The following is a 72,089-nucleotide window of genomic DNA, read 5'->3' as shown; positions in this document are numbered from 1 at the left end:
AGATATCAGATGGGAGGCATCATTGTTTTGTTTTGTTTTTTTCAAGTTTAAAGGCTTTGGTTTGACTTTCATCTTTGTCAGAACAGAGTCGGATCATGTTCTGATAAAATCGTGATGCAAAAACAAAGAAAGATTGCTAAAAAAAAACAGCTAAATGGATTGAAAATTATAATTCTGTTGGCAAATATTGACATATTAGTTGGCTAAATAGGCAGTTATGTAGGTACTTTCTGATCAGGTACTAGTTGTCATTATACATGAGTTGTGAAAGTAAAGAGACAACTAAAAATACAAGTAGGCAACAAACTTAAATATATATTATAGGGAAAAATAAAGGGAAAAATGCCATTCTATGATAATTTTGAATAATCTACTCAAACAGTAACTTGTATAGCACATTAAATGTAACAATAAAAAATTATCTGGAGGACATCAGTCTTGAGGTGTATGTTTGTGAGGACAAAAGCCCCTTTTCTTATTCAAAATGCAATATTATAATCTTTTTACCCAAAATTTCCAGTTTCTAAACCCTTTTTTTTTTTAATGAAACCCATTGCATTACAGAAAGCTTTGTAAAGCATCTTAACTAAATCGTACGCTCCCCCTGTTGATAAAGGTTTAAAACACTAATAAAATAAAGGGTATTTTTAATCATGACAATTTAGGTAAGGTCAGTATACCATCAGATTAAAGGAGTCTCCTCAAATAATTGAACTGGATTTTCCTTCCTCCCATCAGAGAGATAAATGTCTGTGAGCTTAAGAGAAAATGCTTTGAAATAGCCAGAATCCTTGTATCCTAATTTCAGCAAGCAGAGCTATTTTTCTTCTGCGACCCTCCCCTGTTCACTGGCATGAGCTCACAGTGACCAGGCCCTGTTGCTAAGCAGCCTCTTTAGGTTGAGCTATTTTAATGACCAGCTTTAGATCATGCTTCATTTAATTACATTTACATGGGGGAGGCAGGAACGGCTATCAGAAATGATGACCTCTTGCTCACCACGGCCTACAGGATAGAATGGCTTCAGCATGTTGGATATTCTCGTAACAAAAGGCTTGAATATTTAAAGACTTGCTTTTTTGGCTGAATCAACATTGTTGTTCGTAGAGTTATTCTTGGAATTGCTGTTTAGATGCCCGAACACGTCAGGGCAGCATTCTAGCATATTGAGAAACACACACACACACACAAACACATATATAGCATGTCTAGCCGATGCCTCCAGAACAGAAAGTACTTTTAAACAAAAACTTAATCTAAAATCATATTTAGATTGTCACTAATATGCTGAGAGAAAGTGTGCTCCGTGTTTAGCGAGTGCTAATTTCCTGGGTTTGAATCAGAATGCATCATCTGGTGAGTCTAAAAATGGATCCAATTTTCTGTTTCATTTCAAAACCAGGAAGTTAGTGTCTTCTATTTTGGAAATTATGCACTGCATCAAAAACCATTCTTTTTTCAGCGACACACAATTAAGGCAATTTAGTCAGTGTTTCCCATATATATTTTCAAATTAGCATTTTAGTCTGGTGGGAGAGCTACTTCAGAGGAAAGGTCTACTTCAAAAGATGCAGGAGAAAGGATGGTATATAGAATCAATAAGCTGTAACTTCTTTGAAATTGCAGAGCTGGCAGCACCAGCTGTGCTGATCGATCTGTAGGTCAGCTCGTGTGCATGCATGTCCTGAGCTTAAAATGGCTTAAAAGATATCTATAGGCCGTCTTTCAAGCTCACAGTATAAGGGACACTATATATCCAATCGTTTGTAGACACCTGCTCAAAGTTTCTTCTGAAATTAAGCTGAAATTAAGGGTATTAATAGGGAGTACCCCCCCCCTTCCTACAGTAACAGTCTCTATTGTTACTGGGAAAGGTTTACACCGGATGTTGGAACATTGCTGTGAGGACTTGATTCAGCCACAAGAGCATTAGTGAAGTCAGGTACTGATGGTGGATGATCTTTTCTGGGTCACTCCAACTCGTCCCAGAGGTAGTAGATGGAGCTCCACTGCTCCACAGCCCCACAGCCCAACGCCCTCTATACCCCTCTAGCTGATACTTGGCATTGAGTAAAAAAAATCCAAAAATTGATTTAAACATAAACCTATTTCTATTTCTTTTTCTAGTTTGTTGCTATACACCAGGGTGAAAAACACACAGGGTAACAGTACTTGAGTGCAATACTTACATGTTTAAAAAAACAACTCTAATTTTAAAATTTAAGTGGTCTAAATGAAAACATAAGGATAAAAAATCAGTTTTCTCTTGATAATCTTATTGAATATGATGTCAAGAATTCAGCTTTAAAAATCTTTTGAGTAAAGTCATATACAAAATAATACATAAATATAGTAGGGAAGTATTGTCAGTTAAAGCCCCAAATCCATGTTTTCTTTTTTAATTAGGTTAATCTTACAATAGTGAGTACACAATATACTCTCATGTAAAAAAAAAAAAAAAAAAAAAGTAAACCCCATGAAAGGTTTAGACTTTTTCAACATATTTAGAAATACACATATCAAGTCTTCATTTGAACAGTATGTATTGTAAGATTGTGAAAACTGGAAAAATGTCTGTTGTGGTGTAAAACAATCAGCCTGAGTCCAAAAGGAGTTTTGCCAGTTTATTGGATGAAACCGCTGAACAAAACTTTTTTTTTTTGATAATGAAGGAAATTTGAAAAATAGAAATCAAGACAAATAAAATCATGCTAAATATGAAAAGTTTAACAAAGATGAAGAAAAAATTGGCTTGAGAGTCTTTAGAGCACCCATCACCCCAGCTGAATGAGTCCCCACCTGCAGCCTTTCTCTCCCAAAAAAAATGCCCCCCCCCCCTCTCTCTCTCTCTCTCTCTCTCTCTAATTTCATAACAGGCATCAGACAAGCCCTCATTGTCATGCAGTTGAAATGTCAACAATTTGAGGTGATAGTTGCCCCTCTAATCTATATGTGTGTATGTGTGTGTGTGTGTGTGTGTGTGTACATATGTTTGTGTGTGTGTATGTGTGTGTGTATATGTGTGTATGTTATGCGTAGGTATGTGCGTATGTATGTACATGTGTGTGTGTGTGTGTGTGTGTGTACATATGTTTGTGTGTGTGTGTGTGTGTGTGTGTACATATGTTTGTGTGTGTGTGTGTGTATATGTGTGTATGTTGTGCGTAGGTATGTGCATATGTATGTGCATGTGTGTGTGTGTGTGTGTGTGTGTGTGTATGTGTGACCTATGGAGCCTGACTTCCTGACATCCTCCCGTTCCCTTGAAAGAAACAGCCTTGAACATTAGAAAGATGAGCTCTAGGCACAAAAGAACATCTACTCTGCTGTAACTGGCCCACTATGATTCCTGCATATATATGAACACTTCTTTAATGATTATATTTCAAATTTTTTAATACCATTGAAAAAAATTTTATAGCTGGATAGGCAAGATCCCCTGATTGCAGTACAGTATAGATAAAAGTAATATGATTTGTAAGTGTAAGCGACACTTAGAATGAACATTTTTGTCAGTCTTTATATAATTGAAAGAAACAGTAATGGAATATTCTTATGTGGAAAAGGCAAGTACACCTCTACATAAATCACAACTTCAAATGTGTCAAATTGAAATCAGGTGCACCCGATCAGGTGCTAATGAGACTTTCTTGGAGGAGCCTGTCTCATTTAAGCCTTAGATATCCTGTCTGGTTGGCTTTTTTTATTGGAGAGTGTGGAATCATCATGCATAGATCAAAAGAGCCTCAAGAGAGGCCTTCAGAAAGAAAGTTGTAAGTGCCTATGAGTCTGGGAAGGGGTTTAAGAAGATATCCAAAATATTACAAAATTAATCAGTTCACTGTCCAGAAGATCATCTACAAGTGGAGGAGATTTAAAACCACTTCAAATTTAACCAGCGAGCAGACCGTAAGACGTAAAAAAAGAATGAAAAAAGTTAATGACGAGATATACAAGAAGCTCTTGCCACTGTTCAAGTAAAAGTTCATGCATCTGTCATTAGAAAAAAGACTGGATGAGTCTGACCTACATGGGAGGAAATCTTTGCTGTCTAAAAAGAAGAAGACTATGGTTTGCTAATCAATATGCAAGGATCAGAACTTCTAGAAATGTGCTATGGACAGACAAGTCAAAGAGAGAGTAGTTTGGCTACAGTACCAGAATCCATGTTTGGCAAAAGCTAAAGATTGCATTTGATGCAGAAGGTCAACCGTAGTGGTGGAAATGTTATGGTTTGGGGCTGCTTTGCATCCTCAGGGCCTGGCCAACTGGCATCCATAGAATCGACATTGAATTCCCTTTCACACCAGAGAGTGCTTGAGGAGAATGTGTAATAAAGTTGCAGCTGAAGAAGTCGACCTTCCAACAGGATAATGGTCCCAAGCATACAAGTAAATCCAGCAAACAATGGCTCAGAAGGAAGAAATGAAGGGTTACAGAATTGCCTTGTCAAAGCCCACATCTGAATACCATTGGTATGATGGTAGTGGGGATGTTTGAAATGGGCTGTGCATGCAAGAAACCTCTGAAACGTTGCTTTTAAAAAAAAAATCTGCATTCAGGAATGGGACAAAGTCCTCCTAGTAGATTTTTAAAAAGAGTAGGTATGGGTGGTTCTGCCCAGATGGCTGAAACAAAACTCTGTTCCCTCATGTTTACTATGTGTTTTAGTTGGAGAAAGCTAATGACCATAGAAAAGCTAGCTTAGCACATATAATAGGGCAGGGGTTCCTAATCTATCCAAACAACCATCCACAAAAGCTTCCCAAAATTAACTGAAATAAAAAAAAGTATAAATATGAAATAATAATAAAAAATATCAAATTTCACTTTACTCTATAAACACAACATAATAAACAACAGAAATTATAAGAAAATATATTGTTGTTTACGCTGTTGTTTAGTTGTTCTTCAGTGAAGGAACACATAATAACTTAATAACTGGAGAGTGTTGGACTGAGGGCTGTCAATCAAGCATGCTAATTAGAATATTAGGATCATGTCCAGAGAGTTCTCAGATAGGTCTGATCAGCTGACTTTAAGCAGTTTTTTATGATATTAATGCCTTGTTTTTTATAATTATGATTTTCTGGAAGCATAATATAACACTGATTTTTAGTACCATACAAGAAATTTGAATATTTGACATTGCGTTGTATTAGACTTCTATTGGAAGGGGGATTCCTACACCACTGCTTTAGAGTTACGTCTACATAGCACAGTGGTAGGGAACAAAGGGCCAGAGTGCAGCGCAATTTGGTGATTTCTCTGCTCTAACACATTAACTAAACCTAGTAATTAATTGATGAGTTGAATTGGGCATGCTTGAAAAGGTAATTCACCAAACTGCAGGAATCCAGCCCTCCAGGACTGGAGTTCCCCACCCCTAGTATAGCACATTTATGGATACATTAAGCAGAGGCCTGTGATTAACTCCCACACCCACCTCACCACTCAATTTACTTTTCTCCTAGCATGCATTACATTTCTTACCCATGGAATCAAATTAAACCATTTGATTTGTAAGCTTCATTTATGGCCTTCAAGCACTGTCACTGAATAAAAAAGCACAAGAATTCAGTTCAGCTAAAGTGTGCGTGTGTGTGTATGTGTGTGTGTGCGTGTGTGTGTATGTGTGTGTGTGTGTGTGTGTGGGTGTGTGTGTGTGTGTGTGTGTGTGTGTGTGTGGGTGTGTGTGTGTGTGTGTGTGTGTGTGTGTGTGTGTGTGTGTGTGTGTGTGGGTGTGTGTGTGTGTGTGTGTGTGTGTGTGTGGGTGTGTGTGTGTGTGTGTGTGTGTGTGTGGGTGTGTGGGTGTGTGTGTGTGTGGGTGTGTGTGTGTGTGTGTGTGTGTGTGTGTGTGTGTGTGGGTGTGTGTGTGTGTGTGTGTGTGGGTGTGTGTGTGTGTGTGTGTGTGTGTGTGTGTGTGTGTGTGGGTGTGTGTGTGTGTGTGTGTGTGTGTGTTGGGAGGGGTTGTCAGTGGTGGTGGGAGTGCATTATCTGTGTGCCCTCTGTCACATTAGTACTGCTCATATGTGTGCTGCTGCATTACTGAGAATTAAGTGGCTGAGTAACTTAAGCTTGGTGCACTAATTAAAACAACTCCTCTCAGACTGATGGAAAAGCAATAAAATGCTATAATTAAATTTAAGAGACTGTTCTCTGCTTTTTGGACAAGCATTTTGCCAGATTAACATTTCCGGGGCCCTTTTATATAAACAATCCAGCTTCATTCTAATTCACAATATCCCAATGTTAATGTCCCTCATGTGCGTCTGAATATCTCTCTTCAGATATTAGTTTTGAGAAGATTGGGTTTTATCCCACTTAATTCCAAGAAGGCAATAATCACACCACCCTTAACGTTATGGGTCATTAGTGTCATTATGATTAAAACAAATGAATGATCTTTAAGTGAGAGTGGACTAAATTTTGCATATGAGCTTTGAATTAAGCTGTGCTGTCACCTGCGCTTAAAGGGCCCATAACATTAGGAGACCCAGTTTTCCTCACTTTCTTATACACTCACTGGCCACTTTATTAGGTTAGTAATGCGTTGGACCCCCTTTTGCCTTCAGAACTGCCTTCGTGGCGCACTTTCAACAAGGTTTTGGAAACATTCCTCAGAGATTTTAGTTGGTTATTGGAGTTGCTGTTGCCTTTCTATCATCTCAAACCAGTCTGCCCATTCTCCTCTGACCTCTCACATCAACAAGGCATTTTCCTCCACACAACTGCCGCTCACTGGATATTTTCTCTTTTTCGGACTGTTCTCTGTAAACCCTAGAGATGGTAGTGCATGAAAATCCCAGTAGATCAGCAGTTTCTGAAATACTCAGACCAGTCCGTCTGACACCAACAACCACACCATGTTCAGTCACTTAAATCCCCTTTCTTCCCCATTCTGATGCTCGTTCTGCACTTCAGTTAGTTGTCTTGACCACCTCTACATGCCTAAATGCATTGAGTTGTGGCCATGTGATTGGCTGATTAGCTATTTGTGTTAACAAGCAATTGTACCTAATAAAGTGGCCGGTGAGTGTATAAAAGAAAGTAGATTTTTCATGTGACTTATTCAACTAATAATTGATTAATCCACTTAAATGTGGCATGTAAATGTTAAGAGCTATGATAATAAAATGTTTGGCCGTGTTCTGACAATTATGAGTCCTGCTCACAATTTTGAACTACAGTAAGTAATAAATAAAACCCTAAAGGGAGCAGCCGAAAGAAGAAGAAGTAAGTAATAAATAATATATCACTGTTGTTGGAAGGAAACCTTGTATCTCCACTTTTGTCATTTTTCAGTTTCTGACATAATTTGAAAATACCTATTGAGCTTTACATTGTGTATAAATTTAAGGAAGAATGGACTAAAAGAAAGGGCCCAAAATTACTTGGAAAGACGTCTAGGTCTATTGACTTAGTAAAGTAGCGTATGGTTTTTCCTTCTGCTGTAAAATTACCATTTTGGAGATACGTGGTTTTCTTCTGACAACAGCGATATAAAAGTTAGCAAAATAATGTAAAATATGTAGCTTAATCTCATAGCTGAAGGATAATTCAACCAGTTTAATATTTTAATATGCTAGATCACTAAATGACCAAACTGTGTTTACACACTGAGATGAATTTTAGGCTAATTGGACATAGTTAGCTAGCTAATGTATGTAATGTTATAACGGGTCAGTTCAGATCTGTTCAGAGTCATTTTCATTAGTTTTGAAGTAGCTGCTAAATACTTCTAATTACCACAAACTGATACAGCTTAAAATATTGCACTGGCTAAGGTTGATGAGCTTTAGCGGCATTTGTAAGGGTAAGGGTCCACTCTATTATTTGTTTCCAGTTGATTTAGTGACCCCTTGTCTAGACCTGCAAGAGACCAGCCAAGCGCTGCACTGATTTAATCATGGATACCAAGTATGCAAGATGTTATTTCATAGTGTAGGTTGCACTAGAGTTTCATACAATCACCACATAGTCCATTTCCATCTGCCTTATAAGACTTATGCCCTGGCTGAAATTGCTATTCATTTCTTTCCCGTTGGTGGTCCTGTGAAATAGGCCATCCAGCAGGGACTATGCATGCTTGCCCAAGGGTTGAAAGAGCAACACTATAGCTGTGGTCACTGAGCGTGCTACAGTGATATTAGTGAATTGAGTTATATGTTCAGAAACACTGTGCACTCCCTCTAATAGAGGTTTAGGACAGGATGATGGAAGGCCCTCTGAATGGACTGCATTGCTGCATTTCTGCCCGTTAAAAGCACAAAATTTATTGTTGTGCTGCTGTGATGAATTAAGCGCTCAGGCAAATTTCGCATCCAAGGCTTTTCACTCTAATCAACAGCATTGTAGCACAGCCAAATCCTTCTCCATGCTGAGCACTCTGCATAGCATTCTCTTCTTTTATTGGAGCGATAATGAACATTTTCATGCTTCTCACAGGCCCTTGCATCAGCTGGCCTGCTTAAGACAGTTAAACTATACAGTATAATACTGCATAAGGCAGTCTGGCAGTTTTGCTTTCAGAGTCAAGTTGTTTATCTTCTAGAGTTGGAAAGTATTTCCTCCTGGGCCACATCAGTGACTTTTTTACTCCACTTACAGTTCAAGCTCCATTTTGATATTGCTTTATTACAGTACTGTTGCCCACATTTTCAACTACTCATGCTGGGATTAATCATTTATTTGTACTTTCATATATTTACTTAATGTTATAGCTGGATAGGAAAGTGCTGCATGGTACTAATTGTTTTATTTTTGGAAGGTGCTGTATTCATACATTCAGACTCCGAACTGAGAGGCGGTAATTCAGCTGCGCTCGTTTCCATCAACCCCCTTTCATCTGATTGGAGGAGAATGATTAGAGCTCCTCAGTAGACCACTGGCTGATTGACCCCTGCAAGATCTCTGCAAAGTCGTCTTCAACGCATTCACCAGCTAAATGGCATAAAATCCACTCTAATCAGGCAGAAGTTGTGGAGAGGCACTTTCTGGGATTTCTGGAGTGTGGGGAATGGAAACGACGAGAACGCGGGGATGAAGGTCTAGCGTGGCTTGACAGTGCATTTACAAATGAGATGGAACGATAGCGGCGCAGACGCAGAGTTGGGTTTAATCACTTTAATTAAAGAAAAGGGCCTCTCACACTTACCAGCTGTTCGCACCATGTGCCACTGTGAGTGCAATGGCATTTTGCCACTGCTGCCAGGCAACTTGACTGAGACACTCCTATTGTGGCTAATGAGCACCGTAAGTCATGACACCTCCAAATTCCACAGCTGTTTCAGAATCAGTTCAGATTGGATCCTGTATTTGGAATGCAAAAGCACCAGGTGTAAAGCAACGCCATTACATGTGTCTATTTCTGTATCTGTTTTGAGGAGACAAATATTTTCAAGTTTAATGCAAGTTCTGAGCTCCATTTTCAATGTGCTATGTGGTAAAATTATCTTTATTCCACAGAGTTAAATTCCCAGGCATTTAAATGTGGGAGTGTGTGTGTGATTTTGAGGGGTTAAGTTGCAAGTTGTTTCCTACAGATGAAAACTTTCAGAGAGACTGACAATTGTTCATTTGTTTAGAACACATTATCTGTCTGTATTGGGTTACATATCTAAAAGGCACACTCAGCCTAGGCTGCTCTGTTGAGACTGAGGCTGAGAAAAGCTCTGTAGCCCTTCAGGTCATCCCTTTGACTTAGTGCTTTCAGGAAGATGATTGCTTGGTGTTTGTTGTTGTTGTCGGGCTCAGCTGTGAAGCCATGGCAGATGATGTGGGCCTGTCTGGAGCAACAGATCGCCTGACCTTCATGGGAGCTTTATTGGCTGTCTCTAATGGCTCTGCAGGGTGCCATCTCCACCGGAGCCCACTCTGGCTCCACGCCTTTCTCTCCCCATCTCTCTCCTCTCACATCACAGCTCACTGAACTCCCTGGCACATTCACACTCTGAGCATTGCTGGGGATGCTACAATGCTTCTGTTTCCTAGAGCGTTTATCGAGAAAGGCAGTCATCCACTTTCACCTTCATTTGATCCACTCAGCCACCCTCTTAATAATCCTTTGGTCGGTATAACAACGCAGTGTGCTGCAATGCAGTGACCAGCACTGCCTTTATGGACCCCGTGCCAGGCAGCACAGCTCAAGTCAAAAAGCCAGTGTTCTGTTTGATTCAGAATCATTGCTCTCCTTGTTAGCCTGGAGCCTCATCTGGATTTCAGCTCATCTCCTAGACCTCCTTCCCAGAGAGGCTCTGCTCTTCAGAAATGATGCATAGCCCCAATGGAGAACCAGCTCCATGGTTAAGTGCCAGTTTGTGGTCTCCTCATGTAGGCTCTTAAACTTAAAGGTGGCTTCGAAGTCACAGGTGTAGATTTAAGGTGGGGTGAATGTCCACAGTTTTTTGGGGGATAGGGGGGGTGAATTAAATTTATTTTTAAAAGTCTTTTTAACAGTGTGTAGTGATCACGTTTGCTTGTTCAGTTTGACCAATATATAATATATTTAAGTCATAGTTTTTATAACAAGTATGGCATGAACAGAATGAAAAGAAATGTTTTAAATGCATATTTTCACATCTTTCCATTTCTGCACATAGATAGATTGATAGATAGATATTTATTGCTCACAAAGGGAAATTGCAGTGTTACAGTAGCAAGTATTTTGGTGTATCCTCATTCAAACAGATAGGAGTCTGGTCTTGTATGGCTCAGAATAACTGCCCAGCAGCCTTGCAAAGATGGTCACTGAGTGAACAGATTTTCTTATAAGGATTCTGTCATTATGCCATGTGTTTGAAACATGAAGGCAGACAAGACACTCCACAATCAGTAATAAAAGTCATGTGTCACTTTCTGATTTTCCTCAAACCTCGGTGGCAATTATTTGGATATGTAGTTTGCTAAATCTACTTAATAATATTTGATACTTCTGTACGTTTATTGCTGAAAATTTCAGTCAGTAGGCTCAGTTTAAAATGCCCACTATAATTTGTTAGTCAATAAGGCAGCATAATGACTGATACTCAGCTAGGTTGCCAGCTAATGGCACTCATTGTGAGCAAGTTCTGAAAAATTCTAAATTAATCAGTCAATGAGCATTGTTGACAGTCTGGATCACATAATGAAAGAGGTGGTTTAATGTCTCTGATGCAGTAGTTTTTGACAAGCGTTTGACAATAGCATGATATGTCACTAGTCAGCAGTAGTTTCAATGAAAACAATTGACTTTTACAAGGTGTTTTTCTATGGTTGTTAGTTTAGCTTTTAGAAAATGCCCATATCTCATAGTTTATGAAGGAATTCAGTCACATTTTAAAACATTTAAAGATTTTGCTTCTCTTAGTCAATGTTCTTGGTCTTAATAACATATTTAATATGAATATGTACTAGAAACAGGCATTTTATGACAAATAAATGCAAATAATAAACAAACACCAAGGGTTTCCCCAGTAAAACCTGTCCATTTCCACCCCTGGTTAGAAGTAGATAATACAATGGTAATGTGCAGTTTATAATATTGCTCAATTTTATATAAGAACTAATGAAGTAAATAAAGAAGCCAATTACAATGCTGTTCTGATGCTGCATTATTATTGTGAATCTGTTGACGGAGATGGTGATAGCATGCTGCTTCAAATATAATTAGAATAATTTGAAAACATTTGGTAGCGTTTCTGTTGTTACATGTCCTTAACACTGATAATTAGAGATCAAAACACTTACGTCAGGTGCTTGGAGCTGTGCGTCCCCACCAAGGTCGAAATGAAACCTACACTACTGTGTGGACTGACTCCACAGAAGAACCGTGATGGTTCTTTAAAGAACCATTATTGCAAATGAGACATGTGAAGAGCCTTTTTAAAGTTTATAAAACCTGCACATTATGTGAAGTTTCTATATCCAGGTAGATTTTTCCCTAGAATGAAACGTCTAAGCCAAGAACCATATAGGAACCCGTTTATTTTGAAAGTGTATGTAAGGCGCTGGGAGATTTGTGATTGCATCCTTGAAGAGAAATGCAAGCAAAGGCAATCGATAGGTTTTAATATGCCATCACCCCTCCTCTCCACCCGAAAGGGATGAAACTCAATTTTATTTTGCAGACTGGCACCTTTATTGGATGAGAGGGTATCGATGGAGAAATGGATAGTTCTCTTTGCCAATGCACACAGACAGAGTTTGGGTAATAGGTAGATTAAAAGCAAATATTGGATGTTGAGCGTGCATACATTTTGCCCAACGGTATCTGGCTATGAAAAGGGTATTTGGGAAATGGTTGCTTGATTTTCCAGCTGCACTACATGTTGCGATGGATGTAGCATGCTTTGGGAAGAACTGGGTTTGTCAGTGTCATCCACATACTAGCTTGTATGATTGCATCAGGTGTTTGACAAGCTCCAGACTGTCAAGCAGGGCTGTGGGGCTCATCACAGAGTGGCAGGCCAAGGGTTTGGACATGAGACGCACAGCGGTAAACAAGGAGAATGCCTCAGGGCCTTATAATTACAAACTCAATGGGGACTGGCTTTACACTAGTCCTGCTTTCCTAACCTGGACCCTTTTCATCTTTTCTCTCTCATTAACTCTTCTCTTATTGAAGATTATACAGTACATGGCAAAATTCAGAGACTATCCTTCATTTGTTTCATTTCTAGTCAAGTAGCCTTTTAGCACAATTTATACATTTTTCAGCATCAAAGAAAATCAAAAAAACATATATAATTAACCGAAAATTACACAGAAGCCTCAATAGCAAAACATAATATATTAAAAAAAAATCAGTATTTAGTGTGTCCAGCCTTTTTTCATCATGTCTTTCATTCTTTTGGGGAGATTTGCTTTTAGTCTTTCAAAGAAATCTGCAGCAATATTTTCACCTCCAAAGTTGCGGTTTGGTTGGTTGCATTTTGTGCTTCTCCAAGTAATCCCAAACACATTCAGTGATGTGGAGGCTTGGACTCTGGGGTGATCAGTCCATTGCTGGAAGAACACAATAGTTGTGCTAGTAGAGCTACACATCCTTTCAGACCCACAACATTGAAAGATGGACAGAAACACCTGTGGATTTTTCAGATCTGAAGTAAGAGTGTAGCTCGATGTTCTCCTCCCTCTCAAAGATGAAAGCGTTAAATATTATTTGTCTGATCGTGACAGTTTTGGTGGTCTACCAAGTCTTGCATGTTTGTTACGGGTTCCATTTTTCTGTATTTTTTAAGAATTTTTTGAAATCCAGTTGTGGATTGCTTAATATCTAACCTCTTCGGAAATGTCTCCTGAAAAATGAAAAATTGTACTTAAAGGCTGATTTGACTGGAAACAGAATAAGTGAAGGGTGGCCTCTGACTTTTGCCCGGTAGTCTAAATGGAAAGTGTGTTTACCTAATAAATTTTACAATCTATGAAAATGGCCAAAAATAGCAGTTTTGTTTAACCCTCAGACCGTATCACCTGTGATAACAAAAGCATACTTTAATTTGACATAAATTATGTCTCGTTGTAGAAACACATGTTTGTGTTTGTAAGTAGAAGATGAGACATTTTTGTCATGTTTTCATTGTTTCAATTCTTGACATCTTAACAAATAACTGGAAGTGCATACTCAAAATTCTGTACATGACTGTACAATTAATGCCATAATTTTCTTATTATATTTAACCAGTTGAATGCATTTTGGAATGTATTTTTTCTTTCTTTATGGGTTTCCTTCCTGAACTCCAGTGTATGTGTGTATGTGTGTGTGTATGTGTGTGTATGTCTGTGTGTGTGTGTGTGTGTTTGTGTGTGTGTGTGTATGTGTGTGTATGTGTGTGTGTGTGTGTGTGTGTGTGTGTGTGTATGTGTATGTGTATGTGTGTGTATGTGTATGTGTATGTGTATGTGTATGTGTGTATGTGTGTGTATGTGTGTGTGTGTGTGTGTGTGCATGTGTGTGTGTGTGTGTGTGTGTGTGTGTGTGTGTGTATGTGTGTTTGTGTGCGTGTATCTGAGCGTGAGAGTGCAGTTTTGCATTACTGTGTGATATGTGAGGTGTTTAAAGAGCTGCGGGAGCTGCAGAAGTAGGATTTAAGATGTTATTGTGCTGGAGATGGTGTGCATTAGAGCACTAAGCCCTCCCATGATGACCGTAGGCGAAGGAAATGACCTGTAACAAGTCACACATGAAGCCACGAGAGGCCTTCTAATGGCCCCCTCACTCTCATCATCCTCCCTGGTCTGGAGTTACAGCCAGCTCCCGTGTCACATTCTACAGGTTTTTATGTCCTATCAGAGCTATTGATTTGTCATGGTGTCTGTTTCCTCAGAAACTCTTTTACAAACTCTTGTATTCATTTGGCCTGTTGATAGAAAATGACTCTTCTCAATGGAGCACACTAATGGAGAACTGTTGACTAGCCTCATTTGTAGCTTGACCCTTCCAGAGGTTGGCAAGGAAGGACACATGCCCCTGAGTGTGTGAGTTACTGTTTTCCTGCAGAGGGGAATGAGTTACACACTCAAACTCTCCTCCTGTCCTCATTCATTTTCATCTTAAAATTACCTCGCCTCCTCTTGGCGTGCAATAACTCTAAATCACTGAATGAGAAGAAATGATTTTGCAATTTCCAAAGGCCAAGAGGCCTCACGCAATGGATTAAAGGGGTACAGGATCCAACTGGACCTAAAGACTAATTAGAAGACATCAATAATGGGAGAAAGTGAGGAGCTCTCTGAGACCTATAGAGCAAAGGTTAATCGACAAAGGAACAGTGATCCCTTACTGTGAATGGAAGCGACTCTTATCTGGCTGTGAAGATTGGACGAACTGTACTTAGATCTCAGCACTGACTAAAAATGATTGGTTCGAGGAGGAAACTTTAAGTGGTAGAGAACCTTTACATTATCTCGAGGTTCTTTAAACTTTGAAAACTCTCTGTACACTTGAATATCCCGTTCAAAAAAATGGTTCTTTAAAGAATCTTTAAAAAATGCTTCATCAAGGTAACAAAAGTGGTTCTTCTATGGGTTCTTTTCCAAATAACCCTTTTTGGGTCCATTTGGCACCTTTATTTTTAAGAGTTCAGGGCCTCATGCTCATGTATTATGGACATTTCTTACAATGCAGCTGTTTAAATTGCATTGGGAGTGTTCTCCTCACAGAGCTTTGTTGGATGTTCGATGGTGAACCAGAATAAAGTAGTTTATTCACAAACTGCCATTTGAAAGTAAAATATTGTATTTTCCAATTTATTATATATATATAATAAACGTACAAATTAATACAATTTATTATATATATAAAATCACTCAATCACACAGACGCAAATCAATGCATTTAGGCATGTAGAGGTGGTCAAGACAACTTGATGATCAGTTATTAATCTCAGTGTTACTGAGCTCTGCTAAAGCCTGAGTAGACTGATAAACCAGAGTCATGATCAGTTATTAATCTCAGTGTCACTGAGCTCTGCTAAAACCTGAGTAGACTGATAAATCAGTGAGATTATTAGTTATTAATCTCAGTGTTACTGAGCTCTGCTAAAGCCTGAGTAGACTGATAAACCAGAGTGATGATCAGTTATTAATCTCAGTGTCACTGAGCTCTGCTAAAGCCTGAGTAGACTGATAAACCAGTGAGATGATCAGTTATTAATCTCAGTGTTACTGAGCTCTGCTAAAACCTGAGTAGACTGATAAACCAGTGAGATTATTAGTTATTAATCTCAGTGTTACTGAGCTCTGCTAAAACCTGAGTTGACTGATAAACCAGTGAGATTATTAGTTATTAATCTCAGTGTTACTGAGCTCTGCTAAAGCCTGAGTAGACTGATAAACCAGTGAGATGATCAGTTATTAATCTCAGTGTTACTGAGCTCTGCTAAAACCTGAGTAGACTGATAAACCAGTGAGATTATTAGTTATTAATCTCAGTGTTACTGAGCTCTGCTAAAGCCTGAGTAGACTGATAAACCAGTGAGATGATCAGTTATTAATCTCAGTGTTACTGAGCTCTGCTAAAACCTGAGTTGACTGATAAACCAGTGAGATTATTAGTTATTAATCTCAGTGTTACTGAGCTCTGCTAAAACCTGAGTAGACTGATAAACCAGTGAGATGATCAGTTATTAATCTCAGTGTTACTGAGCTCTGCTAAAGCCTGAGTAGACTGATAAACCAGTGAGATTATTAGTTATTAATCTCAGTGTTACTGAGCTCTGCTAAAACCTGAGTAGACTGATAAACCAGTGAGATTATTAGTTATTAATCTCAGTGTTACTGAGCTCTGCTAAAGCCTGAGTAGACTGATAAACCAGTGAGATGATCAGTTATTAATCTCAGTGTTACTGAGCTCTGCTAAAACCTGAGTAGACTGATAAACCAGTGAGATTATTAGTTATTAATCTCAGTGTTACGGAGCTCTGCTAAAACCTGAGTAGACTGATAAATCAGTGAGATTATTAGTTATTAATCTCAGTGTTACTGAGCTCTGCTAAAACCTGAGTAGACTGATAATGATCATGATCAGACATGATCAGTTATTAATCTCAGTGTCACTGAGCTCTGCTAAAGCCTGAGTAGACTGATAAACCAGTGTGATGATCAGTTATTAATCTCAGTGTCACTGAGCTCTGCTAAAGCCTGAGTAGACTGATAAATCAGTGTGATGATCAGTTATTAATCTCAGTGTCACTGAGCTCTGCTAAAACCTGAGTAGACTGATAAACCAGTGTGATGATCAGTTATTAATCTCAGTGTTACTGAGCTCTGCTAAAGCCTGAGTAGACTGATAAACCAGTGTGATGATCAGTTATTAATCTCAGTGTCACTGAGCTCTGCTAAAGCCTGAGTAGACTGATAAACCAGTGTGATGATCAGTTATTAATCTGAGTGTTACTGAGCTCTGCTAAAGCCTGAGTAGACTGATAAACCAGTGTGATGATCAGTTATTAATCTCAGTGTTACTGAGCTCTGCTAAAGCCTGAGTAGACTGATAAACCAGTGAGATGATCAGTTATTAATCTCAGTGTTACTGAGCTCTGCTAAAGCCTGAGTAGACTGATAAACCAGAGTCATGATCAGTTATTAATCTCAGTGTCACTGAGCTCTGCTAAAACCTGAGTAGACTGATAAATCAGTGAGATTATTAGTTATTAATCTCAGTGTTACTGAGCTCTGCTAAAGCCTGAGTAGACTGATAAACCAGAGTGATGATCAGTTATTAATCTCAGTGTCACTGAGCTCTGCTAAAGCCTGAGTAGACTGATAAACCAGTGAGATGATCAGTTATTAATCTCAGTGTTACTGAGCTCTGCTAAAACCTGAGTAGACTGATAAACCAGTGAGATTATTAGTTATTAATCTCAGTGTTACTGAGCTCTGCTAAAACCTGAGTTGACTGATAAACCAGTGAGATTATTAGTTATTAATCTCAGTGTTACTGAGCTCTGCTAAAGCCTGAGTAGACTGATAAACCAGTGAGATGATCAGTTATTAATCTCAGTGTTACTGAGCTCTGCTAAAACCTGAGTAGACTGATAAACCAGTGAGATTATTAGTTATTAATCTCAGTGTTACTGAGCTCTGCTAAAGCCTGAGTAGACTGATAAACCAGTGAGATGATCAGTTATTAATCTCAGTGTTACTGAGCTCTGCTAAAACCTGAGTTGACTGATAAACCAGTGAGATTATTAGTTATTAATCTCAGTGTTACTGAGCTCTGCTAAAACCTGAGTAGACTGATAAACCAGTGAGATGATCAGTTATTAATCTCAGTGTTACTGAGCTCTGCTAAAGCCTGAGTAGACTGATAAACCAGTGAGATTATTAGTTATTAATCTCAGTGTTACTGAGCTCTGCTAAAACCTGAGTAGACTGATAAACCAGTGAGATTATTAGTTATTAATCTCAGTGTTACTGAGCTCTGCTAAAGCCTGAGTAGACTGATAAACCAGTGAGATGATCAGTTATTAATCTCAGTGTTACTGAGCTCTGCTAAAACCTGAGTAGACTGATAAACCAGTGAGATTATTAGTTATTAATCTCAGTGTTACGGAGCTCTGCTAAAACCTGAGTAGACTGATAAATCAGTGAGATTATTAGTTATTAATCTCAGTGTTACTGAGCTCTGCTAAAACCTGAGTAGACTGATAATGATCATGATCAGACATGATCAGTTATTAATCTCAGTGTCACTGAGCTCTGCTAAAGCCTGAGTAGACTGATAAACCAGTGTGATGATCAGTTATTAATCTCAGTGTCACTGAGCTCTGCTAAAGCCTGAGTAGACTGATAAACCAGTGTGATGATCAGTTATTAATCTCAGTGTCACTGAGCTCTGCTAAAACCTGAGTAGACTGATAAACCAGTGTGATGATCAGTTATTAATCTCAGTGTTACTGAGCTCTGCTAAAGCCTGAGTAGACTGATAAACCAGTGTGATGATCAGTTATTAATCTCAGTGTCACTGAGCTCTGCTAAAGCCTGAGTAGACTGATAAACCAGTGTGATGATCAGTTATTAATCTGAGTGTTACTGAGCTCTGCTAAAGCCTGAGTAGACTGATAAACCAGTGTGATGATCAGTTATTAATCTCAGTGTTACTGAGCTCTGCTAAAGCCTGAGTAGACTGATAAACCAGTGAGATGATCAGTTATTAATCTCAGTGTTACTGAGCTCTGCTAAAACCTGAGTAGACTGATAAACCAGTGAGATTATTAGTTATTAATCTCAGTGTTACTGAGCTCTGCTAAAACCTGAGTTGACTGATAAACCAGTGAGATTATTAGTTATTAATCTCAGTGTTACTGAGCTCTGCTAAAGCCTGAGTAGACTGATAAACCAGTGAGATGATCAGTTATTAATCTCAGTGTTACTGAGCTCTGCTAAAACCTGAGTAGACTGATAAACCAGTGAGATGATCAGTTATTAATCTCAGTGTTACTGAGCTCTGCTAAAACCTGAGTAGACTGATAAACCAGTGAGATTATTAGTTATTAATCTCAGTGTTACTGAGCTCTGCTAAAGCCTGAGTAGACTGATAAACCAGTGAGATGATCAGTTATTAATCTCAGTGTTACTGAGCTCTGCTAAAACCTGAGTTGACTGATAAACCAGTGAGATTATTAGTTATTAATCTCAGTGTTACTGAGCTCTGCTAAAACCTGAGTAGACTGATAAACCAGTGAGATGATCAGTTATTAATCTCAGTGTTACTGAGCTCTGCTAAAGCCTGAGTAGACTGATAAACCAGTGAGATTATTAGTTATTAATCTCAGTGTTACTGAGCTCTGCTAAAACCTGAGTAGACTGATAAACCAGTGAGATTATTAGTTATTAATCTCAGTGTTACTGAGCTCTGCTAAAACCTGAGTAGACTGATAAACCAGTGAGATGATCAGTTATTAATCTCAGTGTTACTGAGCTCTGCTAAAACCTGAGTTGACTGATAAACCAGTGAGATTATTAGTTATTAATCTCAGTGTTACTGAGCTCTGCTAAAACCTGAGTAGACTGATAAACCAGTGTGATGATCAGTTATTAATCTCAGTGTTACTGAGCTCTGCTAAAGCCTGAGTAGACTGATAAACCAGTGAGATGATCAGTTATTAATCTCAGTGTTACTGAGCTCTGCTAAAACCTGAGTAGACTGATAAACCAGTGAGATTATTAGTTATTAATCTCAGTGTTACGGAGCTCTGCTAAAACCTGAGTAGACTGATAAATCAGTGAGATTATTAGTTATTAATCTCAGTGTTACTGAGCTCTGCTAAAACCTGAGTAGACTGATAATGATCATGATCAGACATGATCAGTTATTAATCTCAGTGTCACTGAGCTCTGCTAAAGCCTGAGTAGACTGATAAACCAGTGTGATGATCAGTTATTAATCTCAGTGTCACTGAGCTCTGCTAAAGCCTGAGTAGACTGATAAACCAGTGTGATGATCAGTTATTAATCTCAGTGTCACTGAGCTCTGCTAAAACCTGAGTAGACTGATAAACCAGTGTGATGATCAGTTATTAATCTCAGTGTTACTGAGCTCTGCTAAAGCCTGAGTAGACTGATAAACCAGTGTGATGATCAGTTATTAATCTCAGTGTCACTGAGCTCTGCTAAAGCCTGAGTAGACTGATAAACCAGTGTGATGATCAGTTATTAATCTGAGTGTTACTGAGCTCTGCTAAAGCCTGAGTAGACTGATAAACCAGTGTGATGATCAGTTATTAATCTCAGTGTTACTGAGCTCTGCTAAAGCCTGAGTAGACTGATAAACCAGTGTGATGATCAGTTATTAATCTCAGTGTTACTGAGCTCTGCTAAAGCCTGAGTAGACTGATAAACCAGTGTGATGATCAGTTATTAATCTCAGTGTTACTGAGCTCTGCTAAAGCCTGAGTAGACTGATAAATCAGTGAGATTATTAGTTATTAATTTCAGTGTCACTGAGCTCTGCTAAAGCCTGAGTAGACTGATAAACCAGTGAGATTATTAGTTATTAATCTCAGTGTTACTGAGCTCTGCTAAAGCCTGAGTAGACTGATAAACCAGTGTGATGATCAGTTATTAATCTGAGTGTTACTGAGCTCTGCTAAAGCCTGAGTAGACTGATAAACCAGTGTGATGATCAGTTATTAATCTCAGTGTTACTGAGCTCTGCTAAAGCCTGAGTAGACTGATAAACCAGTGTGATGATCAGTTATTAATTTCAGTGTTACTGAGCTCTGCTAAAGCCTGAGTAGACTGATAAACCAGTGAGATGATCAGTTATTAATTTCAGTGTTACTGAGCTCTGCTACAGCCTGAGTAGACTGATAATCCATTGACCCAGTTATTAACAAAGCATTAGTAAACCCTTTTGAACTGAACACTCTCCTCAGTAGCGGACATGTGTTATAAATTGCAAACATGTCCTCAACTGAAAATCACAGCTACTTTATCACTTTATAGTCAAATTTCTGAGATTTTGTTTTAGGGAGATGGTGAATTGTTTGCTTAGGTCAAGAAAGGGCAGTGGGATTATGGGAGTAGCAGTGAACTGAATCAGGTGATGTTAACAATTTTGAAGTCATTTTTGCATTCAGTTGAATATTAGAATTTTTCATGAAACATATCAGAATAAATACATGAACTAAACTCCTAACCAGTAACAGTGTGGAACAGCATGAATTAAGAAAAAATTACAGCAGAGTTTTTTTCCCCATGTACTTTATCGATATGTATTGTAAATGCATTCAAAATGTATTCTGAATATGTTACTTTTTATATGTTTTAATGGAATATGTTACTGAATACATCTAGGATAGTGTATTTAGTATTCAGTCATCACTACATTTTCAAAGTATTTGCCCAACCCTGCTCCCATCAGGCTGGAGATACAGAACATTAGCATGTAAAAAAGCCCATTTTGCAAAAGCTTTTGTAGCTTAAGCCACTTAAGCCCTCAACAAGCCACCCTGGTGAATTTGTTCCTGCTTTTAAATGAAGTAACTGATACACGGGCCTTATGTTGATGTTTCATGTGTAGGGATGCCTGTGCTCATGTTTGTTTAGCGTCTAAACGAATGTGTGTAATTTCTAACGTCTGATTTCTGTGTGTCTCAGCACAACGTAGGAATCGCAAAGACTATGAAAGCAAATTTCCCCTTTGGAGGACAATAAAGAACTTAATCTAATCTGAAGCTGGAGAAAAATGAATTGTCTAAGGGTATTTCAAACTGAAGAAAACCAATTATAGTGAAGTGCTCCTATTAATTGACTGATTTGTTTTACTTGTTGTGTCCGTACAGTCCTCAAAATAAAAGTGCCAAAAGAGGTTCTTTGGAGTGATGCCACAGAGGGACCACATTTAATTTAGTAAAGAGCCTTTAATTCCTCCATGTAACATAAAGATTCTATACCAGTTAAAGGTTCTTCCTAGAACTATACATCCAGATGGGTCAAAGGTACAGCAATGATCTTAATGTCCAATTGTGTCCCTTAAATATGTTTTCTCCAAAAGAAAGGTTTGTACATATTTGTACCTTTTCATGACCTAATGCTTTAATATAAAGATATAAATTAAGAGCCTGGTGTCAAAACTGGGTGTTTACAACTTAAAAATATAATTGCAGTGGAATTCTGTACAATTATGTCCCCTCACAAAAGGCACTGAAGACCTACCCCTGAGGGTACAGCCCCGGTGATGGTTTAGTACCTCTTCTGAGAGTGTTTAGCTACAGATATGATTTTGTGTCAATAAACAAGGATGTTTGCCACTATTTAAGCTCTATTTTTATGTCAACCACACAAGTCTTCTTAATCAAAACCTGTGCATCAAAATGATATCACATAACAATAATAACCCACAGTACAGGTACTTTTACTTTTATTGATACTTAAACACATTTTCAGGCAAGTACTTTTGTACTTAAACTCAAGTAGTCAAATGAATAGACTCTATAGTCACTCAAGTATTTATCAGGGTTTGTGTTCTGTTCATCACTGTGTGACAAGCCATACTGGGTGTGTGTTATTGTGATACATCCACTGTGTGTATTATTCAGACTTTTATCCCATTTTTCATCCATTGCTATTGTTTTCTTTGACAGAACTATGCTATGACAGTATTTGGCAGCATTGAAGATGTTTCCCATGGACCTCATTTCCATAATGTGATTATCTTTGCTGATTTATGCCTGAGTCACCAGATATGGTCTGTGGGGTATGGTGTTCTGTTCAGCAGGGAATGCAAATCAATTAAATGAACAAAGTACTAAACTTATTTTCAACCCTGCATCCCCGTCTGTTTGCTGCTGATGAAAAGTCTAGGTAGAGGCTTTGGCAGGCAAATTTGGCCTATTCGTTATTTTTCTGCCTTTGGAAAAGCCATATATTTTTTTTTTTGTACTTCTTTGCTTTATGTGCTTTTAGGAACTTTCTTTCTTAAAAAGTCATGTGCTCTTGAAGGGAAGATTTGGAGCGAGAGAGGATTGTTATGTCTAGTCGAGAGAGCTCAAATTAGACTCCCTGACGCTATTCCCAGAAGCTATTAACCTGTAATGAGGTTCTTGTCACTCTTATTCGCAGTGAGAGGGTCATTTCATAACAGTGGTACAATCAGATCATGTCACAGGAATATACTGCTCGCACTTGCATGCATAGATTATATGTATTGCTCATATGTAGGTTAGTCTTAGTTTAAGATGCTCCACCCAAAGAGATTCATAAACTGTCTGATATTAGCAACAACTATTAATATTTTAATGGCTAGTCTACTATGGTGACCCCCCAGCCAAGTTGGTCCATGCATATCTTATGTAATGATGGGGGCAGTGGCTACTGTGATATCACTATATGAAACAATCACAGATTAGCTGTACAGCTAACTTTTACTCCAATTACAACTGTCCAGAAAGCCCCCTTGAAATGAATCTTGAATCCCCCTTGAAATTTAATTCTTGGCAGTCACAATCTATAAAACAATGTTCAGTAGCTAGCTAATTGCTATCTAAAGTGCTTTGGCCACAGTAATCCCCACATGAATTATGTCTGGTCAAAATATTCTAAAATTAATTTATCAAAATTGTTTTAAAACAGTCACAACCATAGGGAACACTATAGGTAAAGATGTAGGTGAATTCAATCATTTGATCTGCATATATGATGCCAAACAGACCAGTTTGGCACACTGGACCACCATGGTCACCTCATTGCACATCCAACAATTTTGCAAGTAGTTGCCTGCTGTGCTGAGCATAATATAGTCACTGGATTGTAAACCATCCTGCATTCACACATTTTGTTCAGTACTTTTCTTTGAAGCACCTAGTAGCTAGTAAATGAGATCCTTGCATGTTTGTTCTCACTTTGTTGCACATGGGTCTGTTTTGATATAGCCTTGTTGGGGGGGGTTCACATTAGTGCATGCTTCACACTACCACACTTTGTGATGGGTTCATTTGCATGTCAGTCGGTCAAAGTAGGCGATTTGTGGCCTGGCTGAGCAGTAAAACCTACCAGACTGCAAAACTATAGGTAGGTGTGCATGGCCATGTAAAAATTGCAAAAAATGCAAATGACAGGCAAAGAAAAAGACTGAGGTGATGAGGAAGAGGCCAGAAATTGCTTTGAGAAGAGTTGGTTGTTCTATGTGGGCTGGGAATGATTTTGCATGCATGGACTGGTGGCATTCGTCTCAAATGTGATTACCATTTTTATTTCCTTCCCTTCCACTTCTTAGAGTTATCTATTAGATTTTCATTTGTTGCTTGTCCATCAGCTTAGGGAGAGGAGCATATATTTTCCACCACACCCGCTTCTTCATGCAGGTGTACCTGGGAGCTTTCCTGCTTCTTGTGATAAACTGCGGAATCCGCAATTCCGATGGCATTTCCTCTGTTGGAATAATCAGTTTGAAAAGGTTGTGTGTGGGCAAGGACCAGGGATGGAGAGAGAGGAAAAGTCAAGACAGGGAAAGATAGGGACAGGGTGAGAGAGAGAGAGAGAGAGAGAGAGAGAGAGAGAGAGAGAGAGAGAGAAGCATGAGTAAAAGTTGCAGTGAGCCATGCAGGGGGCTGCTAAGGACACACTATATGCCTGCAGCCTTTCAAAATGAACCCTCATGTTTCATGAAAGAATTTCTGCTAGGAAAGAAATAAGAGCCTTAAAGACGCCATCAGCAACGTCCTCGCTGATGGAAAAGCCCAACCCCCCTATAAACAATGCTGAGCAATTTACTACAGCTGTAAAAGACTGGGGATGGAATGCATTTGAAAGCTGGATGCATAACAAAATGAATAAGGGATATATGATATCAGTGACTGCTAGTAATTGCCTGCTTGTTGAGCTAGGGGGTTTCAGGTGGAGTGGGGGAGGGGGGTGTTATGAGTTTGAAGTTATCTCTTAAGAAGGCCTGTTATAAATGCTGACCCATGTGGCGTTGTGAACAGCTCAAGGCAGACCGTGTGGAATGTTAAGATAATAAAGACAACGCACTGCCACCTGTTTCAACTGACACACAGTTATACACGTATAAGACCATGTATTTCATGCTGAAACAAACAGATGATATGCAGTTTTCATAATTTAGGGAGAATCTATGGGTTGGGAGCTGTGCTTCGGTATGTAATGTGCACTGTAAAAATAGTTTGGTAGTTCAGCCTTGTGGTATGTGGTAACAAGAAAATCAGCTGGTTTTATTCAATTAAAATAAGTACTCGAATGAACCAGTTTCATTCAAGGTATTTTGAATACTGTATACTGTATGGCCAAAAGTATGTGGATGTCTGTCATCACACCTATATGGGCTCATTGCATATTCAAATCTAAAACCGTGAACATTAATATGGAGTTGGCCCTTCTTTCTGGCTATAACTGCCTCCTTTCTTTTGTAAACACTTTCCACAAGATTTTGTAGTTTGCACCCATTCAGTCAAAAGTGTATTTGTTAGGTCAGGCACTGATATTGGACAAAAAGATCTGACTCACAGTGGGGTTGAGGTCAGAGCACTGTGCAAGCCACTGGATTTCCTCCCCTCCAAACTCTTAAAAAAACTACTTAAGTACAGTAACGAATTACATTTACTTAGTTACTGTCCACCACTGACCATTGCTTCAGAGTTCACACCAATCTAGCCAACGCGTGGGATTGTACATAATAATCTTAATCTTGTGTGCAGCTGCTTAGCCATGGAAGCTTATTTCACGAAGCTCCTGACACAGAGTTTTTGTGCTGCTGTTGCTTCCAGAGACAGTTGGAAACTGTGATGCAACAGAGAATAGCCAATCTTTATGCACTACCACTTCAGCACTTAGTGGGTTTACATAGTCTACTGCTTCGTAGCTGATGTGTTGTTGCTAGGCATATCCATTTCACAAAAATTGTATGTTTTAATGGGAATCATTGTACTTTACAAGAATATTTAAAATGCTTCTTTCATAAATAGCTAGACACATTTCATTTTATTTTTCTTACAATAGAAGACAATTGCTATTGCATTGCATCAGCAGAAAATTGCGGTGAAATTACTGTTGCCTGTATGCCACAGATGAAGCAGATAGAGATTTAAAAAACAGTGGCGTATTCCTTTAACTGCTAGCTGATAGTGCTAAATAAAAGCAATTTGCCATTGGGCTGACCACAGCAAAAAAGTTTGAATTCGCATCTTAATGTTTTTGTACGTGTGAGATAGAAATCTTTAACAGTGCAGGATTATAAGCATTAGTTTAGCAGAATAGGCTCATAAAAACACAGTGTTCAACGATTATGTCTGGCAAATACTCACGGCAGACCACTAATCTACAAACGTTGAAAAAACGAAGTTCGATAAATATAATGGATTGTGGGCCATTAAAGACCAAATCAATTAATGATAAAAAAAAAGCCTTTTGCCCACCGAGACTGAGGTTGTGCCCGTAAAAAAGAAGAAATATGGTGTGGGATCACTGGTGTAGAAAGAAAGATTCCTTCGCTCCTGCAGAGCTCCGGTGCTAATGGCTGCTGGGCCTTGGGGCCGTGGAGCTGAGCTCCAGCCTCCTCTGCTCTGGTTCGAGCAGCAGTCTCCCTCCAGCCTCGCATCTGCCTAAGTCTAGCTTTTGACTTATGTATTAAAATGCACCATGTGCATTCTAATGTAGCTTTCGGTCTAGTAATAAAGATGGGGCTTCGCACTGTCTCTAAACAATAGCGCTGTCAACCTCAAGCAAATCTGATTAATGTCAACACTGACATTGTCATAAAGTCAACAAATTTAAAGATTTTTTGGGGGGGTGGGTAGAGTTGACTAATACGCAAAGCTTTGGCTGCTCTCTAGGCTAATGTGACTAGATTGAAATCTTCAGTCATTTGAAGGCACCAATCAGCTCATTTTCTCTCTCGCAGAGCCCTGGCAACAACCCTCGGAGCGAGGGCTTTAATCAGTGCTGGGAACACACCCCACACACATCCACACGATCATACGCAGTCATGGGAGCACAGCACTCATATGAACTATGTACACACATATCTCTGGGAAGTCAGCTGGAAAAACCTCAATGATTATAGCATATTTCTTTAAATTTGATGGCATTTTCCAATGATTTGGATGATTCTGGAACAGGACTGTACACTACTGCTTACATTTTTAAAATCACTGTTTTTAAAATGATATTAAAACAATTCTCTTGCAGTAATGTGACCATTCAAATGTTTGGAAGCACTGTTTTCAATATACAACCGATTTGCGGCAGATATTAATATAAAATGATTCTAACGTGCTTGTCCTGTTGAACTTCACGAGTTTAAAATATCTAGTAGAAGACCAGGGAGCTGTAAATAAAAGTGAATGTTAAATGTGTCCTGAATGATATCAAGAGCTGTAGAAGACTCTACAATGATTGAGAATTAAGTTGATGATAAAAGTAACATTGATCACATTTCAAAAGTGGAGATCAAATCTCAAGATAGATAAACTGCAGTAGACTATTTATTGCTTTATTTACATCCTGTTCACAACATTCTTGACAAATTGAATAAAACATCACAAATACTATGTGGTGAATAGTTTGTAATATTTAGATCTACATTGTACAAGCTGTTGTTTAAAATAGCAAACACTGTCAATATGGCCAGTATTTACACACTATTTAAAACAAATTAATGTAAATTTAGTAACTTCAAAGTGTAAAATAATTATTTGAAAGCTGTACAAAATAATATTAGAGTGATAATGCATAAATCATAAACATGTATAAAGGGGGCAGGGGAGTAACAATACACTCAGCCCATAATTTGTGATACTGAGATCACAATTTGATATTCTCACAATATTTTGGGTAAAATTGAAATGAAGAAAAATGAAGACTGTAGTCATGTTGTTGCACAACTCACTAACAACACTAGTCCTGGGACACAGGTGGAGTGCTGGACTGAGATGCTGATAAGTGCTGATCATTTGCTGATCATGTTCAGTGGTCTAATAGAATGTCCATTCTCCACGATGCTTACATACATGTGTACATAGAAGATGTGTACATATTTCAGAGTAAAACACAATGGTGCCATCTGGATGACGTCTTTTTCAGCATATTTCAGCATGACAGCACAAAGCCACATTCTGCATGTGTTACAACAGCATGGCAGTCCAGGACTGTCTCATATTGAAACATAAACTGCTTGATGAAGCTTAAAACATGACAATGAAGGCCCTGTATGGCTGTGCAGCTGAAACCTTGAATAATGGAAGAATTTCTGCTTCAAATCTGGATCAGTCCCCAGTGAACTGTTGTTAACCACTTATAAGGCCTGAAGTGTACAATGAAACTTTGGGCCCAAAGTTTTACTACACACTTCTATAACCTAGGAATATCTCAGCCAGTTTGTATTGAAGTCCCTGCAGGTACTCGATAATAAGCCTGATTATGTAAACAGCTTGGAATCTTAAGGGCTAATAAGGTGACATGACAGAGTGCTAAACATGCTCCTGTCCCACCTTTTGGAACATGTTGATGATATGAAAAGTGAAATGAGTGTATATTTGCAAAAATATTAAAAAAAGACAAAACAAGAAAGCAAGAACAAGTGAGAAGAATTCATAAGGTATGACCTATACAGGTTTTTATTGGCACTGTCCCAACTTTTTTAGAATTTTTTGAAAAATTTATAATACTGTTTTTTTGGATTCACTCAATTTAGACATTAAAATCTGGGCACATTTTTTAAAATATCAGAAAGAGATTGTGTGTTTGTAGACTGTAATGAGTGTGCATGTCTGACAGGGGTGTGTGCAGGCTGGTGTTGTGTACCTGTTAGGCTCCCACAGTGTTGCTCTGCAGAGTGTGGAGAGCATGTATTTCTGAAGAGGAGCTGCAGCTCGGGTGCCAAGATGGCTGGTGGAGCTCAGGCGCAGGTGCCTTCCCCTGCCCCCGCGCGCCACCGCCTGCCAAACAGTTGTCAGGCCCAGTGGGTGCTTGAGTGTGTCACAAGCCTCCATCATGTGTGTGTGTGTGTGGGTGTGGATGTACGTGTGTGAGATACTGGCCTGAGCGGCAGAGTGTGGGTTGCTTTCTCTGTGCGTGTGTGTTTGTACGTGTGTTGGAAACCAGCTGCCAACTACAAAAGTGGGTTCGTGTGAGCCTTTACTGTGTTAATGTGTCACACACAGTAGGAGTCAAGGCGCATCTGTGCTTGGCATGAAAACTGGGCGCACACTGGCATCAGTTCTAGAAATGGGCTATATGGGCCTTGTGTTTTTCAGGAATATACAGGCCGCGGTTACAGGGTTATGAGGTGTATGTACGTTGTAGAGGGGGATAAAGGTGTATAAATCTTCATCATTTAAGATGCCCATAATAATAAAATGCGTTCTGACATTGGGTTCTGACAGTGTTGTAAAATATTTTTAAGAGACATGTTCCTATATTTGGATGCACTGAATTAATCGCCAAGTATGACATGAACCAGCTCTGTTAATGACCCTGTAGATGATTAATGATGTAACATGATAAATAAGTGCGCTGGTTGAGCATTTAAATGGTGAAAAACTGCCATCTGCTGGTTGTCTGTGACACTGCAATCTGTCATCAACCTGAAAGCAAATGCAGTCGCATTCTTTCTCACATACTAAAAGTAATGAAAGTAAGTACAGTTTTAGACTTCTGTTGCATTTATTTAGCCTGTTTGCTTTTGTTGGTATATTTATGGTAGGTGATATTATTTCTAATGATTTGAGATTTGAGGCTGAAAACTTATAAACATTGTATGGGTACATAGACATAATTAATTTTTACACGTCTACTGCAACCTCCTTTTCTCCCTTAGTATTACATAGACTGTTTTTGTTACTGTGCCTTTTGGACTAATACATGTAAATGACCTTTGTTCTGATTTGCTGCTCTGTATTACGTCTCTTCAAAAACAGCCCGGGCCCATAACTTACAGCTAAACTGCTGTAGATTGAGTATACAGTCCTATGCAAAAGTTTGGGCACACACACTAGGGGGCATTGAGCACACTTGCCTGGAGTGGTGGGCAGCCCAATCCATAGCGCCCGGGGAGCAGTTGGGGGTTAGGTGTCTTGCTCAAGGACACCTCAGTCATGTGCTGTCGGCTCTGGGGAGCGAGTGACCTTCCGGTCGCGAGGCTGGTTCCCTAACCTCCAGCCCATGACTGCCCCCGCATCCTCTACAGAGAGCACACATTTCAAAACACAATAAATTAAATTACTGTTTATTTGCTGAGTTTAATGTACTGGGAAAAACACAACATGAGGTATGTACAAAACCTGTGGCACATTTAATATTTGACTATGTTCAATCATTTTATCAAATACGTTAATGATATTTGATTACATTCTTCCAACATATTAAACTCAGCAAAAAAATGCAAATTGTGGACTATACTGTATGTAAGTTTCTTCTCTGTGAAGGATGTGTTATCTTATTTTCAATTAGAACAACAAAATGTCATTTGACCATGTCTTTTTTTGCATACAAATGTATTTATAAATGTGTGTAGATTTTGTACATACACTGAACAGAAATATAAACACAGGACTGAAAAGACTTCACCAAAACCTCACAAAACAAATAAACAGGGAGGGTTGTTAAACAGATAAATTACATGGCAATATGTCACAATATGCTTTTCTGGAAGACTGACCAGTTGCATGATTCATGACAAAGAGCGCATAATCAGTCCTGATTTGGTGCAGTGTAGTATGTGAAACAATAAATAGAAATAATTTGTGCTCGTAGTCCTTGATGGTGTTCTTACAATGTGGCATTTTTGGTTCTTTTCTTGCCTGTTCCAACTCATCAGATGTCAAAAAAAAATAAATATCATGACATCTCGTGTATGGTGAAAATCTTTGAAATATTGTGATATTATATTTTTGCCCTCACTACAAGTTATTCACTTTTTATCAGCAAAAAGCAGAAAACATAGTTTAACAGAGAATGACAAAGGGACCTCAACATCTAAATATATAAACATTTTCAGTGTTTATTGCATCCACACTTCATTACCTTCATTGCAGCTTGCATTCTTTTCAAGAGACTTGCTTTCAGTTTTTCACAGAAACCTGTAGGGATGTTTGTCCACACCACCAAAGTTCGGTCTTAGAGGTTGGTTGTATTTTCTGGTTCTCTCAATCCAAGTACACATTCAGTGATGTTGAGGTCTGGACTCAGTGGTCAAACCCATTGTTCTGAGAACACCAGCAGCTTCTTTGTTTGATTTGCAGGTTTTCTTCTTTTTTTTGTCTATTTCCTTTTCTCTGTGAGTGCTCCCAAATTGCTACTCATCCTTTCAGACTCATAGTGTTGAGTTCCTTTTCACTTTGGAAGGATGGACTAAAACATCTGTGTATTATTCAGATCTGAAGCAGCATGATTTTCTCCTCTCTCTCTCAAAGATAGAAGCTTTAAGTGCTGTTTATCTGTTGGGGAGGTCACACTCTATTTGGACGGTCCCCTACAGATGATCTACACATACTGAAATTATTGACAAACTTTCTGGTGATGGCGATTATCAGCAACATTACGGTGAAGTTTTGGTTTAGGAGTAGGTGTAGATTTTGGGTTGAAGTTAAGGTTAATGTTAGGGTTAGGATTAAGGCTAGATTTGATAGAACCCATCCCATTTGATTTTATATTAATTTAATAGATATTTAGTTGAATTTCAAAGACACACTGAGCATTTACAAAGAATTTATGATGGACTATCAAAGTGTTACCATTTTTCAACTCCACTTTTGGAAACTTTTCACTTATTTTCTTGAGATACTTTCAAGAAAATAAGCTGTTTTTGGAAGATCCAGAATAACATTGTAGGTTTTTGTTAAATTACTGAGAAAGCTGTAGTGCTATAATAAAATTAATATCAATCGTGCCTCCTATTTCCAACATGGTAAACCACTTTCAAAGCAGATATGCTGACAAAAGTGACTGTAAACAGTGTACAATTTCTGCTAATCTTGACCACAGAATGTTAGCATATCATCTATCATTTACAGACTGAGAGAAGCTTTATGCGAAATACCACAGCGACATACTGAATACTGAGACTTTCACACTGTACATACCACAGTACTCTCTTCTACTTGTATAAGGTGACATACATGCTTTGCTCTTTCTCAACTTAAATCCTTCTATTCCTACATCGTTATACTGCCACTGACAGCCTGCACCTCACCTTGAGCCTAACCTGAGTATATTAAGCTGACTTGAACGTATGTGCACCCATTGTGTCAAGTCAAGGCAGCTTTGCATTCAAAGTGCACACAAACAAGAGTGAGGTAATCTGCTCACTCACCGCAAAGCCGGAGAGGATCTCCTTCATGGATATGCACAGACACTCCTGACAAATAGACTCTGCTAGACTACAGCCAGCATGTTCTGTGCAGGCCTGGCTGCATTTATTAGGTGCCATCCTAAAAGGCACCAACAGCATAAGACTCTCACTTTGCCTGCAGTGCAGTGGAGTGATTAAGGACCTGCTGAATGATGGTTTTCCACTCTCTGATCTCCTCCAAGTATTTTCTGTGCAGCTGCTGGCTCCTGGAGAAGTCCTCTATCTTCTCATTGCTCTGGGCTGGAGTGAGAAAGTTAGCCCCATCAAGATGAGGCAACATTAGAACAGCGCTGTGGCCTTCTGATTCTACATTGACACAGAGTAGGACTTCTTAGGTAACTGAGTTACAAGGGGTAGTGATTGAAATCTTGCCCTACAAAATGAATCTTGCACAACCTCAACCTCGTCCTCAAAACACTTTTAAAGATTTATTGAGATTGTCTTTCGTACTAATCTATTAGTTTTGTCTAATACCACATTTAGAAAGCTTCTAGTGTCAGAACTGCCAAGCATTTTATGACATTCCATTCTTTTACTTAGTACAGTCAATCTGTCAAGGCTATTTTGCAGTCATATGCAAAAGTTTGAACAACCACTGGTCAAATTATATGTTTTGTTAATGTGCTAAGTCAGAGGTCACTCCAGGGCAGCATGCGACTCTTTTACTGCCTTGTTGCGGCTTCATAGCAGAATTAGATTTGTAGGTAAAAAGAAAATAACCATCCTTTGCAGTAAAAATAAAGCTCTGCTGATCATTCTAAATTTTAACAATAAACACTGGAGTTAATGTTTAACTGCTAATTTACCCTTCGCTTAGCTTGTAGCTAATGAAAAAGCAAATAGAAAGATTTAAGATGAACTTTGATCATTTGGAGATGAATGGACTTTTTTGCGTTTATAAGCACTCCAATTGGGTTCCGTATACTCAGCTACATTTTGAGGTAACGGAAAAATTCGAAGAAGAAGCTGGCGAATGAGGAACTGACTTCAGCCTTGTAAAAACTCAAACATAGCGAGACAAGAAACTGTTCTACTTTTGTTGAAAAGTTTTCTGCTCAAGTAAAGCAGCTACAGCTGAGCTAAAGCTTAAAGCACTGAGGCTGCATTTTCATTTATTTTGTATTTCTTAGGCCATACAAGGACATCAGCACATACAGAGACATAATATTTACAGCCAAGATGGTAAAATGTTACTTCAATAAATGTACATAAAATATTGTGGCTCCCAAGGTGAATTGATTTTTGTTGAAAGCACAAAATGGCTCTCTTAACATTTGGGTTGCTGACCTATATTCTAGGTGAAAATAAAGGACCACATCTTCTACAATTTTGTGCATGTTAATGCTTTGTTAATCTTTCTTTGCTAAATGTAACATATTGGGTAAAAAAATTAAACATAAAATGTGGTCTGTGAAAAAGATTTTTATGATAAATTCAGCAAATAAATAGAAATGCCAGATAAAATGACATTTTAAGTTGGTTTCCGACAGAAGATAATTTATGTTAACTTATGTTAACTTGTTTTCACTTAGAACAAATTAACAAAACATGTAATTTGATCAGGGGTTGTTCAAACTTTTGCAAGTGTAATTAAATACACTATAACTATAGCAACTGTTTTCAAGCTATGCCAGCAACTCTCTTTACTATATGTAGTGATGTTCAATGCGAATCCAGGTTCTGTGTTCCATACTTTGATTTTACTTAGTATATCAGTTGAATATTTGTTGATGTTTATAAAAAAACAGAATTGAATAAACATTAGCAAATGTATTTTTCACCAGATTTTACAGCCATTTGTACACATACCTGTGGGTCACCTGCCTAGAATTGCAGTAACAATTCCATTTTTTTAAAGAAGATAATAGCCTAAAGGATTGTTTTCTAATGCTGTCCCACTTAATCTAACTCATCAACTAATTATCAAGCCCTTTATGAGCGACACTAAAAGTATTCGCTCATCTGCCCTCACACGCATATGAACTTGAGTGACATGCCATTCTTAATCCATAGGGTTTAATATGATGTAGGTCCACCCTTTGCAGCTATAACAGCTTCAGCTCTACTGGGAAGGCTTTCCACAAGGTTTAGGAGTGTGTTTATGGGAATTTTTGAGCCTTCTTCCAGGAGCACATTTGTGAGGTCAGACACTGATGTTGGACAAGAAGTCTCCGTTCTAATTCATCCCAAAGGTGTTCTGTCAGGTTGAGATCAGGACTCTGTGTAGGCCAGTCATGTTCTTCCGCACCAAACTCGCTCATCCATGTCTTTATGGACCTTGCTTTGTGCACTGGTCCGCAGTCATGTTGAAACAGGAAGGGGCCATTCCCAAACTGTTCCCATTAAGTTGGGAGCAAGAAATTGTCCAAAATCTCTTGGTCTGCTGAAGGCTTAAGAGTTCCTTTCACTGGAGCTAAGGGGCTGAGCCCAACTCCTGAAAAACACCATCACACCATAATCCCCCCTCTAACTTTACACTTGGCACAATGCAATCAGACAAGTACCATTCTCCTGGTAACCGCCAAACCCAGTTGGAGAAGCGTGATTCATCACTCCAGAGAACGTCTCCACTGCTCTAGAGTGCAGTGATGGCGCTTTACACCACTGCATTCAATGTTTTGCATTGCACTTGGTGATGTAAGGCTTGGATGGAGCTGGAAACCCACTCCATGAAGCTCTCTATGCTGTTCATGAGCTAATCCGAAGGCCACATGCAGTTTGGAGGTCTGTAGTGATTTCTGCATACTATGCACTTCAGCATCCGCTGACCCCGCTGTCATTTTATGTGGCCTACCACTTCGTGGCTGAGTTGCTGTCATTCCCAATCGCTTCCACTTTGTTATAATACCACTGACAGTTGACTGTGGAATATTTAGTAGTGAGAAAATTTCATGACTGGACTTGTTGCACAGGTGGCATCCGATCACGGTACCACGCTGGAATTCACTGAGCTCCTGAGAGCGACGCATTCTTTCATAAATGTTTGTAGAGGCAGTCTGAATGCCTAGGTGCTTAGTTTTATACATGTGTGGCCATGGAAGTGATTGGAACACCTGAATTCAATGATTTGGATAGGTGAGTGAATACAGAGCAGAGTAGATCAATGTAGAGTAGATTAGGTAGGTTGTGTCATGGAATAATTGAAACTATGCAGAGCAGTTCAGTCCACAGAAGCAGAATTTTTTAAAAAAGTGAGGTCGCTCAGATAAGTTTAGACAGTGTCCTGATGCACAGATTGCGGAAGTGGTAAGTGTTGCATAAACAACAGCCATATGCTGTGCGATCAGCTCAGAGGAATGTGTGAGTGTGGTAATTTACCTATGAGATAGAGAACGTAGGCAGACAGTGCCAGGCTGGCCAGCAGGATCAGAGCCAGACTGAGCATGAAGATGATGATGAGAATGGAATGGGCTTTAGTATGTGATATATCACTGTGCCTGTCTTCATAATCCTCAGCTGAGCTAGCATCTGCTAACCGTGTAGCTGAAAGAGACCCTGGCAAAACAAAGTCCAAGTATGTTGACTTTAGTATGCATTTGTTTAGATGTGGTGATATTTAGCAATACTAAAGCCTGTTCATATGGAAAAGTTCTCATGAAAATGTCTTACTGGCCATGTTGCAATATTACATTCCACAGAAATATGAGCTTCTTTTAGTTCATTCATTATTTATAATCAAATCTAGACAGTCATTTACAAAATAACCCTAATGGATTAAAGGTAATAACCACAGCATAATTAGTTGTAAGGGAAATTATGATTATGAAACTCTAATGGTTATGTGTGACTAATCATATTTAATCAAAGGCTTGGCATAAGACAAAGAAGTGGCACTAGACGCTGTGTGTAGGCTTTTTCCTGTGGGCTTGCACACCTTGGACAGCCTATTTAGGAGGAAAAATAGATTGAAAGAAAGAAGCTACTAAGGTTTACAAAGGTTAAAGCTACCCAGAAGGGTTTCAAAAGTGGTTGGCACTTTAAAATTACATTTATTCTTTAGTCCATTATATTAAATTAAACAATACTGTAATGAAAATTTATAACTCATCTATATTTGTCATCCCTGTGACCCCGAGGGAGAAGTGGCTTAGAAAATGCGTGTGTGTGTGTGTGTAGTTGTCATTTTTACATAATACAGTCATTTGATGTTCTAGTGCCCGTTTTCACTAAATGGTTTCACTAAATTCAGTGACGATCAGTGATTGACAATGAAACCCAACACATAGAAGCAAACACATAACTTGTTGCCACATGGACTGGAAGTATGCACTGATGAGCCAAAACATTATGACCATCTGTCTAATATGTTTTTGGTCCTCTGTGTGCGCCCAAAAAGCTCCAAACCACCAAGGCATGGACTGTACAAGACCTCTGAAGATGCCCTGTGTGTGTTATCTTGCATCAAGACAGGAGTAATTGATGAGGTGGAGCCACTGTGGTTCATACTTATTGTTTCAAGACATTGCAGAGATGCTTGATTGGATTGAAATCTGGGAATTTGGAGGTCAGGGCAACACCTTCAACTCTTTGTTATGGTTCTCAAAACCATCACTTCCCCAGGTAAACAGTACACATGTACCCAGCCATCCACGTGATGTAAAAGAAAACGTGACTCATCAGACCATGTAACCTTCTTTCATCGCAAGTTCTGCTGTGGCTACACAGCTCCATATGCAGCGGAGTGCGATACACTGTATACAGTAATTGTCATTGAAAATTGTGTCCAACACTATGTCACCAGTTTGTGGTTTGTCTCTCGTTGGACTGCTGTCAGTTAGCACTGCCAGGAGCAGAACACAAGCCTTGCTGTTTCGGAGATGTCGTCTGGCCATAATGATTTGTCAAAGTCACTCAAGTCTTAATGCCTGCCCATTTCTCCTGCATCCAACACACTGTCTATGAGAACCAACTGTTCACTATCCCAGAACTTTACATGCATCATTGTTATGAGATAATTCTCAAGGGTTTTTTTATTTTTTATTTCATCATAAATATTATACATTTTGGCTCATTGGTGTAATGATGCAAGCTAAAAGTTGGAGAGTGTGAAGTGTTTTATTGTGTCATGCAGTGATGCTGCTCACCCGTGTTTGTGGTTTCCTGGTTAATGCTCCTCAGTCCTTCTGGTCTTTGCATGGTTGTGGCCTGTGGGCTGACTGGAGGGCCTGAAAGAAATGATAAGATCAGAGTCTGAACATGTACAGTCCTGTGCAAAAGTCTGACCTCCCTTCATTTATTTAACTTCAAGACAAAAAGCCAAATAAGTATTTTTTTTAAGTACATAGGGTTCACCCTTTGCTTTTGATACAGCATCCTAGGATGTTTTTTTCCATAATTTCAAAGTTCAGTCTTAGAATTTGTTTGCATTTGCTGCTCCTAACAATCTCAATAATCCCAAACACATTCAGTGATGTCTGTTTCTTTTTCTCATTGAGGGCTTCTTGACAGTTACACATCCTTTCAGTCTCAGTGCTGAGTTTCTTCTCACAGTGAAAGGATGGACAGAAACACCTGTAGAGGTTTTTCAGATCTGAAGCAAAAGTGGAGCTTTTTGATTTCTCCTCTCTCTCAAAGATGAAAGCTTTAACTGCTGTTTATCTGATGGTGACAGTTTAGGTGGTCTACCAGGGCCTGCATGTTGTTTTTAGAGTCCCTATTCTTTTTACTTTTTTATCATGTTTTGAACAGAGTTTTGGAAACTCTTACCCTCAGATCTATCTCCTAAAAAATTTTTACTGGACATAACATATATAGAGACAGTGATCTCTGACTTTTACACTACTTTAGAGCACAGGCTAAAAAAAGGGCTGATACAAGGGTTCTGCAGATTTATTGGTCAAAGAACTGTTAATGTTTCCTTAAATGTTCTATCAGAAACCCAAATTCACTTTACTTTAAATTTGCTCTCGTCTGGAAATTCAAATTTGTGATTTTTTTATTTATTTTATTTAGCTGTTTTATGGTTAATTTGATTTATATTTCAATTATTTCCGCTGTTCCCGCTGTGGTTTTAACAACGAACAGTTTCTGTACTGCTTACACAGACATTTGTCACAAAATAAGATCAGCCAACGTACATCAGCCTAACGACTCTTTTAGCGTTTTAGCTCTGAATCAGAGGAGCTGAAAATTTGAGTCATGTAATTAACATGATAATGTGCTTATCAAAATGATAGCACTTCAGATCAGTGCACATTACAGTATGCATACTAAAGACAGCTTTCTCCAACTGATGGAGGATTGCTTCTTTCCACACACATTTAACTGTTGATTGAAATTTTCCAGCCAATTTTGGCTACTGATCATCATCCTTTTTTTGCAAGAGAGCGTGAATTATTGCACTTGGCTGGGATGCATAATGACTTGTTGATTATCCCTTGGGTAGGATCTGATCAGTGATGCTGCTGTTTCAGGATTTAAACCTTTTCATATTAGCTGTCACGCACTGCATCTCAAGGCCAAAGGGAGCTAATTATACCACCGTGGATGTGACAGAAATGTGGGTGGCAGATCTCAGGCCGTCCCTTGAGAGCACAGCTGAAGAATCGAGTGAGATGTGTGTGGCACCCTGTGCACTGTGTCTATTTTAAAGACACAGAGCTTTAGTGGGCCTGTTACTAAATTATACCACATCCCAGTGCACCAGAAGCTATGTCGGTGGTGTGATTAAAAGCCAGAGACAGCAGTGCTGAGTGCAGCTCTGAATGCAGAAATGACTGTGGTTTGTGAAGCTTGTGCTGATAAGCAGCGCAGTCTGGGCATCTGAGGCCAAAGCAAGATTCCGTAACAAAGCGCCTGTAATCTCGGCATCAATTTTTCATGCTGACGGGCTCGGGCCTCAGCGTCGGCCACTTGTGGGAGGAGAGAGGAAGCAGGCAAGAAGGAAGCAGGGCCTTTCGCTGGCTCACACCTTGCCTTACTGTCTGATTTATGGAAGACGGTGCACCAGCAGCTGCTCGGAGATGCAGGCGTCAGTGGTGGATTTAATTTGTGCCTTTAAAACTGCACCCTTAATTGTGTTTAAAACTTTCTAATTGCCTTCGCACATATGTGAATAGTAACTAGTGACTTTTGCTCAGTTAAATTACTTACACTAAAAGTACTTTCAACTATGCTGAGTATTGTCAAATGAACTTTTTACTCAGGTCCACTTCCACCATTCATGATTTACTAATCCTATGTTTGGCTTTTACCTTGTTTTTCACAATAACCACTAAATGCAGATTGTGCCTGGAGATCCCTCAGCTGAAAACCCCTCAACTGAAGCAACCTGGATTTTCATATTTGTAGGTGAACCAATCAAATCAACATTTATGAAAGTGTTTTTATTATGGTTACATATTTTATTATTCTGTCTGTTGCACAGCACAGTTTGGTATGAAGAAAGTTGCAGTTGTGCTGTCCATTTTATCTCGGCTTGGCCATGTAGAGGGGATCTCACCCCTCCCCTTTCACCCCTCATTGCTTGCTAGCAGCTCATCTGGTGACAGAGTTGCAGTGAAATGTTTTGATTATACTAATTTTAAAAATCTTAATCTATTTGAATTCTACTGGTAGACTGTCCACTAGGGAGCCTGCAGAAGGAGGCTACTTTCATTCTATTCTATTGGTCCAGCACCTGGACTACTTTGCTGATGCTCACACTTCAAGCTTTATCAAGTTTTAGATCAAAAGGTTCAAATATTGGAGAATAGCGCCTAATCACTGCTCCAGAAAATAACACTGTCACTTTAGAATGTTTAATATATTTGTACACAGCAGAGAGTTTTTCTTATATAGGTCCCGCCTGTCTCTACATTTTGTGTATATTTTGTGTATGTATTATATTATTATTATATATTATATATTATATATTATTATTTATTTGGGTGTATAAACGCACCCCCTGCTGTAGAGTGATTACCTGTGCCTCGCCACAAGCACTTCAATACATGAATGCCCTGACATGTTGTGCAGACAACAAACTTCAAACTTCAAACTTGAACTCAGCTTCGGTTCTTACACTGATAAAGGCTGGATGTACTAAGATGTTCCACTGCATAAGGAGCTCAGAACTTTTATTTCTACATCATCTTTTAATAGGACTTTTAATAAACACTTTTACTAGAGCATGGATTTGAGCTGTTGTACCCACTTTGGACCCACTACCCACTTTGCAGCATGTAGAATTTTCACTGAAGGCAATTCCTTTTAGATTCCCCAAGAGTCTCTTTACCTCTTTACATACCAACTGCTTAACAAATAACAACAGTGTAAAATAAGCAAAGAATAAACAAAGAAAACATTTTTGGAGGTTACTGGCTTTTGGTTTTAACCACAGTTTTATGAAATGAGAATCATTCTTCCAGCTTATTAGCTTAATAGCACATTCTTTAAATAAACGGTTCTTTAAGGGTAAGGGAACATAGAGCAATTGTACATAGAACAATTTCACGCTTAAATGGTTCTCTGCACCATGAAATGGTTCTTCAGATTGATGGAGAATGTGTTGTAGATGGCTCTATGTAGAACCTTCTTGAAAATCATTCTATATACCACCAAAATGGCTTGACATCGTAAGAACAGCAGAACCTTTTTTGGAGTTGTATCATTACACCAGTATCGTAAGCTGAAGACACTTCAGCCAGTGTTTAATGGTATGACTCAGCTGTACTGAAACAAAGTAAACAGCTTCCTGTGTCTGTTGCACTGTTTGTACTGCATATTGCTTAACATGGGAGAGTCAACAGGTCAGTTTGCCAAGTCAAAGGCCAAGAACGTGCAAGGGGCAAGGTTTTTTGTCTTGTTTTGTGGAATAAATTTCATGTGTTCTGAGCCAGCACCTCCAAAACGAAAACTACAAGCATACAACTCAATACCAAAGATGCAGTGATCATACAGTGGCCCCAAAAAGTATTTGGACACTTGAATGAAGTGCTTTAGGTTATTTCTAACATAAAATGTTTAACAAAATGATATTTGTTTTCAGAGCATGTTTTACATAACATCAAACGGACGGCAAACGCTTTGTGTGGAGAAAGCCTGGAGAAGAATCCAACCAGACTATAGTAGGAGTACCTTAAAGAGCAGAGGTAGAAACGTCAAATTCTGGAGCTGTTTTTGTTACAGTCAGTATCATTTTGGATGCAGAGCTGCAGAAATCTACAGAGAAACTGTGATCTGAAACACACCTAACTGAAAGACTGCTGAAAGGTCTTAGAATGATTTGTTTTAAAAACCCAGAGGAAAAACAATCTTTCTACAGTACAGTGGTGTATTAAACTTGTGTATAATAAGATAATAGTAAAGTAGGTAATAAAGCATCCCCACTGAGGTGGGACTGAGGTGTCGGAGTCTGTTGGGACACCCACCTGTGAGCAGGTCTTTTAGGTTGTTGCACACTTTCATATTGAATAGATTATTGAGCGCGCCTGCCACATACATCTTCTGCTCCTGATCCTGGAAGTCCAGGTCCAGAGAAATCTCCTGCATTCTCTCCCTCAGATACCAGCCTGAAGAGTGGAGGGCGGAGAGTGGAGTTTTATTGGTACTTCTAAGTCCACAAACTGAACAATGTTCTACTGAACTATCTACTATGGTTATGACTAGGTAAGATATAAGCAATATAAGTATCGGTAACACCTCTGCCTGCCATGTGTTCCCCCCTCCTGGACAAGCGCCCTACATTACACCAATGAGTCCTTGGGCAAGACTGCTAACACTATTTTTACACAGGTAGGCGAAGGTAAAGTGGAAGTCACTTTGGATTAGAGCATCTGCCAAATGCCATAAATGTAAACATAATATAAACTGCCCAATCAAAAGTTCGGGTACAACTATTTTTTAAATTGCAAAATTAAACTGTTGCAAATAAGGTTATTCAGAGTAGTTTGATGTGAAATGCAATCATTCTAGAGAAGCTTACAGAGCCAGAGTGGTGTTGATAGTTGTTAGCCTCCTTTGCACTTTAGTGGTCAGGACCCCAACAGAGCAGTTATTATGTGGGTGGTGGATCATTCTCAGCATTGCATGTTGACGTAGTGGCATTGGAGTTTTAAATACTGTCCACTCAATGTCCCCTCTATTACCTCTTTGCTCCACTTTGTAGATGTAAAGTCAGAGACAGGAGCTAATTTTCTGCTGCACAGTTTGCATTAGTCATCCTCCAGTCCTTCATCAGCGGTCACAGGATGCTGTTGGCTGGATATTGTTGAAAATACTCAGTCCACCAGTGACAATGAGGTGTTTAGAAAATCCAGCATGAGAATGAGTGAATGATCCACCACCCACATAATACTTACTCTGTAGTGGTTTTGTGGGGGTCCTAACTATTGAACAGGGTGAAAGGGGGCTAACCATGTATGCACAAACAAATGGACTACAGTCGGCAGTTGCAGAAATACAAAGTGCACCTCTATGGTAAGACTGATAAAACGGACAATGAGAGCAAGAAGAAACAAGAACGTTAACATTATGGCTGAGCAGTGTATGCCACTATTGTATCATCAATATTACATATTAAAAAGATGTGTTTAGGTTCACTGACGCTTTTGTTTAGTAAATAAAATGGCTACATTGTGCTGTCATGGAATTCTAGCTTCTAAGTAAGTAGCTTCGTTTCAAGCAAAATTATATGACACGTATGTATTTTTGCTAATATTTGACAGAACTTGAGGAAAAAAAAATGCTGCACCTCATTTTATTCCTTGGATTAGTACTTGTGCATTGATCATGCTTCTTTTTCAGAATACTTACATAAATATCAATATCTAGTGTTTATGATGTGTTTTAAATAAACTGGATATGTACAAGATGCTGAAAAACATGAAAATTATAGGATAAATATGACAAGATGCATGTACGCATTATGCATGAAATTAGTGATGCACCAAATATTAGGTCATGTTAATCATAACACTTGTCTTCTTGAAACACCTATAAGCACAATTTAACAGTAATAGGCTGGTGAACAGGCACATAAATATGCAGTGGTATGTAGAGTTTGATCAGCTCCAATTAAATAACACCCCCATCAGCATTCACTGCAGAAATCAAAAATCTCACCTTTACACAAATTTCACATGCACACAAGTACACAGTAGTATTGGATCTGCAATTGAGATACTATTATCTACTACTAGAAAATCAGTTGTATCACCCATTTATCATCAATAAGTGCTTTTAACAGTAGTTTGAAATAAACTGTCTAATTGTAGTTTGTGTAAAAAGTTCATGATGAATAGACCAATACAAATGTTTAAAGAGAACTAAACCTTATTTTAAATTATTGTTGTATTAACTTAAGGTTTTTGTGCTGTCCTGCAAAGTTACTATTTGAGATACTTGTTTTTCTTTGAAAAGCAGTGATACTTTTTTTATGAAAATTTAAACTTCACAAACATAGGCAGTGTACATAAAAGTACACCGATTGTACTTAACCCCTGCTGTGCGCACACATGCACGTATGGTTGGGAAACTCCAAGCTGACACGGCCTGTCAAGGTGATACGGGGAATGTATTGGCAGTAACTGTCTCCCTGCATTTGTCTGATAGCTGTGCCCTCCTGACACTCACTCTGGGAAATAACAGCTGAGCTTGAGTGCACTGAGCCCATTTGCCCCACAGAAAAAGGCCCTGTGTTAGAATTCACAAAAGTCGTACACGTCTCCATTTATAAGGCAGCCTTTCACCTTCGATAAAGTAGGTCTCTTTACAGCTTTAACGTAGCTCACATTGTGAAAAATGGCTGCAATACATAATGGACCTTACAAGGCATGTAGGCCAAAACAAAAACTAAATAACAGGTTAATGTTAATCAGTCAGTACTGTAGTGAAAATGCAGTCTATTAAGAATCCTTTTACTATTGGGTCTACGGGTCAACTCAGAGGGCTTGACTGATCCTTTTATGGAAAATAATTCAGGCAAAAACTACAATTAAACTCATGCTGTCATTCAAATAGTTTACAAGTTTGTTTCATCCCATAAAATAGAGTTCAGAGGCTTATTGAATGAAGTGAGCTGTAAAAAAAGGGATACAGTGCTAACAATATCATATGCAAATTAGCTTTGTGGTACTGAAAAGCAGGTGACTTTACTGAACACTGCACTTTAGGGATGAGATTTTACTATGAATATGGAGTGCTTCCTGGGAAGACCGTGGAACCAGTTCAAAAGTATTTGACCAGTCTAATATTAACTGATATTTACATGCATAAAAATCAGTTTATAGTATGATCACTTTGTAAAATTTGTTTTTCCTACAGGCCTCAATATGAAGGAGCTGCCATCCTGCCAAAAATAAGTTACAAAAGTCCCCCTTGTAAATTTCATCACCTCATTTCCACCTCCATTGGATTAATTTTATACAAGTCATATATAAAAGGGTAGTGAAAGTACAATGTGCATACATCATAAATATGAATTTCAACATTGTGCTTTCATTTTTTTTAACTTGGCAACAAGGCTTCTGTAAAATGTTTACTAAGCTCCAACAAATAAGATGTTAAGTATTTAGCATGCTGCTAAATGTTAAGCTTAACTCAATTTTAAGGCACTCCAGTCACTAGCCAATTTTCTCCATGCAACACTACATTTGGCATTACACACATTCACCTGAAGACCTCCAAGCATATCCCTTTTGCCAGCACTTACCAAACTGCATGAGAACATCCACTTGACTCAATTGTATAAAGATCCTCTGTTCAGTTCTCAGCAAGCCAATCGTCCCAGGCAGCCTAAAGAGACTAAACGAATCAGCATTGTCAGACTTGTCCTCAATGTGCTGATACATTTAATGCTCCTAAATTTGGCCGAGGATACAGCAACTATCAGCTTTCCAAGCACTGCTGGCCAAAGCCAAGATGAGCCAACATGCCCATCTACTCACTTTAATAAGAGATAAAACTCCCACACCTACTTTTCCTGGGGAAGATCCTGGCTGGTATTCACTAAGATATAATTACTGAACTCTTACATTGGAGCTATTGATCAACTGTTTACATCACTGCTTGTTAGCAGCCAACAAATTCCCTGCTGCCTGGTGTTAGCATCTATTAAAAGCACCCATTAGATCATACTCGTGGGAACCACGATGTAGAATGCTCAGTCTTTAGCACAGGACTCCAACTCCAGTCAAATAGGCCTTTAGGATAACTTGGTTGAATTACAAAACAGTCTCAGAAAAGAGATGAACAAGTGAAGAACAGGCCATATGCACAAACCAATAAAGCACAAAGTCATTCTGGGAGCTCCAATTTTATTTTCTCATCACTACGCTATATCACTGCGGGAGAGCATAGACATTGAGATTATGAGCAAAGCTTTAATGCTACAGAATACAGACCCACCACAAACTATAGCATACCATATAAATACATATATTAAAAATGCATGTCTTAGGAATATTATTCTATACATGGACAAAACACATTGGACCCAAAGGACCACAGGGTTACAGAATAATTCAATGGAGTTGGGGGAAAAGGATCTAAAATTCACCCACATCCACCCTCTTGTCACGAAACTTGTTTCTGGCCTTGGTGCGAGCCTTGAATGCAGCAGCGTTGTACAGATGCTAGAAGAAAAGCCATCAAATTAGTACCCACTCAAACAACTGTTGTACAAGTAGACATTTAACTGCAAGAAACTATTAGCGTTAAACATTGGACAGTGCTAGCTTACCCTCTCAAGGCGGGAGCTCTTCATTGCTTTTAGCGCAGCAGAGTCAATAAGCACAGGTGGTCCCAGGCCAAACACGTCTCTGATGAATTCATTTGCCTAACACAAGTTATGAGTTCAATTAATTGATTTATTAGAACACCTCTGGGTCAACAATCTGTAAGCCCATTTTCTATACCTGTAGATGGTAGTTCATTCCGGAGCCCACAAACTCTCGGAAGGCATCGTAGGTCCTCTTCCTTACCCAGCTGTCAATGACCATTCGCTCTGTGCCAAAGCGGATTGTCTCCGTCTGAAAGTCTCCTTCCTGATCAGGGACAGAGGAGTTGCATTAGGACTACAATACCCACAAGGCACCCGTTTGTTTCCACTTAATTCACATCTTCCTCACCTCCACAGCTTTCAGCACATCCCTGAAGACAGATCGCTGCTTCCTCTTGTCAGTCTTAGCACGGTGTTTGTTGCAGTCAGTGGCCAAAGCATTCAGCTTGCTGCACAGTGGCTCCCAGTCCTCACAATCAAATTCCTATACAGAAGACAGTTTGATGTTTAAAGTCAAACCTGAAGGTCACCACTTAAAGCCTCAATGCTTGTGCAAAGCGGTCAATAGGTATCGTTTTAAATACAACAGGCATAGTCATGTCAATGTTGTTGAATTCTGCATAAAAGTGGGGATCTTGTGGAATTAGTGGCCCTGATACTGTACTTCAGTACTTTTCAAATTAAATAAAAATGAAAGAATATCTACTTTAAAACATCAGAATTACCCCCGTGTGCCCCCCACCCAAAAAAAAAAATTCCACCTGTGTTTTATTGTACCACTATAATTAAGGGGGCATCAAGGCAAGGAAACTGAGCCGGTGTGTAAATTAGGGCTGCAATGATGAAGTGGAGAAAATTGTTTACTTATTGCAAACTAGCAATAAAAAAATAAAAACAGACTCCATGATGCAACAACATTACAATGCTACACAGGGCTAATATAGCTTCAGCCATTTTGTTGCATCATAAGAGGAAAGTTTGTTCCATACACAACTTTGAACACAGGCAGTGCTAAAAATTAGCTCTGGAAAGCAACACCCACATAATGCAGAGGATTGCGCTAAAGCAGAAGTACAGTTTACACCAACGCCAGCAACATAAACCAAAAAAATTAAAGGCACAAGCATCAACACTTTCAGCTCCTGCTAATTGCAAATAAACGCCGTAACTGAATTGCTCAGCCAAGAAAAGGAGACATTAGGTTGCATTTTGGGGATGTGGAAAGAAAATTTGTTCCATGAGAGAATTGAGTGAGTGATAATGTACTATTATTATTATTCTTACTTATTTATTAATTATTATAATAAATCAATGCTATTCTAAGGTATTAGAAAAAAATGCTATTCTACCATCGTCATTGAAGAGGACAGGGAATTTATATATATATATACACACACACACACACACACACACACACACACACAAAACCATTTATATTCATTTATACCCCCCCCCACCAGCTGTTGCATTTAACAGTGAAGCTGAGCCAATAAAGTATAATCTGTCACTGAGGTAGATATGATCCACTCAAATGGTGTGAAACAGTAGATAAACAATTATGATCAAGAACTGAGAAAAATAGGAAAGTTGAAATAAGAGTAAATGATCTAAAGATTTGTTTTTATTGTTTGGAGACCACAAAAGCTACATTTCTTATGCAAATGATCTCTGAAACAAGCATTAGACTAGCAGGGAATACATTAATTAGAAACAAGTAACTTAGTTCAGGTTGTGATTACCAAGATCTTTAACTGAACTCGTTTATACTCTTACTTCACAGTATTAGCAGTGGACAGCATTTGCCCTGGCAACAGAGTACAAGATGAATCGGGAACTCACTGGGTTGACATCTCTGGCCAGCTCAAACAGTAGAGCGATGGTTTCCCCGGCTGCAATTCGCATGTTCACGTCCTCGCTCTCCAGCAGCCGTGGCAGCTTGGCCAGATGTCTGAAACAGAATGTGACCAAGTCAGGACCCTGAAGCTGCCTGCAGGACTGAGCGAGCACATCACACAAAAAGGTTCCCGACAGCTGCAACTAAATTTCAGGAAGCAGATTTACCTTTGAAGCATAAAGAACTGCAAAAGGCTTAAAGCATTTCAGCTAAGAGCCCCATACTTGTGGATGATTGTTGTGATGTGGCTGGCGCTGCAGATGGTGAGCAACAGAGCCCAGGACAGCAGTGCGTTGGTGTGGAGCTGAGTAGCCTGAGGGCTCAGAGAGGGCCTGCTGCCATCCTTTCGCACATATGAGCAGGTGAAGAGACTCTCAAAGCACTCCATAGTGGCATACACGTCCTGGAGGAGAGGCACCGACATCAGATCTGCAGCTACAGGCTTAAGCTGCTCTTTTCAGCTGTAGTAAATCAATAACTAAATCCTTAACAAGACTGTGGGTGTAATTCAATATTAATTCTCACTAAGCTCATTTTACCAAATGCTGAAATCCTGTGAATTCTAACTTCACAGAATTTCCTATTTGATTTGAATCATGTACTATGTAATTAAAGAAGCAATTACATAATTACACTTGCATAGTAGAGTGAATCAAGTCACAGGACCCCATTTTACTTTTATGCTGTCACAAGCCTCCACAATGCAGATTCTCAGCATACACAATGAGATGACCCCAAAGATAAAATTTGATAGATAAAACAAAACAACTTGTCCAGCGACTGGCAATTGGACATGCTACATTGCCCCTAGGTGTTTCCAGCCTTCTGCCCAATGACTGCTGGGATAGGCTCCTGGACACCCAGAAAGTGTGTGCGTGTGTGTCCTGTGACTTGACTGGCCCTATAAACTACTTTGACTTTGAAAGAGTGTAAAAGGCGAATGCCACTGGTTCAAACATTTCAGCATAAGAGTCAAGAGGCACCACTCTAGAGAAACCTGCCAAGCCAGAATTTGTGATCATGACTGGAATCGGATGTCTGATTTTAGCTACCTTAGAGTTATGAATATACTGAATCCCTAGACATTGATTTAAGGTCTTTTAAAATAGTTTGCCATTTTAATACATTAAAAGTGAAGAGGTACTAGAAAAGGTGCTGGAAGGCAAAACAGTACCCAAAGAAGACTTTTCAGATTCACCATGTTCAACATTACACAACTCAGAAGAGGTGCAGTTTTGCTGGTCATTCTGGGTAACAGCTATATTTGTTTCAGATAAAGACATCTGGTTCCCATTACCACTGAAAATCTGGGTCAGAATGCTTCTCACATTGAGATTAAACCATTCAGAAAGATAAAGTAATTTTGCAGAAAAGCTGAAATCTGGGAAACTCCTTTAATCACAAGGCTGTTTAATACCAATTGTGTTAAACAAAAGCTTAGTTTGGAGGATTTAGCTTGTATGAACAAGCTGTGTCATTTCACAGACTTCACTAACTAATTCAAATTGCCAGCCTCAAAATGTTCACAAGTTTTAATATCTAAATATCTTAAGTAGATTTATTACCAAAATAAATAAACCCACTAGCCATAGAACACTGCACAGGCAAATTCCAGTACTCACCAAGATATCATCTTCTGCAACCAGAGTGCATAGGCCTAGACCTGTTGCACACTGAGAGAGAGAGAGAGAGAGAGAGAGAGAGAGAGAGAGAGAGAGAGAGAGAGAGAGAGAGAGAGAGAGAGAGAGAGAGAGAGAGAGAGAGAGAGAGAGAGAGAGAGAAACAGATTTTCAATAAAACAAACATTCAATACAAAGAACACTACAAATCAAAAGGCCTATTGTTCAGCAGCCAAAAAAAAGATGTCAGCTACTCACTGCCTGTCTGGCCTGGATGCTTGCTGTTCCATCACTGAGGATGGTCTTAAATATGGGTTTGAGTGTCTTGAAAACTTCTTCACTCTCGATTCCTGAGCCTAACTGGATGCACAGGAGACATGCTAGGGAGGCTGCTGCACGCTGCTCCTCTCCTTTACCTATTGGACAGGAAAAAGGTTACTTCACCCATCAGACACAGTTTGCCTATTACAAGAATCTTTAAATGTACATTAGACACATGCAGCATTTTTAAACTCAGTAACTGGGGGATGGACCTTTTTTCAAGCAGCGCTCAATGCTGTCTGTGACAGTCATTCTTCTCTCCAGAAGGAATTCATATAGGATTTTGGTTGCCATTGCAGTCTTCAATCCATCCAGGGCACCTTGCCTGGTTTTAGCACTGAAGGGGGGGGGCAAAAAGGGGGAGAAAAACCCCACAAAAGAATTCATGAAACCAAAAATTACAAAATCACTCTGAACTACATGGCCAACATGTATTGTTTCAATGTCATAACACTGCATTTAGTTAAAAGGTTGCCCACAAACCTTTTATCAACTGTGCAATCAATGTAAACCTTCAGCTTGTACTGGAAATCCTCCTGAGCAGTATCCTCAGCCTCTCCACCTGTCAGTTAAAAACACTACAATGTCGATTTCATCTCACCAGGTACTCTGTGCACCCAGTCTGCAAGGCAAACAGTGTTAATGAAGACACACCTTCCTCTGCCATGCTGGTGGAGTCACTAAAGCTGCTGCAGTGGCTGAGCGTCTCAATGGAAGCGTCCTCATCACTGAATGGCTGGACAGCTCCATGCTGTCGCCCTGCAACACCAACAAACCACAAAAACAAAATCAAGGTACAAGCTGGCAGCACTCAGTTCAACTATACCAAATGAATAACCAGGCCTACATGTGCATAAGAACATTTTACATGACAGCGGCACACCCTTCCGCAGAATGACTCTCCGTAGAGGAAGTACAATTCAGATGAAAACCAGGGTGACCTTAATAGGCTTTGACCACATGATCAGTTACAGAGTGAGCTAGTGCTAAAGCTGATATCCTGTGCATTTCTGTTATCAGAACAAATGCAATGCTCTGGGAAAAAAGTGTGAGGCCTTATCTTCCTCATGTCAAGGGTAGCATGACAGCCACCTTTAAACTATGCAAAACAAAAACCTGTGCCATTTCAATGGAAAAACCTGTCCCACGCAGGTACACCTGCTACCTCACCACATGAATAATCTGAGCAACACCTGTTCTGGTTTAAGGAATGGCTTACCCAAAATGTTGAATGACCAAGGCATGTCTTTTCCAAAGTTTGCTTCTTTAGGTTAACAATCATAAATAGGGTTATATTACTCTTTATAAAGAAACATGCAATTGGTCAGTGTTCCACAAGTACTGATATCCATGATCTTCAGAAAAACACTGTACTATCACGATAGTAAGTCATTTTGTATGGTCGAAGTTCATCGTCCAGGAAAACGTGGGATGCTGGTAGTAAACGTGGCCACCCTTGTCAACGCGCCTCTTTTCGTTCAGCTGCAAGAGAAGCTACAGGTCTGTGGATCAACACGACCAGCTGTCGGTTCCACGTTGGAGAACGCCGATTTAGGGCTAGACACTCCACAGGCCTGCGTTATGTAACCAGTTAATCACAGTCTGGGGTCAGTGACCAGACGCGTGCAGTAGCTCACAAGAACACCCTAGACCAACAGAGCTGTGGCCCAGCACAACCTTCCACTCTGCCTTGCTGAACAAGTCAATATGCGAGCTTGTAGGCCGAATCATGTTTGGGTCCTGGCGCTGGGTACGTGGTTAACCTAGCCTAGACAGCACGGCGGGCTAAAGTTTGGCACTCCGTGAGCAATTTAGCCAAGGTTACACATGGTAAGCCACTAGACTGAAGTTGAATTCATATGCAATAGCTTCTTGTTCGAATTTCCCGTTCCACCTTAAATGGTGCAGAACGTAACGATGTAAATAAGGCGCCAGAACTCAACTGCTGCGCCATTTAAGGCGGAAAGGGAAAAACGGAACGAGATGCTGGCGAAGGGCTAACTAAACACTGACAGTTTATAATTATACGAGTTAATGAACCTGCTTTAGTTACCATCGACCAGAACTGCCTTGTATTTAACTTGAGTTTATTAAAGTTAAAGGGTGTCTTGTATGACAGCTGGAAAGTCTAACTTGACGCATTAACTTCACAACAGCCAGTTTAACCACAAGAGAATACAAATAGAACATGCCTCTCCATAAAACCATGTCTGACGGTTTTTCCTCGTTAGCTACAGTTCTTGTATTTAAATGGGATTAACGTGCTAACATAAGAACCTGGAAACATTAGCTAGCATGCTAGCCAGCGGACATTTTCTATGCCTTTTGCTAGCCTCCTCGTTTGGCCACGTAGATCCTAATTCAACATTTAAAAAATATATATACACGACGTCGATGCGGACGTAAAATGACACTTGTTCAAAAACTATATCCAGCGACACCGACTGTTAAGTCGATCTGAAAAATATTCCTTTGTTTAACCCTCAAAAGCCACGAATCCTTTGGCTGTCAACCAAAACAGGCCGCGTTGGCCATTGGCGTTGTAGTTCTTTCCAAACTCCTCCATGAGAGTTTTAACGGCACTTGACAGCACAAGGACTACAAATCCCAATGCGAAGCGCTCTACTCCGGCAGCAGGCCAACGCAGCCGGTCATTTCCAGACATTCCAGCTCACTTACCCCTGCCGTTCCTCTTCTTGGACTTGGGCATTTTCTGCTTATGAATAGTCAATATAAACCCAAAATCAGCCAATACACGACCAGTTTTTACTATAATGTCTCTTAAATTGAATATCGTCCAGTGGCACCGTGAAAAAAAGAGAATTAAAAGCGAATCCGATGAGAGCCTGCGAACCAAAGCGATACATTTTCCCCTGTAAAAACTAGGGCTGCGCCGGAGAACCGCCGCCAAAAGCTTTTATACAGCGCGCAGCTCACGTGGTCTCAGATGGACCTGGATACTGTCTGGACCAATCACGGTGCGCGCTGTGGTGACATGCTTGTGTCTGATCCAACGTGACTGAAGCGGCCCCGCGTACCCCAGAGACTGCCGTCACGTCCTCATGCAGACGTTACCTGCACAGCACACCAGATAACTGCTGCTAGCAGGTCTGTTTAAAGTGTTCAGTGCGTCGTTGCTTTGAATTTATGACTAATAGCAGCAGGGTAGAACGGACAGAGCCAATTCTCAAACAAACTTCTAATAGTTTACTCCATGTTTTACAGAAAAATTGCCACCAACATGAGTCATCTTTAAGACCCAGCTACACAAGGGATCAAACTCTAGAAAGAATGCAAAAATGCATCAAATCCCTTTTTCCAAACCAAATACACGTACGAGCGCATGCTTTTAGTACTTGATATTACTGCCGATATGGAGTCTTCTAATGAATGATCCAAAAGGCATCAAGTAGTTAGTGTAATGAATAATGTACCTTAGTTAAATCATTAATATCTAGCCGATTCAAACCTCATGCATTAGCTACCTATACTACATTAGTCACCTTGAATCAAGCAGTGAAGAGGAATCAGGAATGCCAATCCAAGCTCATGTTTCATCTTGTTAGTTTTTTTTGGCTGAATCAAGGACATTCAGCTACAGCTCAAAGCCAGACATTCAGGGTGCAATTTTAGCAATATTGTTTGGTGAGTCACTGTACAAAAACGCTTGGTCCATGTGTGAAACATGGCCTTTATGGACTGCTGTCTAAGGGCAATCAATAAAGCAGTTTCATTCAAAATCACATCATGCACCCAAGCAAGATGAAGTGACCCTTATTAGTCCCACAATTGGGAAATTTCACCTCCGCATTCAACCCATCCCTGAAGTGAAACGCCACACACTAGTGCAGTGAGCACACTTGCCTGGAGCAGTGGGCAGCCCAATCCGCAGCACCCAGGGAGCAGTTGGGGTTAGGTGTCTTGCTCAAGGAAACCTCAGTCGTGTACTGTTGGCTCTGGGGATCAAACCAGCAACCTTCCAGTCACAAATCTGGTTCCCCAACCTCCAGCCCATGACTGCTCTAGCTCAGTTTCTTATGTTTGTTCAGTACTTGGGCAGTGCTGCTAACAAAGCAAGAGTGGATGTACACTAGGACAGTTTATCTACAGACTTTTACAAAGACAGTTTTAAATCTATGCATTAACCTTTATGCTTCTCAATGGACAAAGTCAGCATTTGTACAGACTTTGCTAGCAAATGTCTGTTGCCTGATTTGCTAGCCTACGTATCTCCAACCATATTGGGGAAGTATTGTGGCTGCATGTGTAAAAATGTGCTAAACTCAATGTGTTTTCCTTGCTGGAATTTACCAAGACGAATTGCTTAAAGTGACAGCTGTTTTGTTTCTGATCTCTACATGGTTAGCAGCATTTCAATAGTGATGCACTACACTGGGAACAAACAAACCAGCCCACAGGTTAGTTTTAGGGGGAATGCATCTGATTAGTGTTTGCATCAGTGAGGCCATGACTACCATCAGTCTACACATGTTCAGACTGAGCCACAGGCAACAAGTAACCAGCAATTTGGGTGACAATAGGTGAAAAGTTGCTCCCAGTGGGAACGTAGGGTTAGGCATCAGCTGGTATCGCATGTTGGTAAGTGCCTTTGAGACTGAGCATGTGTGAATGAGGCCTATACTCAATATGCATCTCTAGCAAAAATACAGATTTTCTATTTTCTGCATTTCACTCAACTGACGTTCTGAGAAACGTTTTGCAAAGCAGAACACATGCACTCCATTAAAGAAACTGTACATTTTGAAAACTACCATTTAAAATGCTACACTTGACCAGGAACAGCACTGGGCAGCATGAGGGAAATTGTGTATGGCCATAACCTAATCCTGACTCCCTTGCCTATATTACTCCATTTACACCCTACCTTTTTTAGTTATATACTTACCCACTAAATTGGCACACACTTTAAAGAACCTTCATCTCTGCTTGTTTATTAGCCATTTTAAAATCTCAGTCAGTGGAAAGAGGACAATGAAAACATGGCAGAATATCAAGGTCATTGAGGGATTGAGGCAGGAAACCTCAGCTTCCAGTTCCCTGGAGACCAAGGAATGTGCTAAAGTCCATTCTGCTAAGGTACTTGTACTAAACAAAAAAAAAAAAAAAAAAAAAAAAAAAAACACACCACCACATTAAGCCAGTTCAGTTCATGATTGTAATTCAGCTGAACGTGATAATGCAGAGATAAATACTTTTGTTTCTGAACTGCTACTACACTCATGTACACTATTTTTGGAAGATTTCTACTTCACTCAATTACACTGAATACTATTAATACTACTGAATATGTTTTCCAAGATAACTCATTTTCAATCAGGGTTCTCTATTTGAATTTTGTTTTATTGAAATATCCAACCAAATTTGCAGTGCCAAGTATTTGCCCCTGACCCCTTTCTATTTGTCATACTTAATTGTTTCAGAACTTCAAACAAAATTAAATATATGACTGACAAGCTGAGTAAATTACAGTTTCCTCATTAAAAAGAAACTAATCAACTTGCCCTGTGTGCAAAAGTTCCTCAATCCATTCACCAAATATACTTGAGAATTGGGTTCATTTAAACTAGACTCACCCAGACCCTATTACTGCCATCCCTGTTGAATAAACATGTAAATAGAACATTTCCAGCAATGTGACTCAACAGGCTACTATGCTGTGAAAATGAAATCCTGTAAAAGTTATTGAAATTTATGATTAGAAATATATAAAGCACTTTGAGCCATTATCTTCAAATGGAAAACATTTTCCCAGAAGTGGTTGGCCTTTCATCATTCATGATTCCATTATTAGAAAGAGACTGGGTAAAAAGGTATCCATGGGAAAATCGCAAGGTGCAAACCATTTCTAACCAAGAGGAACACAAAGGCTAGTCTCACATTTGCCATGATGACCCCCTAAATCTTTTGGAATATTCTGTGGACTGAGGAGTCAAATGATTGGGTCCCATTACATCTGGTGTAAAGCTAAAATGGCATTTCATAAAAAGAGCATCATACCAGCCAAACATGGTGGTAGTGTGATTGTGTGGGGATGCTTTGTTGCCTCAAGGCCTGAGCAGCTTGCTATACTTTGATTTATGAATTCTGTTCTCTGCAGGAGAATGTCTGGTCAGTCTGTGTGCATGTTGCCCTCTTCTCAGCTGACCCACTTCACAGCCCCACAGCATTGCAGAGCAACAGAAAAGCAAAACAGGTCCAATACTGCCACCTCACTTGTTTTAACAATAACATTGCCTGCATAAACAAAAAAATGTCACATGACTCATTGGATCATGAACAGATTCTGAAGTCAGACACTGCAGTTGCTCTCCATCCACTGCACAAGCTACAACATGCCTCTGACATCAGAGCATCACCCTCATTGGCTGGCATCTCCAATGACAAACGTCATGTTACTTTTCATTTAAATAACTTATCCTGTGGTTATTCCTCCCAAAGTAGTGCCATTTATTTGACCACTCTTTGGAAGCTCATTTACATAAGGCCACCATGCACTATAGTTTTTTGGCACTAAACAGTGGACTGAAAAGGTTCAGTCCAGGAATTTATTTTAAAAGAAATGCCTTTGTAGATCTTTAGATTTCTTCATACCTTCCTGGCACACTAACCCATTGGCCTAGAAATTTGCATGATTACATAGATTTAATTTGATGCATGTCAGAAGTCTAATGTAAACTTTTGAACATTGATTTCATCTGCAACAAAAAAGGTGAACGCTGCAACAGTCATTTTTGCTCAGGCTAGGGGGAATGGAATGTGTCCAACTTGACCATAATGTTTATATCCCACCCCTGCAGTCATTGGCAGTTCATGTTGACCAAGTCAGTCAAAGTCAGGCCAAGTCACAAAAAACAAACATTGGCAAGTATCATTTTTTCCAAGCTGCTAGAACACTGACGCAACCAAACATCAGACAGTGATTAAAGGCAGGCAAGTGTCTCTGCACTTCAAAGATTACAGAGAAACAAGAATGTCTATTGGATAAAAGCACAATGGATTGTGTTTAAACTGATCAAGGTCATTAACTTAAATGGCCATTTTGATTTCAGGTTGACCAAGTTAAAGGGTAGTTCATTTTTCACATGGGTAATATGGTAAAATTGCAAAACTTTCCAATAAATAAAATCATTTCATAAACTTGTGTTCTGTCTTAGTCATTTTGTGTGAGGATCTGAAACCATTTAGTGTGAAGCATACAAAAAGAAAATTAGCACTATGCATTTTAGAGTGCTCTCTTGTTTATTTGTATTTAGTTTGCATTTATTTTGTATTTAGTCTAAAACGTCAGAAAATATGTGCAAAATGTTTCAGCTCCACTTAACCTTTAGGAGCACTGTGGTTCTACTTTTACGAACCGTAGTCCAGTTGCTCTGCATACTTTGTTAGTCCCCTTTGCTCTTTAAATGGTCAGGACCCCCACAGAGCACATACTATTTGGGTGGTGGATCATTTTCAGCCCTGCCATGACACTGATGTGATGGTGGCGTGTGTTGTGCTGGTATGAGTGGATTGGATACAGCAGCGCTGCTGGAGTTTTTAAAACGGTCCACTCTAGACACTCCTAATTAGTTGGTCCACCTTGTAGATGGAAAGTCAATGACAACTCCTCTGGTGCTGCACAGTATGTGTTGGTCATTCTCTAGTCAATAACACCACCATGTCAGTCTCACTGCAGTGCTGAGAACGATCCACCCAAATACCTGCTCTGTGGTGGTCCACTAGGGGTGCAGACCATTGAAGAACATGGTAAAAAGGGGGTAAAAGTATGCAAAGAAACAGATGGAGTACAGTCCAATTGTAGAACTACATGCATTTATATGGTAAATGGAGCTGATAAAATGGACATTGAGTAAATACAATAAGGAATACTTAAGTGGTGTGTGTATGCTGACAAGAGTTGTGACTTGGGATTTTAGGATTTAGCTCCTGGAAATGTCAAATCAAGCTGATTAATATCAAAGATTTTTTTTTGCTCATCTTTACCAGGGGTACTAATTAGTCTTTGGGCTCCGCAAGGTTGTGTAGGGCTCCGAGCTTAAGTGTGTCAAGGAAGGCCTGCAGGTCTGGAGTTATTTAGCTGCAGAGTTGCATGCTGATGGACAGCTGCTTGCTCTGATTACTGCACCAGCTCTAGGACTCTTTCAGGACAATGTCAGACTGCCATCTTACCCTCTGGGTAAAATTGGTTTTAAAGCCCAAGAATACTGATGAATCAGTGTGATAAGCCAGGTGTCAAGTTCTTTTGAGAGGTGAACTGAATAATTATAAGGACAAACAGGCCGAGCAGAGGCCTCAGGAGGACCTGCAGGCCGAGCAGAGGCCTCAGGAGGACCTGCAGGCCGAGCAGAGGCCTCAGGAGGACCTGCAGGCCGAGCAGAGGCCTCAGGAGGACCTGCAGGCCGAGCAGAGGCCTCAGGAGGACCTGCAGGCCGAGCAGAGGCCTCAGGAGGACCTGCAGGCCGAGCAGAGGCCTCAGGAGGACCTGCAGGCCGAGCAGAGGCCTCAGGAGGACCTGCAGGCCGAGCAGAGGCCTCAGGAGGACCTGCAGGCCGAGCAGAGGCCTCAGGAGGACCTGCAGGCCGAGCAGAGGCCTCAGGAGGACCTGCAGGCCGAGCAGAGGCCTCAGGAGGACCTGCAGGCCGAGCAGAGGCCTCAGGAGGACCTGCAGGCCGAGCAGAGGCCTCAGGAGGACCTGCAGGCCGAGCAGAGGCCTCAGGAGGACCTGCAGGCCGAGCAGAGGCCTCAGGAGGACCTGCAGGCCGAGCAGAGGCCTCAGGAGGACCTGCAGGCCGAGCAGAGGCCTCAGGAGGACCTGCAGGCCGAGCAGAGGCCTCAGGAGGACCTGCAGGCCGAGCAGAGGCCTCAGGAGGACCTGCAGGCCGAGCAGAGGCCTCAGGAGGACCTGCAGGCCGAGCAGAGGCCTCAGGAGGACCTGCAGGCCGAGCAGAGGCCTCAGGAGGACCTGCAGGCCGAGCAGAGGCCTCAGGAGGACCTGCAGGCCGAGCAGAGGCCTCAGGAGGACCTGCAGGCCGAGCAGAGGCCTCAGGAGGACCTGCAGGCCGAGCAGAGGCCTCAGGAGGACCTGCAGGCCGAGCAGAGGCCTCAGGAGGACCTGCAGGCCGAGCAGAGGCCTCAGGAGGACCTGCAGGCCGAGCAGAGGCCTCAGGAGGACCTGCAGGCCGAGCAGAGGCCTCAGGAGGACCTGCAGGCCGAGCAGAGGCCTCAGGAGGACCTGCAGGCCGAGCAGAGGCCTCAGGAGGACCTGCAGGCCGAGCAGAGGCCTCTTGGGAAGCCAGAAACAAGTGAGGTCTGCATGGTGCTTTTGAAAATCTGATAACAGTCCTTCTACAGTCTTGACAACATTTTCAATGAGCAAGTTAGTCCATTACTACATCTTACCCTTACAAAAGTTGTTAAACAGTACCTTGACAATATTTGGTGGGGCCAGGCATGCCGCCTGCTGAAAACAAAGCCTGCTTTGCATTATAAATCCATCTCACTTGACATTTACCCAGGCAATCGCACATGTTACCATGGATGAAGTAAGCAAGAGAAGTTTGCCTACCTGAACCACAGAGCAAGTCTTCAAGATAGTGTCCTTAGCCTGTGAAAGAATACCACTTGCTACATTCTTCATAGGCTTGGTGTCATTGAGGGAGATGAAGAGGCAGGGTGCAAGTGCCAGGTTTCATTGTAACCCATAATTATAAAAGGATCCACAAAAGCAACAAAAGACAAAAAAACTAGATTTAAATACTTAAACTGAAAGAAAACAAAAGACTAAGGAGCAAAACCACAACACAAGAGGGAAAACCCACAAAACAGAGTCCATGAAACAAAACCACCAGGCAGACAACCAGGGATATAAATACACTCAGAACCAACTAGAAACATCTGGTAGTAATAACAAGAGGGCTGGGTTACACAGGAGAGACAGGTGAGGGGCATGGCAAATGGGTGGAGCAAGGGAGAGGCCAGAAAACAAAAACAGCACATGGTAGAGACACGAGGAAGAACGAAAAACAAGGAAGGAAAACAAACAACAAGGGCAAAGCAGGGCAGCGTTGCAATATATATCATCACTGTAGGAACGAAACTTTGTCTCTTTGTCTTGTAGCAGTAAGTTTGCTCATTGTGCATTTTATCAGCTCTACTTACTATATAGGTGCACTTTGTTGTTCTACAGTTACAGACTGTAGTCCATCTGTTTCTCTGCATACTTTATTAGCCCACTTTTACCCTGTTCTTCAGTGGTCAGGACACCCATGGACCCTCACAGAGCAGGTACTATTTGGATGGTGGATTATTCACAGCACTGCAGTAACACTGACGTGATGGTGGTGTGTTAGTGTGTGTTGCGCTGGTCAGAATGGAAGAGACACCGTTTTTTAAACACCTCAGTGTCATTGCTGAACTGAGAATAGTCCACCAACCAAAAATATCCAGCCAACAGCGTGCTGTGGCAGCGTCCTGTGACCACTGATGAAGGACTAGAGGATGACCAACACAAACTGGGCAGCAGCAGATGAGCTATCGTCTCTGGCTTTACATCTACAAGGTGGACTGACAAGCTAGGAGTGTGGACAGTGCTCAGACCAGCACAACACACACTAACACACCACCACGTCAGTGTGACTGCAGTGCTGAGAATAACCCACCACCCAAATAGTACCTGCTCTGTGAGGGTCCATGGGGGTCCTGACCACTGAAGAACAGGATAAAAGGGGGCTAACAAAGTATGCAGAGAAACAGATGGACTACAGTCTGTAACTGTAGAACTACAAAGGGCACCTATATAGTAAGGGCCAAAGAAGTCCTGAACACATTTTGGAGCAACATATGCTGCCTTCAAGGCATGTTTTTTTGTTTTGTTTTTTTCTTTTAGGACATTCATGCTTATTTCAACATGACAGCAAATCACTTTCTGTAGATGTTACAACTGCATGGCTGCATAATTAGCTAGTGGGGTGATTGTCTGGTCTTTTCTCCATTGAAAATCTACGCTGCGTTGGGCCGCCTGAGAGGGAGCTACACCGGCCGCGATCTACGCTGCGTTGGGCCGCCAGAGAGGGAGTTACACCGGCCGCGATCTACGCTGCGTTGGGCCGCCTGAGAGGGAGCTACACCGGCCGCGATCTACGCTGCGTTGGGCCGCCTGAGAGGGAGCTACACCGGCCGCGATCTACGCTGCGTTGGGCCGCCTGAGAGGGGGCTACACCGGCCGCGATCTACGTTGCGTTGGGCCGCCTGAGAGGGACCTACGCCGGGCGCGATCCACGCTGCGTTGGGCCGCCTGAGAGGGAGCTACACCGGCCGCGATCTACGCTGCGTTGGGCCGCCTGAGAGGGAGCTACACCGGCCGCGATCTACGCTGCGTTGGGCCGCCTGAGAGGGAGCTACACCGGCCGCGGTGGGTGAAATCATTGTTTTGGGACTGGATTTTTGTTGCTAACAACGATGGCTATGAAAGCAATACAAAAGGATATGGAGGAATTAAAAGACGCCATGAACATGAGGTCTGGTGAGTTGGCGACAAAACAACAGATAACTATAACTGAACTGCTAAATTAAATCAAGCAGCTTAAAATGCTAAACATGGAACAAACCAAAAAAATTGAAATTTTGGAAAACATTTTCATGATAACAGGATTAGAAATAAAACCACGGAGCTATTCACAGGATGTGAGAAGGAGCAGGAATGACAACAATTTAGAACATGAAAGTACAACAGAGGAGCAGGTAATTCCATTCCTGCAGAGTGAAGACATTGAAATTGAAAAGGAGAACATTGAATCTTGTCATACTCTACCAATCAAAAATCAGAGAGGAAAGTCTGCGGTAGCACCAATAATCATTCGGTTCAATAATAGAAAACATAAGATTGATCTGCTGAAGCAAGGAAGAAATCTGAAGGGTACAAGTTAACGAACATCTCACTAAAAAGAATGCAGATATTGCCAAGAATGCCAGATTACTAAGAAAACAGTAACAATGAACTGTAAAGTTTTTATAAAAACAAAAGATGCGCCTGAGAATGCTAAAGGTCTATGGATTAGATCCTTAGACCAATTAGATAGGTTAGAAGCTGATAAGTAGTGATGCACAACAATAACAGTAAAATAACAGAAATAAACATGGGTTTATAAATGCTCTGTTTAGATAAATATAAAAAAGGAAGGAAAGGGAAAAAGAAAAGGGAAAATAAATAAAATAAATAAATAAATGATTGTTTACAAAGATTTAGAGTCTAAAAGATATGATGTAGATACTATGGTTGATGCAGATTTTTTTCCAGTGATTGAGGATTGTCAATATTATAATGAGGAGCAATTCAATGACAATAAAATGGTAAAGGGAGGTTTCTCTATTATTCATTTTAATAGTAGAAGCATGAATTCAAACTTCTTAAAAATAACAGACTATTTAGAACAGTTAAATAGACATTTTAGTATAATAGCAGTCTCAGAGACCTGGATTAATGATGAAAACATAAATAATTGTAAAATAGAAGGATATAGACCATATTATATGAATAGAAGCAATAAAAGAGGTGGGGGGGTTGCTTTATTTACTGATATTAAATTAAAGTGTAAAATTAGGGACAAAATGTCAATAACTGTTGATGGCATAATGGAAATGATTACTGTTGATATATTAAATGAAAATTCTAAAAATATAATAATTAGTTGTGTGTACAGGTCACCAGGTTCAAATATTGACTTATTTACAGACAAAATCACTGAGGTCTTGGAATGTAATTGTAACAAAACAGTTTTTCTGTGTGGACATTTTAACATTGATCTGGGAAGTCAAACCGATTCAAATAATATTAGTACATTTATTAATACAATGTATAGCTTAAGTCTTTATCCTTTAATAACCAAACCAACAAGAATTACAACCCACAGTGATGCAGTGATTGATAATATTTTTACAAATATAAGAAAAGAAGAGGTGTTGAGTGGGATTTTGATAACTGACATAAGTGATCATTTGCCAGTGTTTACAATTTGTAAAAATAATCAGTGCAATGAAAAGGCTGTTTTAATAAAGGAAAAAATGATAAATACTTCAAAAAAAGCTTTGGAGAAATTGAAAGACGATTTAAGAAAACAAAGCTGGAAGGAAGTGTATGTTGATGATGTAAACAGAGCATATGATGTGTTTATGAATACTTTGGAAACGTTGTATGAAAAAAATTGTATGCAAAAAGACTGTGCCAGGAGATATGTTGTTGACAAGCCATGGATGACGAATGGGTTAAGGAATGCCTGTAAAAAAAAGAATGATTTGTATTCATATTTCTTGAAATTGAGAACAAAAGAAGCAGAAGAGAGATATAAGAAGTATAAAAACAAGTTGGTATGGATTATAAGAAAGCACAAGAAGGAATATTATAGTGAATTATTAAATAAAAGTAAGGGTGATATGAAAGCAACATGGGGAGTAATGAATAGTGTTCTGAAAAATCATAAAACCTCTTCAGATACTCCACAGTATTTTGTAAAAGAAGACAAAGAAATATGGGATCAAAGTGAAATAGTAAACTAATTCAATCAATATTATGTGAATGTTGGCCCAAGTCTTGCAGCTAAAATACCAAAAGCGCATAACAATATAAATCATACTGTTATGGGTTGCGTCGACAGCATCTATCTTGGTGAAACTAATAAAGAAGAAATACTGAGTATTGTTAAAAAATTTGCAGATAAAAGATCAAAAGATTGGGCAAACATGGATATGATGTTAGTGAAGGATATAATTGGTTGTATTATTGAGCCATTTACATATATATGTAATTTATCATTTTCAACTGGAATATTTCCGGATAATATGAAAATAGCTAAGGTAGTTCCTCTTTATAAAAATGGTGATAAATGTGCCTTTAAAAATTATAGACCAATATCCTTGTTGCCACAGTTTTCAAAAATTTTAGAGAAATTATTTGTAAACAGATTAGATCAATTCATTGATAAACAACATATATTAAGTAGTAATCAGTATGGGTTTAGGTCAAATAATTCAACATCAATGGCTCTCATAGAATTGATGGAACAGATAACAACTGCAGTTGATCAAAAACAGTATTGTGTTAGCATTTATGTTGATTTAAAGAAAGCATTTGACACTATTGACCACAGTATTCTTCTCGAAAAGCTGAGTAAATATGGCATTAGAGGAACAGCACTACAGTGGGTATCTAGCTATTTAAAAAATAGAAAACAATTTGTACAAATAAATGACATACGATCCAATCTTTGTAAGATTATATGTGGAGTTCCTCAGGGTTCTGTACTTGGTCCAAAGTTATTTATTTTATATGTAAATTATTTGGTAAATGTCTCAGGATTCTTTAAATGTATTTTATTTGCTGACGACACCACATTTTTTTGTTTGGGTAAAGATATTGAACAGATGTTGGATATGATACAGACTGAATTTGTGAAAATACAAGCTTGGTTTCAACTTAATAAATTATCATTAAATTTGGATAAAACAAATTATATGATATTTAGTAACAGAAAGATGTTTCATTTAGAGTGGAGGGTGTTGAGATTAGCAGAGTCAGTGAGGTGAAATTTTTGGGTGTCATCATTGATGAAAAGCTGACATGGAAACCCCACATAAATTATTTAAGAATAAAAATCGCTAAATCCATTGCGGTGTTGTACAAAGTAAGGGAGTTATTTAATGACAAAGCTCTGTATGTGTTGTATAATGCAATAATTGTTCCACACTTGATTTACTGTATTGAAATCTGGGGGAAAGCGTGCAAAACAATTACAAATTCTATTTTTGTTCTACAGAAAAGAGCTGTAAGAATTATCACAAGAAAACATTACACACATCCATCAAATACATTGTTTTATCAGTTGAAATGATTGAAATTCTATGATTTAGTTGACTTTAATATTTATTTGTTAATGTATAAGGCTCATAAAAACACATTACCTTCAAACATTCAATTAAATTTTGTTAAGAGAAAGAGCTGCTATAATCTTAAGGGGATAGAGATGTTTGTAAAGCCTAAATTTCGAACTAGTTTGAAGGAGCGGTGTACTTCAATTCAAGGAATAAGCTTATGGAATAACCTGGAGAGTGAAGTTAAAAATGCTAGATCAATGCATGTGTTTGAAAGGAGGATAAAAGTTGGTTTGTTTAAAAATTATGAAATAGTATAATGTATATTTTTGTGAACTGTTGTACGAGAATGACCTGATGTTTTTGTTTAGTGTTGTTTTTTGTTTAGCTTGTTTTTTATAAATTATTAGTGTTTGAAATAATTTCAGGGAAAAAAGGGGCAGATATCATAAGATTTTTTTCTTCTTTCTGCTGCCTTTCATTTCATTTGTGATTATGTTTATGATTGTTTAAAATGAAATGAATAAATTTTCTAAAAAAAAAAAAAAAAAAAGTGGAGCTGATGAAATGGACAATGAGTGTAGAAACAAAGAGGTGGCTCTAATGCTATGCCTGATGGGTGTATGTAAGTGTATATATAATGCGAATGGAGTCAGTCTGGGAGGTGCTAACACTGGCGTGTTCCAGCACAAATGAATCCCTGGCTCCTTAGTTTTTTTGTGTACTTTTAGGATATATATTTTGATTTCTAGTGTTCTTTGTTTGCTTCGTCCTTTGGTTTTTGCTTGGTTTTGTTCACTCTTTGTGTTATGGATTACAATAAAGTCTTAAACTTGTGCTGGCCTCCTACAATTTATTTATTAATATAGAAGATAAATAATGGTGCAAAGTGTCTGTTCCACTGTGAGGAGACAACACATGGAGTCTAAAATGTTAAAGAACGTATAGCTGTCAAGAAGTTATTATGATAAAAATAAATTGAGATTACACTATTTTGGACAAATGGTTGTTTCAAGGCTGGTGGTTCTACATCAAAACAGTTTGCGTTCTTTACCCCGGAACACCATTAAGTACGAAGTATTTTTGATTCAAACATGTCTGATTTTGAAGTGTAAGCTCAGTGAGAAGCTGCCGAGGAGTGGTGAATTTATCCAAATGAAGGCCATGTATGGGTATGAAGTGATGGCAAACTATTAAACTAATGCTGCAAAAACAGCAAGCATTTAATCCTCTATGTAGTCTATGTGCTAATAACCAAGAGATAAGGCTGTATTTAGAGTTAAGCTGATCTTAGATTCATTAATCCCACATACAAACTTCAGAGCTGTTTTTGCTTTTACTGATACTTGGTTTCCACCGCAATAACATGACTCAGCACAGCTGCTTAATCACAGTGCTAGTCGATAACATTTCCTTATAGGCCTTAGCGTAGCAGGCACTTGCGGTGCTTGGCCAACCCAAGTGCATATTTTGAATGGCTCAAGCACACTTGCGCCCTACTTAGGGTGCTTAATGTGAAGGCACGCCTTCTGATGAGAAGGATGAGAGAATCTGAGCGGATGTTTATGTGGTTTATAAGTCACGGCTAATGAGAAAGGACTGAGAAGTTCTTTTTGTGTTAAAACGTCTGTAGTTGTAGGTTTTTAAGTCTTATATAAGCTTACTACTAACCTCACATTTAGACCATTTGGGCAATAAAAATAATGTTTTATTTACTGCAGTATATTTGTATTTTATTGCATTTGTAGTCCATATTCTCCAGGGTATATTTTGGTTTGTCCATCTGAATTTCCATGACCAAATCATAAGGCAAATTATTCTGTAACCACATGGAATAAATGTACGTTTTTATTTGATTTCTTTTTGTAAAAGTTGACAGAAAATGTGTTTTATGATCACGCATATAATTGCAATTTACTGCTGAAAGCCAAAAATCTTAGATGTTCTTTATATTATGTTATAAAAAGAATTTTTACAGAGCAGATCGCTGAAGAGATGCCATCTGTTTATAGTTCATAGCCCAGATTTGTGGAAAAATGGGTCGACTTTCAGTAGAGTTCAGCTTCTTTTATTATAAGGGTTTAAATTACATTGACTGGAAAGAGGACAGTTACAGCTCTCATATGACACCCACTTTTTAAATGTAGCTCATGAAATATGAAAGTTCTCAAGAAAATGACAAAGTGCAGGTTGAAGAAGTTAAAGCTAATGCATTAATCAAATGCATTGGCGTAAGTTCTAGGATTACAATCATTCAAATAACTATAACTTTGCTATGTAACCCCCATAAACCCCTTCCCCCTACCTTACAGATCTGACTGTCTGATATATTTTTCCTCACTTGTCCCATTAAAAGAGCAATAAGAAGAGACTTATCAATATCATAGATTATCTATATAACTTTACTCCTATGGTCCACTTGCTAATAACATGAAACATTTGCAGGTATTAAACCATTAGTGAGCAAAGTTAATGTAAAGTCTGCATTTATGTTCAAACGTAAATTTGTGTTCTTTTGGCAGCCTTCAGAAAAAAGGAGGGAGATGCAGGAGGCTGAGGCTTCACAGACATGGAGTAAGAACAGCTATATTATAAGCAAGTGCCTATAAACACGCTGCCTTTTTCAATAAAGTGGTCTTTTTATTAATTGTGCTCTGGTAACTTGTATTGTGTGTTGTTTGTGTACATGGAGATCTTCGTTGCTCTTAAATAAATGTGATTAAGGTTAAAAAATATTTTTTTTATGTAGTTCTGTTTCAGCAAAGCATCTAACAAATGGATGTTTTTAGTACTTTACATATAAAAGCATTAATATCTACACTTTGTTACTAACGACCTCAGTAGAAATGTGTTTCTCCAAAAGTTCAATAGCTATTAGCATTTCTTTGCCATGGCTGCATGCCCCCCAAACCTCCCCAAATAAAGCCCCTTTAGTTACACCTCTGATCTAAATTACATCAGATTTGTATCAAAATTACAGCCAAAAGTAAATGCTTTTTTTATCTAACCTCTTAAAGCCCAGGGGCCTGTGTGCAGGCCTGCACTTCAGTTTCTCACTCCCGTAACTACAAAATATACATGTTAGTTTAGGTACTTAATAGTTCATTTTAGTTTCTGAATAGTCAAGCAGTCTGAAGATTAATGACTGAAAAACAAACCTATAGTTTTGGGCTTAAGTACATTTAAACATAAACGTCTTGCTGAAGAGCTGCGTGCTGCACTGAGCAGCCGCCACTAGGGGGAGCCGTTCTTTTAAAATAATCTTTGCCCGGGCACCTGCCATGGAAACTCATCCTGATAGGTTTTATTGATGAATAATTTATAAAAACAGCAGGGTCATGCTTATTGTTAGAGTCTGTGAAAGCATTCCTTTGATGCTGTATGACCAGTCAGATCAAATTTAGGTCAAAATGTAGCTGATTTGAATCACTACGGCATTATTTATATTTTTCTTGTATATAGATTTTATGAATATTTAGCTACAGCGGGTGCAAAGTTGCGTGTGCACAGTCCTCACTGCCAGAATTACTACTGCACCTGAGGTGTGGAAGATTTAAGCTGATATGCATGCAAAGAGAACATTATGGGCAATATAGCTGACAGCTGGATACCCCTGCAGCTGTAATGGAGTTCTCTGGTGGGGTCATGGCGCATTTACAATATGCATCCGACTCAACAGGTTAGAACAAATGTAGCTGAAAGACTCCTAGGCATTCTTACATTCACCTGTATTAGCTGTGTTTGATATCGTGCAGGGAGATTTCAAGTGGAAATACTGAACCAGTCCTGTTTTTTGTGGGGGTTTGGTGCTCTGTGTGCCGGTCACGTCCGTCTAAAAGAGAGCGGCCCTCACCAGGCCAATGCTGCATGAATGCAGATGACATAAAGAGAAAACGGGTTGTGGTAAAAGTGCAGGCTCTGAATATTCATCTGCTGCGTGAACTGTACTGTGTTAAATAATTCATATGACATGTCCTGAGGCTTTGCACTGCGGGGAGGTGGGGCATGTACACCTTGCATTCAAGGAAATAGGTGCTGTTGGAGACCACATCAATGTTCTAAAACAGCTGACAGAAGCATCAGACTCATTTGTGTTGCTAGTGGTCATTAAAGTCCTCTGGACGAAGAAATCTTGTTTACCTGTCGATGTATGAATAGACTACATGCAGTGTAATTTGCCAGAATCAACCTGTCCAGGCTCCACCCACAAACGTATTCTTGCATAGATCTTTTGTAAGCTGACCAAGCTTCAAGAAAACTTGAAATGCAAAAGTTTATTAAATTCAGATGTGTACAGTCATATGCAGAGGTTTGAAAGACTAAAGTCAAATGACATGTTTTGCTGATTTTTTTGGTCAGAATAGGGAAACGCACCCATTACAGGCAACAAACGTGAATATGACACTTTTCTGCCAATTTTTGAGGACTTCTTCTTTTTATTTACTTAACATTTTGACAAAAAATGAAACCCAAAATTTTTGGACAGACCACACTTAAGTTTCATTATGTTTTGCAATGTGTTAGATTCAGCAAATAAACAGTAATTTTCCATTAAAATGTGCAGAAGTGTGTTCACACACATAATTTGACCAGAGGTGCCCACCTTTGTGGATACACCTATGTTTAGCCTGTGTGTGAAAGGTCATAGTGTTAGAATTGATTAGGTGTAGTTTTTTTCGCAGCGTAATTGAGCTGACATTAGCTTTGTGGCAAATGTTTTTTTTCCAACATGATTAGTTTCATTCAGCTAAAATAAACATAGTCCGGCTTGGTGGTGTAACACTTTAAACATGCTTAACTTAACATTTACTCTAAAGTCCAGCCTAAATGTTTTTTCAGCTAAATGGGATTTTTTAGTTGTTCTGGAAAGCTTGTCCAGCCCAGCAACAGTTTGCATTTGTATGGGCATGAACAGGTCAGTTGCTTGTCCCAGCACAGATTTATCTTTTGCCAAAGTTCTGAATATCGACAGGACCGTATTGAGGAATTCTAACTGTATGCTCACATCAGGAAGTGACTAGTCAGTAATGTCAAGTCCGTCTCTTGTGGATGTGTTCGAGGTCACTCTTGATATTGCATGTGTAAGAAAATGTGAAAAATATTTAATATTGCTTTAATATATTGTTTAATATATTAAATGCGTATGTAAGTCATAAGAATCATTTCCATTTGTTGTGCGGTACTATTGGGAATATGAATGAAATGCCAGTAAGAGCAAAATCAGTGTGGGACCTAGAAGTCCTGTGTCTACGGTTGGTCTGAGCTGAAAAAATCTCAGCTCAATGTGTTGCTTGTCGTCTTCTTGCCGGGTCACTTGCTGCTTGTTGCTAAATCATTGTAAGTGATGGATGGCAAATTGATAAATCGTTAAGTCACCGTCTTCCATAGAAAATGACTGGGTGCCTGTTGTGCTGTCATCCTGCTAATGGGAACACAGGGTGAGGCCTTGGGCCAGATTCATCTTTGGGGCCCCTACCACTCCACTGTCAATACAGCAACACAGTCATCACAACTGACAGATGCTGGTTATGACATATTTAATATTGAATGTTATGAATAAAACAGGTCAAATTAACTTAACATCCACCCCATTTGCTTGTGAAGCTTGTGTTTTCATTAAATAATTACTATTTGACCTTGTCCTAATGAATAACGAATATATAGGCGAAAATAGACTATTGGTAGCAAGTTATGTCTATAATAGTATGGAATGCACTCCCCACAGAACCCTGGATATAGGCAGATTTTCTAGTTGCTGTTACTATTACTCATCAGTCATGTTAGTGGCCCTGGGCAGCAGCCTCTAAAGTTAATATGGCCTTGACTGTATGCACTACTGTCTCTTCATATAACAGAATGGAACAGAAAAGTAAAGCCTCAGCAGATGATTCATCACCCAGGTCAGTTTTTGATAATATATCAGATTTTAAGTACCACATTTATAAAAATAAACATGCTGAAGAGTTCTTTTGCGCATGGATGAGGTGTTTGAGAGTCAATGGAAAGACTCTACACCTATGAAAGGGATTTTTTGGAACTTTTACATTATGTAGAGGTTCTTTAAACTCATAAAATTAAAAAGGATCCTCATGCTTGCACCTGTCATGGTTGTTTAGGGAACCAAAAGTTGTTCTTCTATACAGAGGCCTAAGGAGACATTATAATTTATTTTTTAATAAAGCATGGCCACTAGTTAATATATCAAGACCACAAGGTATGTTTCTTGTGGCCACAAATTACTATATTGAGGCCACAAGATGTGTGGTCCACACACTCTGTATTTTAGATGGGGCTTCAGAGGCATGGTGCGCAAAGCTGCACCGCACACTCGCCTCCCGTCTGTGAAAGAGAAAATAACTGGTGCTGCTGCTGCTGCTGTTGTTTAGTTAGTCTAAATGTGGTATGTGCTGATTGTAATTTTGTCCTGGGTTGTGGGTGAAATAGTGGGGGTTAGTTTATCTACCATAAGGAGGAGACATGGCTAGAACTGGCCTGCCTGCTCCCTGTCTGTGTTTATATGTGCCTTTCTGCTTGATTTCAAAAAGAGCACCTCTCGCAGCTGAAGAAATGGCTTCTCCTGCGTCTCCTATGCTGACACTACAATATATTGAGCCCATAATTCAGTTTCTTGCAGCCTCAATCACCCTGCTGCCTTAGGGGCTCCGTGCTTTTATATAGAGATGGTGCAATATTCTTTTTTTCTTTTGAAATACGAAAACCAATACTTTATCATCCAATAAGCCAATATTTTACATGAAAACTATTACAAAATGAGCTATTGTTAATTAAAGCACTTCACTTAAAAAGTAGGCTGTTGCGATATCCTGCCCAGCTTTGTCCTTGTCTTTATGTCTCCACTTGTTTACCTTCCTTCATGTCTCTAGCCATGTGCTCATGTTATTTTCTGGTTTTCCGGTTCCTCGGCCTCCGGCCTTTTGTCTTTTGGCCCCTCACCTGTGCCTGATCTCTAGTCCCTCCCTGTAATCGTTTCCAGGTGTTCCTTGTTCTTGTCCCTCAGTATTTTTGTCTTATGCTTTGCTTGGCATTGTTTGCTATTCTAAGGCTATGGTTTTGTGTCTTTATTTGCACTCAGTTCTGTTTGTTTGTTCTTTGTTTCATTCTTCTTCCAGTGTCTTGGTTTAGTTTGGTTTACTTTGCCTTCATCGTGGACAACAATAAAACACCAAGCTCGCTTTTGTCTCCTACTACATTAAGCTATCATGCACAAACCACTTGAACAATTTAACACACAAAAAAGCACAGTTAAAAACTTAACACAATGTTAGTGTGCCATTTCAGGACAGATTTGTTACAGTATTGAATCGGATTCACCCTTTTCCCCTCCAATATTAAACTGCTGACATCAACCTGATACCGATGTTCGTC

At 39.4% G+C, this 72,089-nt stretch overlaps 2 protein-coding genes across 4 annotated transcripts; both read right to left on the bottom strand.

Moving 5' to 3' along the window:
• Nucleotides 1-30,381: 30,381 nt before the first annotated feature.
• On the bottom strand, nucleotides 30,382-45,197 carry LOC119263308. The gene is made up of 5 exons (XM_037538250.1): nucleotides 44,919-45,197; nucleotides 41,638-41,778; nucleotides 37,372-37,452; nucleotides 35,606-35,782; nucleotides 30,382-32,527 (listed from the first exon to the last, which is right to left on the bottom strand). Exons 1-5 carry the CDS (start codon nucleotides 45,055-45,057, stop codon nucleotides 32,394-32,396), a joined length of 672 nt encoding a protein of 223 aa, XP_037394147.1. The 5' UTR covers nucleotides 45,058-45,197; the 3' UTR covers nucleotides 30,382-32,393.
• A 308-nt stretch (nucleotides 45,198-45,505) lies between these two features.
• On the bottom strand, nucleotides 45,506-59,671 carry ifrd1 (interferon-related developmental regulator 1). 3 transcript variants are annotated; one of them, XM_017694014.2, is made up of 12 exons: nucleotides 59,407-59,671; nucleotides 50,475-50,579; nucleotides 50,304-50,382; nucleotides 50,033-50,157; nucleotides 49,758-49,915; nucleotides 49,503-49,553; nucleotides 48,105-48,283; nucleotides 47,826-47,934; nucleotides 46,336-46,470; nucleotides 46,123-46,251; nucleotides 45,948-46,043; nucleotides 45,506-45,840 (listed from the first exon to the last, which is right to left on the bottom strand). In XM_017694014.2, exons 2-12 carry the CDS (start codon nucleotides 50,485-50,487, stop codon nucleotides 45,754-45,756), a joined length of 1,161 nt encoding a protein of 386 aa, XP_017549503.1. In that variant the 5' UTR covers nucleotides 50,488-50,579; nucleotides 59,407-59,671; the 3' UTR covers nucleotides 45,506-45,753. The 3 variants fall into 3 exon arrangements, with proteins under 3 accessions (XP_017549503.1, XP_017549501.1, XP_017549502.1); XM_017694012.2 differs by lacking the exon at nucleotides 59,407-59,671 and adding an exon at nucleotides 52,500-52,724; XM_017694013.2 differs by lacking the exon at nucleotides 59,407-59,671 and adding an exon at nucleotides 51,040-52,415.
• Between the last annotated feature and the right edge of the window lie 12,418 nt (nucleotides 59,672-72,089).

The sequence above is a fragment of the Pygocentrus nattereri genome, chromosome 1 (assembly GCF_015220715.1).
Source record: "Pygocentrus nattereri isolate fPygNat1 chromosome 1, fPygNat1.pri, whole genome shotgun sequence".
Lineage (NCBI taxonomy): Eukaryota > Metazoa > Chordata > Actinopteri > Characiformes > Serrasalmidae > Pygocentrus > Pygocentrus nattereri.
The sequence above is the reverse complement of the archived record's forward strand: the minus strand, read 5'-3'. Positions and strand labels throughout refer to the sequence as shown.

Excerpts from the sequence above, each read along its gene's own strand:
- LOC119263308 (XM_037538250.1), bottom strand. The coding sequence starts at position 45,057 with ATGTATCAGCACATTGAGGACAAGTCTGACAATGCTGATTCGTTTAGT. Across the intron at positions 41,779-44,918 it reads GGATGTTCTCATGCAGTTTG|GCTGGTATCTGAGGGAGAGA; the intron begins GTAAGTGCTGGC and ends TCCACTCTTCAG. Across the intron at positions 32,528-35,605 it reads CTACGTTCTCTATCTCATAG|CCCAGAGCAATGAGAAGATA; the intron begins GTAAATTACCAC and ends TTCTCACTCCAG.
- ifrd1 (XM_017694012.2), bottom strand. The coding sequence starts at position 52,530 with ATGCCCAAGTCCAAGAAGAGGAACGGCAGGG. Across the intron at positions 50,383-50,474 it reads CACCAGCATGGCAGAGGAAG|GTGGAGAGGCTGAGGATACT; the intron begins GTGTGTCTTCAT and ends TTTAACTGACAG. Across the intron at positions 50,158-50,303 it reads GATTGCACAGTTGATAAAAG|TGCTAAAACCAGGCAAGGTG; the intron begins GTTTGTGGGCAA and ends CCCCCCCTTCAG.